At 44.4% G+C, this 62,916-nt stretch overlaps 2 protein-coding genes across 2 annotated transcripts; both read right to left on the reverse strand.

Moving 5' to 3' along the window:
• Positions 1-14,451: 14,451 nt before the first annotated feature.
• On the reverse strand, positions 14,452-22,259 carry LOC124017339 (proline-rich protein 7-like). Its single transcript, XM_046332591.1, has 2 exons — positions 21,639-22,259; positions 14,452-16,734 (listed from the first exon to the last, which is right to left on the reverse strand). Exons 1-2 carry the CDS (start codon positions 21,949-21,951, stop codon positions 16,265-16,267), a joined length of 783 nt encoding a protein of 260 aa, XP_046188547.1. The 5' UTR covers positions 21,952-22,259; the 3' UTR covers positions 14,452-16,264.
• Positions 22,260-60,699: 38,440 nt separating this feature from the next.
• Positions 60,700-61,803, reverse strand: LOC124017337 (G protein-coupled receptor kinase 6-like; the record flags this gene model as incomplete). Its single annotated transcript, XM_046332590.1, is given in 1 exon segment — positions 60,700-61,803. A coding segment is annotated over 1 exon segment (54 nt), but the record flags the coding sequence as incomplete, so codon positions are not given.
• Between the last annotated feature and the right edge of the window lie 1,113 nt (positions 61,804-62,916).

Raw genomic sequence — 62,916 nt, forward strand, 5'->3', positions numbered from 1 at the left:
ATCCGGTGGAGAAACACCAAGGGGTTGCGGTCAGTATATACAATCACTGGTAGGGCACTGGAACCAATATATACCTCAAAGTATTGCAGAGCCAACAAAGCAAGAGCTTCTTGTTCTTTTGTAGCATAGTTTGTTTGACATTTATTAAATTTACGTGAAAAATAACAAACGGGATGATCCACTCCACTCTTGTCCTGCTGCAGTAGAACAGCACCAGAACCTCTGGCACAACCTTTGGTTGTAATCAAAGCTGCTCACAGTGACTAGTACTTTGTGTTGCATCAGCAATAAGTTCAACATTCTTTGATTCTTTCTGGGGCTGTTTGTCAGAGGTGATCAGCTTCTCAGAGGTATCACACAATCCATCCTCTTGATCAACCTCTTTGAACAGAACAGTGTTCGACAAATCTATCTCGTCACCCTCTTGTCGTGCTGAGCACAGTGACAGCACAAGCGGGGAACACATGTGGATAACTCTGTGCCCAGCTCATTCGAGAAGAGTGGTCACTTTTTATCCAATACTTCCAATACGGGTACTACCTTTCCTCCGGCAATATCCTTACCCATTGCCAAGGTCACACCTTTCACCCAGCATAGGGCGTACCCCCACTCTGAATATTCCACTGATTAACTCAAGAGTGTACTTTCACAAAATGCAATGGCACTGGGACCATCCCATTTCAATACCCTGCACTAACACGCTGGAACCACAGTATGTATCGTCAGATAAGCTGCATGGGTTCGTGAGCGGAGGCTGAACTGGCCGTGTTCCCGCCGCTGGCATGCCAGCCCTCCGTGTCGTTATACGGTCTGTTAGGGCATGCTCGGCGGCCAATACGACTCAGACGAGCGTCGACCCTCAAGGCTAGTTCCACTAGTCCATTTAAACTCCTGGGAAGGTCCAGAACATAAATCTCCTTCTGGATCCAGTCCTCCAGCCCATGCAGAAACATGTCCCACTGCGCCTCCTCGTTCCACTGACACTCTGCGGCCAGAGTGCGGAATTGGATGGAGTATTCCGATACGGAACAGTCTCCTTGGCGAAGGTCAGCGAGTAGTCTGGCCGCCTCCCTACCCGCCACGGCCCGATCGAAGACCCTTCTCATCTCCTCGGAGAGTGTCTGGAAAGAGGTGCAGCATGGGTCCTGGTTTGCCCACACCGCCGTTCCGCAAAGAGCCGCTTTGCCTGATAGCAGTGTGAGTACGAATGCTACCTTAGACTGTTCACGGTTGAAGGTCCGTGGCTGCAACGAGAAATGCATGGAACATCTCGTAAGAAAAGCTCTGCAAGTCAGGATCACCTGAATAACCCTCTGGTGTCGGTAGCCGTGGCTCTAGCTGGGAATCCGGCTCTGGCGGGGCGGGTTGAACTGCCGGTGTAGGTGGCGCAGCGGAACCCCTCAGATGTTGTAATTGTTGGGTCAGCTGGGATACCTGCGTCGCAAGGGCTTGTACTGCCCGACCTGTGCTGGAGATGTTCTCCTCTTGTTGATCCATTATCGTGATACTGCGGGAAATGAATTCGGTCAGACTCGTTGAACTCGCTGCATCCATGGTCGGGTCAGATCGTTCTGTGACAATACAGAGGCGGATGCAAGATGCAAGCAACGATGGTTTAATGAATACAGTTTACAGCAGCAACAGGACAGACAGACTGTACTCAGACGGAATCCGACCCAGGGACTAGGGCGCATCTTCCGATGATAGCGTGCTGAGAAATCCAGGGGAGTGTGTCCGGATGGGTAGGAAGGAGCACAGCAGATAATCCACACAAGGGCGGCGAGAGATGAGCAAGGACACACGACACAACCTCAGGGAAGTAACGTCCCAACCTCAGGGAAGTAACAACGATCTGACAACAAGAACCACTGGTTACAGAACATATAAAGGGAAGATAAGTGGTTCCAGCTGGCGCAGACAATCAGGCCGAGATTGGGAACCACGCCCACACAAACACGGGAGAGAGAGAGAGAGAGAGAGAGAAAGAGAAAGAGAGAGGGAGGCAGTGGATTCATGAACCGTGACACACATAGGCTGCATCCCAAAGGCACCCTATATGCCTTCAAAAAGTATTCACACCCCTTGACTTTATCCACATTTTGTTGTGTTACAGCCTGAATTTAAATGGATTCAATTGAGATACTGTCACTGGCCTACACTGTCACAACCTGACCGTAGAGAGCCTTTTAATGTCTCTATTTGGTTTGGTCAGGGTGTGATTTGGGGTGGGCATTCTATGTTTAGTTTTCTATGATTTGGTGTTTCTATGTTTTGGCCGGGTATGGCTACTTAGGTAGCCCTTTCCCTGCTTTGTTTGTGGGAAGTTAACTTTGTTTAGGGCACAATTAATAAAACATTTGTCAATAAATATTCAATTAATTTGCTTAACAAGTCACATAAGTTGCATTGACTCACTCTGTGTGCAATAATAGTGTTTAACATGATGTTTGAATATCTACCTACATCTCTGTACCTCTGTCACGTGTGCTCCCTCTCCAGCCTCTAGGTCACCAGGCTGCTCTTTATGGTGCACACCTGTCATCATCGTTACACACACCTGTGCGTCATCAGACCCACCTGGACTCCATCACTTCCCTGATTACCTTCCCTATATATGTCACTCCCTTTGGTTCCTTCACCAGGCTTTGTTTCTGTTACAGTTTCATGTCTGTGTGCTGTTAGTGTTTCTTGGTTTGTATTATGTTCCATTTATTTGATTAAAACACTCACTCCCTGAACTTGCTTCCCGGCTCTCAGTGCACATCGATACAACCTCATACCTACAATTATCTGTAAGGTCCCTCAGTCGAGCAGTGACTTTCAAACACAGATTCAGCCACAAAGACCAGGGAGGTTTTTCCAATGCCACGCAAAAAAGGGCACCTATTGGTAGATGGATTTAAAAAAGGCAGACATTGAATATCCCTTTGAGCATGGTGAAGTAGTTAATATCCCAGTCACTACAATGATACAGGCATCCTTCCTAACTCAGCTGCCGGGGAGGAAGTAAACCACTCAGGTATTTCACCATGAGGCCAGTGATGTCTTTAAAACAGTTACAGAGTTTCATGGCTGTGATAGAAAACTGAGGATGGATAAACAACATTGTAGTTACTCCACAATACCAACCTAAATGACAGACTGAAAAGAAGGAAGCCTGTACAGAATAAAAATATTACAAAATATGCATCCTGTTTGCAAGGCACTAAAGTAAAACAATAAAAGAAGAAAAAAATAAATTAACTTTATGTCCTGAATACAAAGCATTATGTTTGGAGCAAATCCAACACAACACACCACTGAGTACCAGTCTTCATATTTTCAAGCATGGTGGTTGCATCATGTTATGGGTATGCTTGTCAATGGCAAGGACGAGGGAGTTTTTCAAAAATAAAAATAAACTAAATAGAGCTAAGCAAAATCCTAGAGGAAAACCTTGCTCAGTCTGCTTTCCAACAGACAGTGGGAGATAAATTCACCTTTTAGCGAGACAATAACCTAAAACACAGGGCCAAATATATACCGGAGTTTCTTACCAACACGACATTGAATGTTCCCGAGTGGCTTAGTTACACTTTTGACTTAAATCGTCTTGAAAATCTATGGCAAGACTTGAAAATGGCTGTCTAGCAATGATTGACGTGAATGTTTTAAAGAATATTGTGCAAATATTGTACAATCCAGGTGTGCAAAGCTCTTAGAGACTTACCCAGAAAGACTCACAGCTGCAATCGCTGCCAAATTTGCTTCTACAAAGTTTTGAATACTTATGTAGATTTGATATTTCTGTATCTTATTTTCAATACATTTCGAAAAACATGTTTTCACTTTGTCATTATCATGGGGTATTGTGTGTAGATGGGTGAGATTTGTATTTATTTAATCTGTTTTGAATTCAGGCTGTAACTCAACAAATTGTGGAATAAGTCAAGGGGTATGAATACTTTCGGGAGGCACTGTATTGCCTATATGGGCCCTGATCAAAAGCAGTGCACTATATAGGGAATAGAGTGCAATTATTTACACATCCATACAGTACAGTAGTAGCAGCAGATGTAGGAGTGACTAACAGAGAACAGTTCCTGCAGTCAGACGTATAGAGAATACTTTGCATGCTACATGTTGTATGTACATTCATTCATAGAAAAACAGTTTGTACAGTGCCTTGCGAAAGTATTCGGCCCCCTTGAACTTTGCAACCTTTTGCCACATTTCAGGCTTCAAACATAAAGATATAAAACTGTATTATTTTGTGAAGAATCAACAACAAGTGGGACACAATCATGAAGTGGAACGACATTTATTGGATATTTCAAACTTTCTTAACAAATCAAAAACGGAAAAATTGGGCGTGCAAAATTATTCAGCCTCCTTAAATTAATACTTTGTAGCGCCACCTTTTGCTGCGATTACAGCTGTAAGTCGCTTGGGGTATGTCTCTATCAGTTTTGCACATCGAGAGACTGAATTTTTTTCCCATTCCTCCTTGCAAAACAGCTCGAGCTCAGTGAGGTTGGATGGAGAGCATTTGTGAACAGCAGTTTTCAGTTCTTTCCACAGATTCTGGATTGGATTCAGGTCTGTACTTTGACTTGGCCATTCTAACACCTGGATATGTTTATTTTTGAACCATTCCATTGTAGATTTTGCTTTATGTTTTGGATTATTGTCTTGTTGGAAGACAAATCTCCATCCCAGTCTCAGGTCTTTTGCAGACTCCATCAGGTTTTCTTCCAGAATGGTCCTGTATTTGGCTCCATCCATCTTCCCATCAATTTTAACCATCTTCCCTGTCCCTGCCGAAGAAAAGCAGGCCCAAACCATGATGCTGCCACCACCATGTATGACAGTGGGGATGGTGTGTTCAGGGTGATGAGCTGTGTTGCTTTTACGCCAAACATAACGTTTTGCATTGTTGCCAAAAAGTTCAATTTTGGTTTCATCTGACCAGAGCACCTTCTTCCACATGTTTGGTGTGTCTCCCAGGTGGCTTGTGGCAAACTTTAAACGACACTTTTTATGGATATCTTTAAGAAATGGCTTTCTTCTTGTCACTCTTCCATAAAGCCCAGATTTGTGCAATATACGACTGATTGTTGTCCTATGGACAGAGTGTCCCACCTCAGCTGTAGATCTCTGCAGTTCATCCAGAGTGATCATGGGCCTCTTGGCTGCATCTCAGATCAGTCTTCTCCTTGTATGAGCTGAAAGTTTAGAGGGACGGCCAGGTCTTGGTAGATTTGCAGTGGTCTGATACTCCTTCCATTTCAATATTATCGCTTGCACAGTGCTCCTTGGGATGTTTAAAGCTTGGGAAATCTTTTTGCATCCAAATCCGGCTTTAAAGATCCAAGATGGCGTAGCAGTAAGTCGTCCTGTCGTGTCGTGTCCCCTGTATATATAGTTTCTTTTTCGTTTTTTTAAACATATTTTTCTTCGCATATCTCTTTAAAACTTTTTGCTAAACCTAAGCTTCCAAATACTCTCCTGCAACCCACCTCACCCAATGTAGCTATTTTTCCTAAAGTATTTATATTTACTTCGGAACCGGAACCCCTCAACTGAAGCTCAACTGAAGCTAGCCAGCTAACCACCAGCCATGCTAGCGGTCTTCAGCTAACCGGTCATCAGCCTACCTTCAGCCCGGAAAGCTCTCGCCAGTTCGAACAACGCGACTCTAACCAGAGCATAACGGACCTACTTATTTTTCATCCCCGGATTCTTCCCCGGATTCCCACCGCAAACAGAACATTTTTCAGCTGGATCTTCACAACTAGCTATCTACGAACGGTTAGCTTGCTAGCACAGGCCTGCTAACCGTCTGCATCGCCGCGTCCCAAACACCCATATTTACTTTCTATCTCTTTTTGATTTTTAATTTGTTTATACCTCCCGGAAACCTGCCTCACCCAATGTGATACGGAATCGCTATTATTTTTTATTTTTTAGAACACACTCAAGAACCCCCAGAAGCTAACCAGCTAACTAGCTACAAGCTATTTAGTCATTGTTAGTTTTTTTTAACCTGGATAACACTCGCCAGTCCAGCTTCCCTGCCCCATCCACCGCTGCCGCCTGGACACTGATCTCTTGGCCACATAGCTGATTTACGCTGGACTGTCCATTAATCACGGTACTCCATTCTGCCTGTTTGTTTTATCTGTTGGCCCCGTTGCCTAGTCAACACCATTTACCTGCTGTTGTCGTGCTAGCAGATTAGCTGTTGCTGTCTAACCTACTGTTTTAGCTAGCTCTCCCAATTCAACACCTGTGATTACTGTATGCCTCGCTGTATGTCTCTCTCAAATGTCAATATGCCTTGTATACTGTTGTTCAGGTTAGTTATCATTGTTTTAGTTCACAATGGAGCCCCTAGTTCCACTCTTCATACACCTGATAACTCCTTTGTCCCACCTCCCACACATGCGGTGACCTCGCCCATTACAACCAGCATGTCCAGAGATACAACCTCTCTCATCATCACCCAGTGCCTGGGCTTACCTCCGCTGTACCCGCACCCCACCATACCCCTGTCTGCACATTATGCCCTGAATATATTCTACCATGCCCAGAAACCTGCTCCTCTTATTCTCTGTCCCCAACGCTCTAGGCGACCAGTTTTGATAGCCTTTAGCTGCACCCTCATACTACTCCTCTGTTCCGCGGGTGATGTGGAGGTAAACCCAGGCCCTGCATGTCCCCAGGCACCCTCATTTGTTGACTTCTGTGATCGAAAAAGCCTTGGTTTCATGCATGTCAACATCAGAAGCCTCCTCTCTAAGTTTGTTTTACTCATTGCTTTAGCACACTCTGCTAACCCTGATGTCCTTGCTGTGTCTGAATCCTGGCTCAGGAAGGCCACCAAAAATTCAGAGATTTCCATACCCAACTATAACATCTTCCGTCAAGATAGAACTGCCAATGGGGGAGGAGTTGCAGTCTACTGCAGAGATAGCCTGCAAATTAATGTCATACTTTCCAGGTCCATACCCAAACAGTTCGAACTACTAATTTTGAAAATGACTCTCTCCAGAAATAAGTCTCTCACTGTTGCCGCCTGCTACCGACCCCCGTCAGCTCCCAGCTGTGCCCTGGACACCATTTGTGAATTGATCGCCCCCCATCTAGCTTCAGAGTTTGTTCTGTTAGGTGACCTAAACTGGGATATGCTTAACACCCCGGCAGTCCTACAATCTAAGCTAGATGCCCTCAATCTCACACAAATCATCAAGGAACCCACCAGGTACAACCCTAACTCTGTAAACAAGGGCACCCTCATAGACGTCATCCTGACCAACTGGCCCTCCAAATACACCTCCGCTGTCTTCAACCAGGATCTCAGCGATCACTGCCTCATTGCCTGTATCCGCTACGGAGCCGCAGTCAAACGACCACCCCTCATCACTGTCAAACGCTCCCTAAAACACTTCTGTGAGCAGGCCTTCCTAATCGACCTGGCCCGGGTATCCTGGAAGGACATTGACCTCATCCCGTCAGTTGAGGATGCCTGGTCATTCTTTAAAAGTAACTTCCTCTCCATTTTAGATAAGCATGCTCCGTTCAAAAAATGCAGAACTAAGAACAGATACAGCCCTTGGTTCACTCCAGACCTGACTGCCCTCGACCAGCACAAAAACATCCTGTGGCGGACTGCAATAGCATCAAATAGTCCCCGCGATATGCAACTGTTCAGGGAAGTCAGGAACCAATACACGCAGTCAGTCAGGAAAGCTAAGGTCAGCTTCTTCAGGCAGAAGTTTGCATCCTGTAGCTCCAACTCCAAATAGTTCTGGGACACTGTGAAGTCCATGGAGAACAAGAGCACCTCCTCCCAGCTGCCCACTGCACTGATGCTAGGTAACACGGTCACCACCGATAAATCCATGATTATCGAAAACTTCAATAAGCATTTCTCAACGGCTGGCCATGCCTTCCGCCTGGCTACTCCAACCTCGGCCAACAGCTCCGCCCCCCCCGCAGCTCCTCGCCCAAGCCTCTCCAGGTTCTCCTTTACCCAAATCCAGATAGCAGATGTTCTGAAAGAGCTCCAAAACCTGGACCCGTACAAATCAGCTGGGCTTGACAATCTGGACCCTCTATTTCTGAAACTATCCGCCGCCATTGTCGCAACCCCTATTACCAGCCTGTTCAACCTCTCTTTCATATCGTCCGAGATCCCCAAGGATTGGAAAGCTGCCGCAGTCATCCCCCTCTTCAAAGGGGGAGACACCCTGGACCCAAACTGTTACAGACCTATATCCATCCTGCCCTGCCTATCTAAGGTCTTCGAAAGCCAAGTCAACAAACAGGTCACTGACCATCTCGAATCCCACCGTACCTTCTCCGCTGTGCAATCTGGTTTCCGAGCCGGTCACGGGTGCACCTCAGCCACACTCAAGGTACTAAACAATATCATAACCGCCATCGATAAAAGACAGTACTGTGCAGCCGTCTTCATCGACCTTGCCAAGGCCTTCGACTCTGTCAATCACCATATTCTTATCGGCAGACTCATTAGCCTCGGTTTTTCGGATGACTGCCTTGCCTGGTTCACCAATTACTTTGCAGACAGAGTTCAGTGTGTCAAATCGGAGGGCATGCTGTCCGGTCCTCTGGCAGTCTCTATGGGGGTGCCACAGTGTTCAATTCTCGGGCCGACTCTTTTCTCTGTATATATCAATGATGTTGCTCTTGCTGCGGGCGATTCCCTGATCCACCTCTACGCAGACGACACCATTCTATATACTTTCGGCCCGTCATTGGACACTGTGCTATCTAACCTCCAAACGAGCTTCAATGCCATACAACACTCCTTCCGTGGCCTCCAACTGCTCTTAAACGCTAGTAAAACCAAATGCATGCTTTTCAACCGACTAGCATCACCACCATGGATGGTTCCGACCTTGAATATGTGGACATCTATAAGTACCTAGGTGTCTGGCTAGACTGCAAACTCTCCTTCCAGACTCATATCAAGCATCTCCAATCGAAAATCAAATCAAGAGTCGGCTTTCTATTCCGCAACAAAGCCTCCTTCACTCACGCCGCCAAGCTTACCCTAGTAAAACTGACTATCCTACCGATCCTCGACTTCGGCGATGTCATCTACAAAATGGCTTCCAACACTCTACTCAGCAAACTGGATGCAGTCTATCACAGTGCCATCCGTTTTGTCACTAAAGCACCTTATACCACCCACCACTGCGACTTGTATGCTCTAGTCGGCTGGCCCTCGCTACATATTCGTCGCCAGACCCACTGGCTCCAGGTCATCTACAAGTCCATGCTAGGTAAAGCTCCGCCTTATCTCAGTTCACTGGTCACGATGGCAACACCCATCCGTAGCACGCGCTCCAGCAGGTGTATCTCATTGATCATCCCTAAAGCCAACACCTCATTTGGCCGCCTTTCGTTCCAGTACTCTGCTGCCTGTGACTGGAACGAATTGCAAAAATCGCTGAAGTTGGAGACTTTTATCTCCCTCCCCAACTTCAAACATCAGTTATCTGAGCAGCTAACCGATCGCTGCAGCTGTACAGTCTATTGGTAAATAGCCCACCCATTTTCACCTACCTCATCCCCATACTGTTTTATTTATTTACTTTTCTGCTCTTTTGCACACCAATATCTCTACCTGTATATGACCATCTGATCATTTATCACTCCAGTGTTAATCTGCAAAATTGTAATTATTCGCCTACCTCATGCCTTTTGCACACATTGTATATAGACTCCCCCTTTTTTTCTACTGTGTTATTTACTTGTTAATTGTTTATTCCATGTGTAACTCTGTGTTGTCTGTTCACACTGCTATGCTTTATCTTGGCCAGGTCGCAGTTGCGAATGAGAACTTGTTCTCAACTAGCCTACCTGGTTAAATAAAGGTGAAATAAATAAAATTAAAATAAATAAATAAACTTCTTCACAACAGTATCTTGGACCTGCCTGGTGTGTTCCTTGTTCTTCATGATGCTCTCTGCGCTTTTAACGGACCTCTGAGACTATCACAGTGCAGGTGCATTTATACGGAGACTTGATTACACACAGGTGGATTGTATTTATCATCATTAGTCATTTAGGTCAACATTGGATCATTCAGAGATCCTTACTGAGAGAGTTTGCTGCACTGAAAGTAAAGGGACTGAATAATTTTGCACGCCCAATTTTTCCTTTTTTGATTTGTTAAAAAAGTTTGAAATATCCAATAAATGTTGTTCCACTTCATGATTGTGTCCCACTTGTTGTTGATTCTTCACAAAAAATACAGTTTTATATCTTTATGTTTGAAGCCTGAAATGTGGCAAAAGGTCGCAAAGTTCAAGGGGGCCGAATACTTTCGCAAGGCACTGTATATTCACAGTATGTGTGGGATGTCAGTCACTGAGAGTCCATAGTATAGCAAGGCCATTTCCTGCTTTAGGTCAAATCAATCTGTAGCCTATCTGGACAGATATTCTCCCTTGGATGGCATTTGGATATATCCTCAAATGATGGATCTCCCACAATGATGTCAATCCAATATTGGAGGAACGGTCCACTCCATCAGGGCATTTAATCAATTTCCTCAAAATGGCTGTCACATTGACAGCTAGACAGAAAGTTCCAATTCCAACTGTGTTTAGCGAGCCCTGGGAAGGGAAACCCTGTGGATGTCAGTCGTCAGACACTACTGACAGTCCCAGTCCTACACTAGTAGATAGAAGCCATGTGCCCTGAGCCATGTGCCCTGAGCCACTCTAAACAGACTAGCTAGCTAGAGCTCTGGCCTGGTGGTTACCTAGCAACACGTATGCCATTGGAGGATGGAGGACAGTGGCATACACCTCTGTCTTTTCCTTCTCCTGTTGCGGGGGAGAGGAAAGACAGAACATAAAAACAGCACAAACAAAACAAACATGGTACAATGAAATAAACTGGAATCAATGCATGACAGCTCAGGGAGGCAATTGTCAGTTAATATAGAGTACTGTATGTGACAAGTTGTGTGATTAAACAGACAAAACCTTTGTCAAAATAATATTCAACATTACTTCAAGCATGGATAGAAACACATCAAATTAAATAGTGTTCATTTTCAGTTACACTTAAAGCATGAATTAGTACATTCAGGAGCCATGATAATCAGCTTCACTTGTTTGTTTTGATTGTTCTGAAAAATAAAAGCATGTAAGTTCTTCAAATGATTGTCTCAATGCAATTTTCTATATACTGTAGATCAGTGGTTCCCAAACTTTTTATAGTCCTGTACCCCTTCAAACATTTAACATCCAGCTGCGTACCCCCTCTAGAACCAGGGTCAGCGCACTCTCAAATGTTGTTTTTTGCCATCATTGTAAGCCTGCCACACACACACACTATACGATACATTTATTAAACATAAGAATGAGTGTGAGTTTTTGTCACAACCCAGCTTGTGGGAAGTGACAAAGAGCTCTTATAGGACCAGGGCACAAATAATAATATAATAATAATCAATCATTTTGCTCTTTACTTAGCCATCTTACATATATAACCTTATTTGTTAATTTGTATTGGAAAGCGTCTCAGTCTTTTTCCCACACAGTCTGTGCCTGTATTTAGTTTTCATGCTCATGAGGGCCGAAAATCCACTCTCACATGTACGTGGTTGCAAAGGGCATCTGTGTCTTAACAGTGTGATTTGCCAAGGCAGGATACTCTGAGTGCAGCCCAATCCAGAAATCTGGCAGTGGCTTCTGATTCAATTCCATTTTCACTGAACCGCTTGTTGCATTTTCGATGAGGCTCTCTTGTTCAGATATCTGTAAGTGGACTGGAGGCAGGGCATGAAAGGGATAACGAATCCAGTTGTTTGTGTCATCCATTTCAGGAAAGTACCTCTGTAATTGTGCACCTAACTCACTCAGGTGATTCGCTATATCACATTTGACATTGTCTGTAAGTTTGAGTTAATTTGCACACAAAAAATCATACAATGATGGACCTGTGTGTTGTCCTTGTTAATGCACACATAGAAAAATCATAACGGTGTTTCCCTGCTCCGCATCGCAACCATCTCCTCCTCTGGCTTTGAGACTGAGATGCAGCTGGGAGGGATTCGCATCTCGAATAAGGAGAGGGAACGGAGGATCACCAACCGCCTGTGCCTCTATTGGAGACCGGAGGGCTACTGGTGAGCGCTACTTGTTCGGGTGCTACATGCAGTTTTGTGTCACCGTTTACACCTGTTGTTTTGGGTCATCCCTGGCTTGTATGTCATAATCCTTCTATTAAGGTCCTTGTCATGTGAAGTGTTTAATGTCTGCCATCTCCAGACTTCTCAGGAGGAACCTGATTTATTAGTGCCGGAGGAATATCATGATCTGCGCACGGTCTTCAGTCGGTCGGACCACTCCTCCTCGGGTTATGCGAGGATTATTTGCTTTGATTGTACTCTGCGCCCCTCTGTTATCGGGCTGAGGAATCGTCCTTTCATGAGACTGCTAGAGAAGAGCTCCAACTTCTTAATCATAGCCGCAATTTTGTCCCACACATTGATTATAGTTGCGGAAAGTCCCTGTAATCCTAGATTCAGATCATTCAGGCGACATCACCCAGACAGGCCAGTCCTGTGAGAAACTCGTCATCATGCAAACGGTCAGACAAGTGAAAATTATGGTCAGTAAAGAAAACTTTAAGCTCGACTCTCAATTTTTTTTAAAAGTCAATACTTTGCCCCTTGATAACCAGCGCACTTCTGTATGTTGTAAAAGCGTTATATGGTCGATGACCATACCATTGCATAGTGCAGAAAATACACGAGAGTTCAGGGACCTTGCTTTAACAAAGTTAACCATTTTCACTGTAGTGTCCAAAACGTATTTCAAGCTGTCAGGCATTCCTTTGGCAGCAAGAGCCTCTCAGTGGATGCTGCATTGTACCCGAGTGGCGTCGGGAGCCACTGCTTGCACGCGCATTACCACTCCACTATGTCTCCCTGTCTTAGCTTTTGCGCCATCTTTACAGATACCAACACATCTTGACCACCAAAGTCCATTTGTGTCACAAAGCTGTCCAGTACTTTAAAAATATCCTCTCATGTTGTCCTGATTTCCAGTGGTTTGCAGAAGCGGATGTCTTCCTTTATTGAACCCCCAAACCAGGAGCTGACACATACCAGGAGCTGTGCCAGGCCCGCCACGTCTGTTGACTCATCCAGCTGTAATGCATAGAATTCACTGGCTTGGTTGCAAAGCAGTAATTATTTCAGAACATCTCCTGCCATGTCACTGATGCGTCGTGAAACAGTGTTGTTTGATGAAGACCTTGTCTCTATATGTTTTTGGGCCTTTTCCCCCAGCATTGTCCCAGCCATATCTGGGGCAGCAGGAATGAAGTCCTCCACAATAGTATGGGGCTTGCCTGTCCTAGCCACTCGGTAGCTCACCATTTAAGATGCTTCTAGACCCTTCTTATTAATGGTGTCTGTTGCTTTTATACATGTCTTAATACTTAAAAGTCGTCTTAATTCTCGCTCAAAAAAACTTCTGTGGCTTATTTTTAAAATGGCCATGTTTTGTTTCTCAATGTCTGCGCAAGAGTGAAGGTTTAATCGAGTTGTGAGATAGTACTTTTGCACATATAACACACTGTGGCTACTCCCAATATAAGTGAACCTCAAATCAATGTAGTTCTCATCTTATTTGTGCCTCTTTGATGGTCCAACGTCCCTGTCTGTTGTCCGGTGCTTTCCTAGGTAAGGGGGCAGTAGCTCTTCGGCTGCATCAGATTCACAACTGTCAGTGTCCATGCTAGTTGGGCTAACAACAAATGTAGAATTACTGACGCTAGCATTGGATGTGCTCGTGGAAGCAGAACAACTTGTCGTCGACAGGTGCAGGTGTAGTACTGCTGGTAGTAGCAGTACTACCAGTAGAGCTGGCACGTGTCTCTATGGACGAGGGCCTTACTTTTTTTAACCATTTATCAATTTTCGAGCAAACGGAATAAGCAGCAGCTACGTTTGGCTACATACCGTTGGTGGAATTCCCGCGAGAGAGTAATGGTTAATGTGATTGGATGTTAATTATTTGACTGGGCTACTTGTATTTGACATTGTGTTGTTATTTCGCTTAACACTATATGGTTAAATTAGATTTTTGACAGTGTAACGAGGCTACTCAGGCGATAAAAAAACCTCACCCAAATATATAGCCAAGTTGGAAAATATAAATGGACTGTTTGAAAATGTGAAGAAAATTATATGTTTTAAATGTATTTAAATAATATAATAAAATAATATTATTTTCTATGTTTGGTTAGGTCAGGGTGTGACTCGGGTGAGACTCGGGTGAGAAAGTCTATGTTTTATATTTCTTTGTTTTTGGCCGTGTGTGTGTGTGTGTGTGTGTGTGTGTGTGTGTGTGTGTGTGTGTGTGTTTCCCAATCAGAGGCAGCTGTCTATCGTTGTCTCTGATTGGGGATCACATATAAGTTGTCATTTTCCTTTTGGGTTTTGTGGGATCTTGTTTTCTGTTTAGTGTTTCTGCCTGACAGAACTGTGCGCTTTCGTTTTCACGTTTGTTATTTTGTTTGTGTGTTTTTTGAAATAAACTAATCCTGAAACACTAAACACTTTGCACGCTGTGCTTTGGTCCACTCCTTTCGACGAGAGCCGTTACAGCATCCAAAATAAACTTAATGGACGTCTCAATGCTATGTAACACAGAACAACATACTACCGTAATATATCAATAGAACCCAGGACAAACTGAGACATTGTCTGTATAGATTCAAACTGAAATACTTTTTACCTCTCAATAATAACATTATCTCATGGCCTCAAGTAGTTCTCTCATTCTCTCCCTCTCATCTCTCTCTCTCCTGGCGTTGGGTACTGTATGTTCCCTATCTCTACATTTATATAAGCTCCTTGAGGACAGCACTTCAGCTTTGCACTGACAAGCTTCCTAATTTGTCCGAGCATCTCAAGGGTACTGCCAAGTAAGGCCAGGCCATCAAATACTCCATTAATTTCAGTGGATTATGTAATGTGATTGAATTGGGTTACATAACAGCTAATAACAAAGCGGTGGACCTTGGTGGTAACACTGTTCCTAACAGGCTTAACAGCGTAGTAAGGGAGGTCAGGATTGATAGATTCCATTCCCCCTGCAAAAGCATTCCATAGCTGAATAAACTTTTTAAATCAGGAAAAGGAACAGAAATCCCATCTCTGCAATTGCTTGGTGCATGGTGATAGCTTTGTTTTTCTACCATGACAGATGACATTTTCTGTGATGGTGTCTGCTATATGTACTGTAGCACCCCCATGGCAATGCGAAGGAGAGCGTCTCCCAGCGACATCTAGCCTGATGAGTGGCTTGAGAGTAAGACAGAGGGATAATGACGGAGGGAGAGAAAGAAAGAAATGGATTCACAATCACAATCTTGATAAAACACTTCCCTCGTGGACAGATAGCAACCACATACACACACACACAGACAGACACACGCAGGCACACACATACGCACACACTCAGTTGGTGTACACTGAGGAGCAACAATCCCCAGCTGGGGATTATCAAATTGATATTCATAGTCCACTTCAGAACATCTTGAAGATATGACAGTAATGCTGAAGAAGAGCTTTTTCAATACAAAACAGAGTTTCCATTGCACATTGCAATGCTCCGAGCAGGGTGATAGTTACTTGGGCTGAATGCCCCAACATGTCTTTCTTGGTCCTTCACTGTACATACTATACATCAAGAGAAACAGCAACACAGAGCTACTGCAGGTCATTAAAGAGTTCCCCCTCTTTCAACCTGCAGTCATACAAAGAAAGGCTATGAAAATGTCTTTAGAAATTTGGCGAGGAGGAGAGGTCGCTAGGGGCCCAAGGTGTCATGGGCAACAGACAGTTCCAGGGAGCTATGGCAACAGCAGACTCATATAATAGCTGCTCTGCATCAGGCTGCGACGCTGCAGAGAATAGAGAGATCAACACAACTACAGAGATATAGAGAATAGAAAGAAATGGAGGGAGAGAGAGAGACAGATAATGGAGGGAGGATGAGAGGAAGGCTGGGAAGAGAGACCATCTTTAGAAAGGGTGTCCCATCTCACTCTGTCAACACCTCTGGCTGCTGGGAGTCTGAAGGACATTTCTCCTCCTCTATCCCCTTCATCATTAGTCCAACTCTACAACCCAGATGCAACTCCTCAGACCCAACCCAACGCCTCTCCTTAGCTCCAGTGTCCTTAGCTCCAGTCTGACCCCCACCTCCAGGAGGGTTAGTCAGGCCTACACGGCTGTGCTGCGACCCAGCAGAGGGAAGGCTGTGGGCAAGCCACAACTCTGCTCTAGCCCCCTGAGCCCCTGGAGCCCATGGATACTTCTCAGCCCTAGCTCTGGGTGTGTGTGAGTCCGGCCCTCGCGGGGCATGGTGACGGTGGCCTGGGCCTGCAGAGAGAGGGGCTCCGTGGGGAGGGTGTTGTGGTTGAGGTCCATTGTGGAGAGCAGGTGACCCAGGGAGTCCCAGCGTCGGGCGGTGGGCAGGCGGATCAAGGAGGAGTAGCCCCGCTCAGAGAACACTGTGACAGGGGGAGTCTTGGAGGTCTCAGGCTCCTGCTGCTGCAGCCTGGAGGCCTGGGGGGTGAGCTTGGTGTAGGTGCCCCCCCGGCTGTCAGCCAGCACTTCACAGTAGGGGGGAAGGGGGTCCTCCATCAGAACAGCCTCCTCGTAGCAGGGGGGCTTCCCAAACACGTCCGTCTCTGGGGAGAAACAGACACTTGTATATTAGTTCTCCCTTTCCCATCGACACAGTAAGGGTTCCTGTGGACAGGGTTGTGTGGGAGATCATCATTGGTAAAAACTGACCGGCTATTACATAATGTTAATGTAACTCTTTCGACGCCTCAGTCAGCTCAAATGACTGACTTTACATCTGGAGTTACTGATACCACTGCCAAGTCCTACACTTACAGCTTTGCCTTTAAACTGTGAATCAACATAGGTTGAGCGGTGAGCATTCCATTGATTACTACAGTGGCCTACAGTAAAGGCTTCTTTGATGACTCAATTCTGACAGTTTTTTTATAGTGCTAAATGGCATGCGCACACACACACACACACACACACACACACACACACACACACACACACACACACACACACACACACACACACACACACACACACACACACACACACACACACACACACACACACACACACACACACACACACACACAGTGTGAAGAGAGATTAATGGGATATTTGTCTGACAGGAACACTCAAGCCACAAGTGGGAGGCTAATTTACTGATGTATTAAAGCACAATCATCTGTCTTCAATCCCTTTACAGCTCGCAGAGAGAAAACCCAGAGGAACAGAATAGGTGGGAGTAGAGGAGACAAACATTTTGTTATGTTACGGCCTTATTCTAAAATTGATTAAATAAAACATGTTCCTCATCAATCTACACACAACACCGCATAATGACAAAGTGAAAACAGGTTTTTAGAAATGTTGGCAAATGTATAACAAATAAAAAACAGAAATACTGTCACGCCTTGGTCATTGTATTTTGTGTTTTTGTTATATGTTTGGGTAGGCCAGGGTGTGACATGGGTTTATATGTTGTGTTTCGCATTGGGTTTGTAATATTTGGGATCGCGGCTGATTAGGGGTGTGTCTAGTTAGGCTTGGCTGCCTGAGGCGATTCTCAATCAGAGTCAGATGCTTGTCGTTGTCTCTGATTGGGAACCGTATTTAGGTAGCCTGAGTTCACGTTGTATTTTGTGGGTGTTTGTTCCTGTCTCTGTGTAGTAGTCACCAGATAGGCTGTAATTAGTTTCACGTTTCGTTTGTTGTTTTCGTATTTCAGTTATTTCATGTACCGTTTTCATTCATTAAAGTCATGAGTAACCTACACGCTGCATTTCGGTCTGACTCTCTTCTTACAACAGACGAACGTCGTTACAAATACCTTATTTACATAAGTATTCAGACCCTTTGCTTTCAGACTCTAAATTTTGCTCAGGTAGATCCTGTTTCCATTAATCATCCTTGAGATCTCTCTACAACTTAATTGGAGTCCACCTGTGGTAAATTCAATTGATTGGACATGATATGGAAAGGCACACATCTGTCTATATAAGCTCCCACAATTGACAGTGCATGTTAGAGCAAAAACCAAGCCGTGAGGTTGAAGAAATTGTCCGTAGACAAGTATTTCGCTACACCCGCAATACCATCTGCTAAACATGTGTATGAGACAAATAAAATGTGTTTTGATTTGATTTAGAGCTCTGAGACATGATTGTCTCAGAGCCTCTGACCACACCTGGCACTTCCTCTAGTGTTATCATTTCTCTAGTGATGTGTGGAAACCCAGCCTGGTAAAGGGAGAGGTACTTGTGTGCGCTTAGACACGGTCATAACATGGATAACATGGTTAATCATAAACTCCATTTCCCAGCCTCCATTTCTTTCAAAGCACACCCACAGTCTGTCTATACTACTATTTATTCCAGGCAGTGAGCGATACCACTTTGCACTTCAGAGTGTTTTTCCACTGGAAGAAATGTTGCTGCTCACTAAAAACACAACAACCAATTGATGTTGAGGATATAGAACATCTGATATGGAAATCCTCCACAGCATGTGTTGGAAGTGTCATCATGGTGGCAGTAATGTTTAGATCTGCTGTCTGCGTATCACTACATCTCCACAACCAATTACACCAATGTTCATAACGCCCTGCTCTGGCCTCCTTTGTAATATTAGCCCCAGCCTCTATATGTATAAATTAACACTAAGCAAGCTTCGATACAGTAACAACAGAGGCCCAGAGCACTGGAGCTATTTCCTCTGGGAGATGAGAGGAATGTTTCATGAACCAGGTGGTCGTGTTTGTTTCCCGTGTCAGCAATGCCTCTGGACAAAGAGAGGGCCAACAAGAGCAGAGGGGTGGTAGGGCTGTGGAGGGTGGTGAAAGGAACAGCCCAGAGCGGAGCCACCTCCCCTAGGGATATGATTGCTAATCTCAGCCTCAGTGGCCCTGGGGCCCCGGGGCCCACCACTGTCGCCAAGGACATGACGTAAGCACAGCAGCAGCTGCAGGGTGCAGGGTGGGAGGTATTATTGGAACATGCCCTCTCCAATGCTGCAGGCCGATGGATCTCAGCATGAGAAAATTGCAATTAAAAATGTAAATGAAGCTTGTTCAATTACATTTCTGAACACAAGCTGTGCCTTGAATATCAATCATTTTGTGGCCATTTTATTTCTTGGCGCTATGTCATTTGGGGGAGGGGATCCCGAGTGGCGGAGTGTTCTAAGGCACTGCATCTCAGTGCTAGAGGCATCAATAGAAACATCACTAGAGACCCTGGTTTGATTCCAGGCTGTATCACAACCAGCTGTGATTGGGAGTCCCATAGGGCGGCACACAATTGGCCCAGCATCGTCTGAGTTTGACCGGGGTAGGCCGTCATTGTAAATAACAATTTGTTCCTAACTTATTTGCCTTTATAAATCAAAATCAAAATTTCCTTTCCCTTTATAAGCGGCTGTCTTCCCAATGAGCAGATTCCTCCCGCTTTAAGGTGTTCGCCTTAACCACCCTGTCCTGCTGCCATGGTACTGAGTTCCTCTATCTGGCTTTTGTGCTTGCTCGCTCTCTGTCTATTTCAATGGCTAGGTTACCTTTCACTCCACTGACTGACTGCTATGCTGTTGGCGCCTACTAAATGTCGAGCTGCTAGCAGTCTGTCATTGCGCTGGCTGCTGTGCTGCTAACTCTGTCACCGCTCTGCCCACGCACTGCCTACTCTACTGCGCTAACTGTCACCATGTCACCCACAAAGGAACGCAGAAAGCTATGATGAAAGCCTACAGCAAAATGCCTTTAGAATCCCTGCTGTCACTGCTGTAGCTTGTAATGTACATAAAACTGCAGGTGTCTTCTGGGTTATGCTCTTTGTATATTTATGTTGCATTCATATTGAACTGGAAAGGGACAATATGTGAAAGCTGTCAAGAGTTGCATACACTCTTAGAGAAAAAGGTTCCTTATAGAACCAAAAAGGCTTCTATTGCTTGCTTCATATATGGAACCCCTAAAAGTTCTATATTGAATCCTTTTATCTTTGATCAGAACCCTCAAGGTTCTTCTTGACTGAACTAAAATGGTTCCATATTGAACCCTGCATGGTGCCCTTTATGAATGACTACTACTATTGAATAGTAATATTTTGAGCTAAGAATATAATTATATTAACTATGAAATAATGGACAAAAAAGTACCAACATAGTTTTTGGAATTTATTGTCATTATACGCTATCATAGTTTGGATATGCACTGGTGGCCAGGGAGGTATCTCTTTGTTTGAATGATGGCCCACATCAACTCTGGCTGACTTCTCTACAATACAATGCAATACAATATACTTTGTCCATTAGTTACAGTGAACAACAAAAACGTGTCTTCTGCTCCCATCTCAACTAGAGGTCGACCGAATATGATTTTTCAATGACGATACTGATACCGATTTTGTATATATTGGAGGACCAAAAAAGCTGATACCGATTAATTAGCCAATTTTTTTATTTATTTATTTATAATAATGACAATTACAACAATACTGAATGAACACTTATTTTAACTTAATATAATACATCAATAAAATCAATTTAGCCTCAAATAAATAATGAAACATGTTCAATTTGGTTTAAATAATGCAAAAACAAAGTGTTGGAGAAGAAAGTAAAAGTGCAATATGTGCCATGTAAGAAAGCCAACGTTTCAGTTCCTTGCTCAGAACATATGAAAGCTGGTGGTTACTTTTAACATGGTAAGATGTTTTAGGTTGTAGTTATTATATGAATTATAGGACTATTTCCCTCTATACCATTTGTATTTCATTAACCTTTGACTATTGGATGTTCTTATAGGCACTTTAGTATTGCCAGTGTAACAGTATAGCTATCGTCCCTCTCTGGGCTCGAACCAGCAATACAACGACAACAGCCACCATCGAAGCAGCATTACCCATGCAGAGCAAGGGAAACAACCACTTCAAGGCTCAGAGCGAGTGACGTTTGAAACGCTATTAGCGTGCGCTAACTAGCTAGCCATTTCACTTCGGTTACACCAGCCTCATCTCGGGAGTTGATAGGCTTGAAGTCATAAACAGCGCAATGCTTGACGCACAAGGAAGAGTTGCTGGCAAAACGCACGAAAGTGCTGTTTGAATTCATGTTTACACGCCTGCTTCTGCCTACCCCCGCTCAGTCAGATACTTAGATACTTAATCGGCCATTCCGATTAACCGGTCGACCTCTAATCTCAACCCCCCCCCCTAATTGAGCTTCAGTCAATCCTACCCTCCACACCTGTTCCTGTGCAGCGGGCCAGTGTGTGTGTGTGTGTGTGTGTGTGTGTGTGTGTGTGTGTGTGTGTGTGTGTGTGTGTGTGTGTGTGTGTGTGTGTGTGTGTGTGTGTGTGTGTGTGTGTGTGTGTGTGTGTGTGTGTGTGTGTGTGTGTGTGTGTGTGTGTGTGTGTGTGTGTGTGTGTGTGTGTGTGTGTGTGTATGTGTGTGTGCGTGTTTGCGTGCGTGCGTGTGATAGAACATTCTAGTAAAAAAGTAGTGTTACAGAATGAGTACCTTACCTTGTGGGGAGGCCCAGCTGCCCTGGGGGAGGGATCGGGGAATGTGCAGCGGTGGGGAGAGGGTCAGCGGGGGGCAGAACTGGAGGGGCTCTCTGGATGGAGGGTACCCAGCCAACCCCGGAGTGCCCAGGCACTCCAGTGACTCCATCTCCAGGGCCCTTAGACACTGCTCCCTCAGCCTCTCCTCCCTCCTCCTCTTCAGACGACGCTGGACAAAGCTACAGAAGCAGCACAGCATGACGATGAGAGCCCACACCAACCAGAACCCAGCGAAACAGGCCAGGAAGGTGTACGTGCCCTGGGACATCACCATGGTGATGAGGAACTAGTTGACTTGGAACTACCGAGGTGCGTGAAATGAGGAGCCAACTAGACTTGGGAAGATACGTTAAATCAAATAGCACTGGCTGCCACTGAGGAGACAAGGGAAAACATTCAAGAGAAAGATAGGGCTCCAGTCTCCAGAGGAGTTTGGATGAATGTATAGTCTTCTGTTGAGTTGTAATCCTCTTATATCAGTGCGACAGAACAGCCCTGATTCTGTTAAGAGGACTGGGTGTCGAGTGTGCTTACACACACACACACACACACACACACACACACACACACACACACACACACACACACACACACACACACACACACACACACACACACACACACACACACACACACACACACACACACACACACACACACACACACACACACACACACACACACACACACACACACACACACACAACAACAGCACTGTCTCAGAGGCTCTTCTCTAGTCCAAAGGCCAGGTATCATCAGTTGTTTTCCAGCCTGCAGGTCACTTCAAATCAGATATCCTGTTGTTCTTCAGAGGTAAAATAAGGAGATCTTCTACATTCTCACTCCAGTCTCACTGCAAAACTCATAGTCTAAATCACATACACCGTCAAGGTATCCTGAAAAATCACCGCTTAGGAAACTCTGATCACAAAAAAACACAGAGCACTACTCCTCCTTCCCACTGAGGTTGAGGGCCTGCTCCTCTCCACACCAGGCAGACTGAGTGGGCCCTCTGAGGGGTGAGGCCTGGATAGGGGGTCAGGCAGAGCAGCGCCACGTGACGTGTCAGTCTGTCCCACAGCTGCCTCCTCCAGGACACAGGGCCAGACCCAGGGGTTCCACACACTCACGCTGGGTTCCGTGAGGTTCCGAGGCGTTCCGAGTCCCCCCTCTGGTGCGCTGAACCCCAGACGATGGATTTTAGCACCTTTCTGGAGTACTACTGACGTTACGCTGCTCAACAAACAGGGAGAGGAGAGAGGGTGGAGGGGACCGTCATTAGCAATTATGAAATAGGCAATATTTTCAAAACACGACGCTGCAATATCAGAAACATGGACACGGGCCTGTCTAGTAAATTATCTCAGCTGTTCAAACATCATTATGATGGTGACCTCAAAGGGTGAGTATCAGTTTCACACATTAGAGAGGATGGATCAGAACAGTACATAGATCTCTTTGGGAAAACAGGGCCCTTTATATGGGTGCTAAATGGGACACAATCCTGCTAATCCTTCCCAGATAGCTAGTGCGGAGCAATTAACCAAAATGTTGGTTATTTTTGTTTTTTTAAACAACTAATTAACCAATGTCGGTTCAATTATTTGAATTCCATTTAGTTTTGTTTTTTTCTGTGAGCTCGATGCGCACATCGCACAGTTTTTCTAGAGATAAAGCAGATCCAGCCTGAAATGTGCGATGTAGTAGAGGGTGTTTTAGTTTCCAACAGGCCAATATTCTAGATAGTTTAGTGCATAAAACGTGGTAATTAACTACAATGACCATAATCCATTGCGCATGTACTTGTCCGGTCTGTGTTTCTTTTATGCCTTCTACTGAATAGAGAAGAATGCATGATCATGAGGTGATATAGAAAGGAGCTGTTGCTTCGCGAGATGCCTCACATGGAATTACATGATCTAAGTGATTGATAGTTGGTATTCAGCAGTCATAAAAGTATACCTTATTTACTTTAAAGAACTATTAAAATAGTGATTTTGTCAGACAGCAATGGCAGCAGCCCTATAGAGATGAGATGATGACTTGGAATGAAATTATAAAGTCATCAAATAAAACAAATGTAATATACACAACAACTTAAATATTTTATAAAAGCAAAATAATGTGAATAAATGATGGTGAAGTGATAAGCAGTAATGGGCAGTCACTACCATCACGGGAGTTTTGTTTTATTCTGTGTTTTTACAGCATTCAAACAACATAATGCATAGTGCACTTCATTTATTTTTTAATCAACGGAATCCGTGATATAAAAAAAGATATATATTGAACAGAAACTGACCTCAAAAATCATGAATTGCTAAGCACTTCAGCTAGCACATAACATTCTGAGAACCATATGGGGTTGTCCTATGCTTATTTAGCATACAACCTTCCCAAACCTGTTAGCAACGGGTGTGACTGAAATAGCCAAATCCACTCATTTGAAGGGTTGTATATATAGTGTAGGTTCCCAATCTCCCAACCCCATAATTGTTATTGTTATCAATCAAGATAGAGTAGCTTGTCCTACCATCTTAGCTAACCTGATGAAAAAGAGACATAGTTTTTACATAGAATGATTGTGGCTCTAGATGGGAGAAAAAATGTGTTTGAAAAATGCAAAATTCTTCTACTTATGTGCCCCCCACACACACCATCTTCATGTAGCGTACTTCAAGCCCACCTCAAAAATAATGGGTGCATGACGCCCCTGAAACTATACTTATTTCGCATGCGCACCTGATGAATGTCAGGTTGTGAGATACAGCTTCCATTTCCATAACATCTGATCATGAAAATGTGAATGCAACTCGTTGTTTACCTTTGTTGCCAGTGCGTCTCCTTGCGTCCTGATAGGTTATCCTGATGAACTGAACTCAGAGACAGTACTCGCTCCGTTCCATTGAAATGGCGTGAAATGGAGCTCGCAGTTTATGACAGCAAGAGAAACAGGTGAACCAAGGTGTTTCGGATGTATTTATCAATACAGTAAATACAGATATCATAAAGTTTTCGATCTGTTGCCTTGAGCGCAAATGACTTCCTCTCCATCCCCACAGCATGCAGCCATTCAGTGAATGATGCTACGCCTCCGTTTCACGCGAACATCCTCTGGTTCCTTGGTATCGCCTTTCATGAACGACGAGCGGCAATTACGAGCTCTATTTGGTAATGAGGGCTAGAATAACGTAGCCTACATTCACCTTGGCAACCTGTCTCATCCCTTTCTAGCTATCATATATTCAATCAATATCCTCATTTCGCTCCATCGTAATCATCGTGACATTCAAGCGGTGTAGTTTATACCGCCACACAATCAATACAGATAGGCTTTTTCCAAGGACGATAACTGAGAGGAGCGCAAATACTGTATCCTGCTCTTGAAAAGGATAGCAGGGCATGACTATCTCTCTTTTTTGCTTTCTCACATTTTCTTGCTGTGTCATTATCCAGACTTGCAAATGGTACACATGATATGATATATATTCGAATATCATGCATCATAATACTTCAAAATATATCAAATGTAATCGATTTACATCCAGGTTCAACTGATCCTGTAACAGGCTGACTACACCGCCAGCTTTACAAAATACATTTTGAAATCAATATTATTGAATTAATTGCACCCACACTGCTCGCGGCGCCAACTAGCGTCTGCGTTGCCAAGGGCTAACGCGGATCCCAAACCGGCTGCGCGCGTGCGCATCGTGCGCCATCGTGCATAAATTGATTTTGTCCCCCCACACCAAACACAGTCACCACAGCCAGGTTAAAATATCAAAACAAACTCTGAACAAATTTTATTAATTTGGGGACAGGTCGAAAAGCATTAAACATTTATGGCAATTTAGCTAGTTAGATTGCACTTGCTAGCTAATTTGTCCTGGGATATAAACATTGAGTTGTTATTTTACCTGAAATGCACAAGGTCCTCTACTCCGCCAATTAATCCACACATAAAACGGTCAACCAAATTGTTTCTGGTTATCTCTCTTCCTTCCAGGCTTTTTCTTCTCTTGACTTTATATTGCAATTGGCAACTTTTATAAATTAGATGCATTACCGCCACTGTCTTTCAGTCACCCACGTGAGTATAACCAATGAGGAGATGGCACGTGGGTACTTGCTTCTATAAACCAAAGAGGAGATGGGAGAGGCAGGACTTGCAACGCGATCTGCGTCAGAAATAGAACTGATTTCTATTTTAGCCCTTGGCAAAGCACATGCTCGTTGGAGCGCACGAGCAGTGTGGGTGCAATAATTGAATAACATAGATTTCTTCATTTATTTTGCAACGTGAGCGGTGTGGTCAGCCTGTAAAATAGAAGTCATGCAGATTGTGCTGCAAGTCCTGCATGAAAGATTAATTGGCGGAGTAGAGGACCTTGTGCATTTCAGGTAAAATAACTAGCTTTTCGACCTGTCCCCAAATTAATATAATTGGTTCAGAGTTTGTTTTGATATTTTAACCTGTGTGTCGTGATTGCGTTTGGTGTAGGGGGACAAAACACATTTATGCACGTGAGCTGCCGGTTTAGGTTCCATGTAAGACAGCTCAAGGCTGATTGTGTATCTGCTCCAACAAATTAAATATTCAAGGTCCGCTTGTTGAGAAGAGAGCAGGAAACGCTTGACAACCAATTAGACATCATTTTTACACACTTTTCACCTCATTAACACCTGGTTTATTTGACAAAAGACATCTCGATGGGGGGTCCAGGTTAGTCATATAGTACAAGTATGTGGAGGGGGCTTGCCTCTTTTGTTCTCTATTGTTCATTAAGCAAGGAGGGAGGCGGATGACATCACAGATTCCCGTCAGAATAACTCCTTTTTTATTTAACTTGGCAAGTCAATTAAAAACAAATTGTTATTTACAATGACGGCCTACCCCGTCCAAACCCAGACGACACTGGGCCAATTGTGCGTCACCCTATGGGACTCCCAATCACAGCCGGATGTGATTCAGCCTAGATTCAAACCAGGGACTGTAGTGACACCTCTTGCACTGAGATGCAGTGCCTTAGACCGCTGCACCATTCAGGAGCCCATTCTTGAATGTCCTACTCCTTGAAGATTGCAAATGTGTCTAAAAAAACACTATTTTGCTGAAAGTGTGTGTGTAGGTTACTTTACAGTATTTATACAATAAAAGTACAAATTAATCGCTGGAGGACATTTCCCTATTAGGAAAGAGAACATGCTCTGTCCAATGACTGTATGGCTTTGTTTTAGGATTGTGTACTTTAGGGAGTTTAAAGACAAAGTTGTGAGCCCAATAAAAAAAACTTGATATTGCCCATCTGCAATAATGGCACTCCTAACCTGTGTAACTAGCCATTGGAGATTTCCACTTTTGCTCACTGACAGCTCACTGACAGAGAGCCAGCCTGTCACATTGCTCACCATATCCACTCTCTCACAGTACAGCTATTGTGTGTTTATTGATCATTGTTTGACAATAGAGGGTTAGATTGAGAGGTAGACCACACAATACAGCCCCAATAGCCTCAGAACAATACAAAGAATCATCATTCAATTGTTATTCTTTGTCAATACAAGGGGAATCGTTTTGCCGTAAACTTCAGGCAAAGGGCGGAGGGGAGAGGAGGGTTTGACACGTTGTTGATGGCTCTCTTTCAGAGAGCTGTCTTTTCCTGTGGTCCTGTCAGAAACCAACCTCTGTGGCCTCTTTTCCTTCTCCCCCCCTCCACTCTTGGCAATCCAACATTTGATCTCCTAATAGTCTCCAGCTGTTCTGCAGTCCAAAGAGATACTATACACTAGAACTCTTGGCTTCTCCATCATACGATGCATTTGTTTCCCAAGAAGTGGACTCTTTTTCTTGCCCCTGGCTACGTTCATTTGAGAAATGCTTACGCATATTTCAATGGGTCGTGTAGAGCTGGCTCTGAAACCTACATGTCAGAAAAGTCTCCAAGACTGTGTTACTGGGTAGTTCATTATTAAGGTCATGAGAGAGAGATCATTCTACACAGCCTGCTAAACATTTGAGGTTGACTATGATTGAACATTGAATGTCAAATGTTGAATCTTCAAAACGGTGAACATCTTGACTGAAAACAGCATTTTGTCAGATGGTCGGTCTGCTGTGCAAACTAAACTTTAAAAGCCTCTACACTCTTAGAAGAAAAGGCTCCAAAAGGGATCTTCGGGTCTCCAATGGAATTGACAACTTTTATTAATTTAGCAAATACAGTGTCCATATAAGGATACCCAGATTATATTTCATGTAAAGGATTTAAAGGATGTAAAGGATTCATGTAAAGCATGTAAAGGATTTATGCATTTCTTACAGGTACAGCTTTATGCATTTCTTACAGGGACAGCTAGGATCTCTCCCCTGTTTAGTGTTCAGTGACTTATGTGTCAGACGCGATCTGTCTGTCACCAAGGCTGCCAAAGCACTGGACGACATATAATGAATATTAATTTATTTAGTGTCCTCTACCACATGTACTGTTGAATGGAATGACTAAGGCCAGAATTCAATCCAGTCATGCTTTGTGGGCAATTCATCTTTTAAAGGCAATGTCCCCACGTTCACAGAGACTGTATTCACAGTAAACGCTGCGTATGGCATGTCCCCGCGTTCACAGAGACTGTATTCACAGTAAACGCTGCGTATGGCACGTCCCCGCGTTCACAGAGACTGTATTCACAGTAAACGCTGCGTATGGCACGTCCCCGCGTTCACAGAGACTGTATTCACAGTAAACGCTGCGTATGGCATGTCCCCGCGTTCACAGAGACTGTATTCACAGTAAATGCTGCGTATGGCATGTCCCCGCCTTCACAGAGACTGTATTCACAGTAAACGCTGCGTATGGCATGTCCCCGCGTTCACAGAGACTGTATTCACAGTAAACGCTGCGTATGGCATGTCCTCGCGTTCACAGAGACTGTATTCACAGTAAACACTGCGTATGGCATGTCCCCGCGTTCACAGAGACTGTATTCACAGTAAACGCTGCGTATGGCAAGTCCCCGCGTTCACAGAGACTTTATTCACAGTAAAGTATGGCGACTCATTTGGAAAATACCTTTATATGGTGTATTGTCATCAAAGCATGATCCTATTGAATCCCTAAATCATTTTGGTCAGAAAGAGACATGTGTTGTTGTTGTTTGAAATGTACCTGGAGTAGACCGCTAGATTCCATTCCAGAACGTTTTATTCCAAAGTTGGGGAAACTGGCTACTACAGCAGTTTTAAACATGGTCAAACAGTTGTCTAACTCTAGACTAGCTTTCTGTGATTGGGTGACCTATCACTCTATATTTGGAATCTGTACAACATTATCACCATGAAACAATACAGACATTGCTATGACAACACTCACAGCGAAGGGATATTGTAAAAATGTAAAATGTATGCAAATGCACTGAATGTAAAATGTATGCACGCATGACTAAGTCACTTTGGACAAAAGCGTTTGCTAAATGGCGTATAGTATTATATATATTATATATTCCAGTACAAAAGGCTGTGAATGATCTCTATCACTTTGCCTTTGTTTTTGTGCAATAAGAGATAACAAACACATCAGAGAGCATGCAGAGCCAAGAGTAAAGATCACTGGAGCCGCGGGATCATGAATACGCTGTACGTTGCCTCATGGTGCTTTAGTAATAGAAACGATATACAACAGTACTGTCGTTCTCTGTTATGGACTGCATTTGCATTGATTCCTCTCATCACTACAGGGGTAGCTAAATATAAACCCTGGCACACTAACATACTATTGTTCTGTGTTACAGTGTTCATCTGAGAAGAAAGCACTGTCTCTTTTCCAAGTTGTGAAGTAAGCCAAGAGACATCTTGTTTCTAACAGTTTCTTCAGACAATTTGTTCCACATTCGAGCTGACTTTGTGATTATAGGTCCCATGCCTAATTTGAACACACACACACAGGTGTGTGAACACACATACACACAGGAACATGCACACACACACATGCTCTTACTTAGCTCCTCTGTTGTTCACTTGTGAGGTGCACTGTGCTTGGCGTACATCAATGCCTCTCTTGTTTTTTAGGACCCTGGGCTCCTTGAAATTGTATTTTTGATCTGAGCCGAAAACATGTATTCTTCTTGTCGGCTCTGAGCTTCGCATTGCTGAGGGAAACCAAAGTTCACAGGAGAGACTTGACATTTTCTTATTAGAGGCCTCATTATAGGAGGATACTAAAACAATATAAGCAGTTCATAGATACTTTTGACAAGGCTTATAATGCATTAGGAACACATCATAATGCTTTTTACTGTAACAGTATGCCTTAAGTCAAGTGTTATCCAGTATTTTGTTAACACGAACATCTAAATCAGTACAGCACGTTCACAAGGAATCACGACCATCAGCTGCTGAGAGCTATAATTGGTTGCTTCATTCCCATGGGTTTGATAATGGTGGGTAGTAAGCACGAATCATGGTATAGTGCAACCAAGAGAATTCAAAAACACATTTAATCAAAAATAATGATAGTGTCCCATCTCATGTAGAATTACTAGAACGAATCATTAGAAGCTATCATTTGTCCCCTCATCATTCCCTGTGGTGTACTCAATACCACGAACAAGATGTCACCAAAATACATGGTTGCCTTGTTTCTAGCACCTAGCCAACTTAGGTAGAATGGCACACCCCTTTTTCAAAAATGGCCTTTTTCCCTTTTTCCAGATTACAACCTCTCAATTTCAGTTTATTGAAATGGTATATTTTTAAAATATCACCCTTTCTAAAACAAGCCTTACAAAAGCTGCTTGCAATTCCAGTTTGATCCTCCAGAAAAGACAGAACAAATATTACAACAAATAATGTTTACATTCAAATATACTAATTGATTAAAAAAATAATAACAAAAAATCTTTGTTAATGAAATTATGAATATGAAAGGTGGAGTTATGCAGTGGTGGAAAAAGTACCCAATTGTCATACTTGAGTAAAAGTAAAGAGACCTTAACAGAAAATGACTAAAGTAAAAGTAGAGAGACCTCAACAGAAAATGACTAAAGTAAAAGTAAAGAGACCTCAACAGAAAATGACTAAAGTAAAAGTAGAGACCTCAACAGAAAATGACTAAAGTAAAAGTAAAGAGACCTCAACAGAAAATGACTAAAGTAAAAGTAGAGAGACCTCAACAGAAAATGACTAAAGTAAAAGTAAAGAGACCTCAACAGAAAATGACTAAAGTAAAAGTAAAGAGACCTCAACAGAAAATGACTAAAGTAAAAGTAAAGAGACCTCAACAGAAAATGACTAAAGTAAAAGTGAAAGTCAACCAATAAAATCCTACTTGAGTAAAAGTCTAAAAGTATTTGGTTTTAAATATACTTAAGTACCAAAAGTAAATGTAATTGCAAAAATATACTTATGTATCAAAAGTAAAAGTAAATGTATAAATCATTTCAAATTCCTTATATTAAGCAAACCAGACAGCACAATTTTCTTGTTTTTTAAATGTACGGATAGCCAAGGGCACACTCCAACTGTAGGTGGGATGGACTGAGAGTAGCTGAGGGGTGGGTTTAAAAGCGCATGTTCTGTAATAGTTATGACTGAAAACACGATGTACAATGTATAAGTTCTATCTATCTAGATTTAAAGTATAGTGCATTCGGAAAGTATTCAGACCCCTTGACTTTTTCCACATTTTGTAAGTTAAAGCCTTATTCTAAAATTAATTAAATAGTTTTCTTACCTCAATCTTTTTTTTTCACCTTTATTTAACCAGGTAAGCTTGTTGAGAACAAGTTCTCATTTACAACTGCGACCTGGCCAAGATAAAGCAAAGCAGTGCGACAGAAACAACAACACAAAGTTACAGTTGGAATAAACAACTGTACAGTCAATAACACAATAGAAAGAAAAAGAAAGTCTAAATACAGTCTGTGCAAATGGAGGCAAGGCAATAAATAGGCCAATAGTAGCAAAGTGATTACAATGACAAATTAACACTGGAGTGATAGATGCGCAGATTATGGTGTATAAGTAGTGATACTGGTGTGCAAAAGAGTAGCAAAGTAAATAAAAACAATATGGGGATGAGGTAGGTAAATTGAGTGGGCTATTTACAGATCGACTATACAGCTGCAGCAATCGGTTAGCTGCTCAGATAGCTGATGTTTAAAGTTAGTGAGGGAAATGTAAGTCTCCAGCTTCAGCCATTTTTACAATTCGTTCCAGTCACTGGCAGCAGAGAACTGGAAGGAAAGGCGGTGTTGGCTTTGGGGATGACCAGTGAGATATACATACCATACCCCATAATAATAATGCAAAAACATGTTTTTGGACATTTTTGCTAATTTAAATAAAATAAAAAATTAAAATGTCAGATTTACATAAGTATTCAGACCCTTTACTCAGTACTTTATTGATGCACCTTTGACTCCGATTACAGCCACGAGTCTTCTTCAGTATGATGCTACAAGCTTGGCACACCTGTTTTTGGGGAGTTTCTCCAATTCTTCTCTGCAGATCTTATCAAGAGCTCATCCCTCAAGGACACTCAGAGTCCCGAAGCCACTCCTGCGTTGTCTTGGCTGTGTGCTTAAGGTCATTAACCTGTTGGAAGGTAAACCTTCGCCCCAGTCTGAGATTCTGAGCGCTCTGGAGCAGGTTTTCATCAAGGATCTCTCTGTACTTTGCTCCATTCATCTTTCCCTCGATCCTGGCTAGTCTGACAGTCCCTGCCATTGAAAAACATCCCCGGAGCATGATGCTGCCACCACCTTGCTTCACTGTAGGGATGGTGCCAGGTTTCCTCCAGATATGACGCTTGGGATTCAGGACAAATAGTTCAATCTTGGTTTCATCAGACCAGAGAATCTTGATTCTCGTGGTCTACGAGTAATTTAGGTGCTTTTTGGCAAATTCCAAACAAATTGTCATGTGCCTTTTACTGAGGAGTGGCTTCCGTCTGGCCACTCTTCCATAAAGGCCTGATTGGTGGTGTTGCAGAGATGGTTGTCCTTCTGGAAGGTTCTCCCATCTCCACAGAGGAACTCTGGAGCTCTCTGAGTGACCATCGGGTTCTTGGTCACCTCACTGACCAAGGCCCTTCTCCCCTGATTGCACAGTTTGGCTGGTGGCCAGCTCTAGGAAGAGTCTTGGTGGTTCCAAACTTCTTCCATTTAAGAATACTGGAGGCCACTGTGTTCTTGGGGACCTTCAATGCTGCAGAAATGTTTTGGTACCCTTCCCCAGTTCTGTGCCTCGACACAATTACGTCTCGGAGCTCTACACGAAACTGTCTCAGAGCTCTATGGACAATTCCTTTGACCTCATGGTTTGGTTTTTGTTCTGACATGCACTGTCAACTGTGGGACCTTATATAGACAGGTGTGTGCCTTTCCAAATCATGTCCAATCAATTGAATTTACCACAGGTGGACATGTTGTAGAAACATCTCAAGGATGATCAATGGGTGCAACTGAGCTCAATTTCGAGTCTCATAGCAAAGGATTTGAATACTAATGTAAATAAGGTATTTCTGTCTTTAATTTTTAACACATTTGCAAACAAAATGTAAAAAACTGTTAGTAGATCGATGAGGAAATGATTTAAATTATTATTATTTAAATTATTTAATACAGTGGAAAAAGTCAAAGGGTCTGAATACTTTCCATTTTAGTTTTTCTTAGAATAAAAACCTTACAGTGTTACAACAGTTTTAGTAAGTAACTAGCTACGGTCCAGTTACAGCTTCTTCTGAAACAAAAAAAAGTGTACTTTCTTGAGAGTGCGCACAGAACAGAGGAAGAGCAATTCTTTGTCACGTTGTTCATAATAATGATGGTTGGACTAAGGCACAGCGTATGTAGAGTTCCACATACTTTTAATGAATAAAGTGAAACTTAAGCAAAATACAAATGCGACAAATGCTGTGCTAACAGGCAACTAAACATAAACAATATCCCATCACCCACAGGTGGAAAAAATTATACTTAAGTATGATCCCCAATTAGAGACAACGATAACCAGCTGCCTCTAATTGGGAATCATACAAATCATCAACATAGAAAATCAAACCTAGAACCCCACATAGAAAATATAAACTAGAACAAAAACCCCTAATCACGCCCTGACCTACTCTACCATATAAAATACAGGTTTTCTATGGTCAGGATGTGATATTCTTACATTATTGTTCTAAATTAAATCACTCTCTTTTTCTTCATCCTCATCATTCAGTTCATTCATATTCAATGGTAATATATTTTGTCACTCCCGTTCAACAACTCCAAATCTCTTTTGCATGTGCTGCAAATGGATCACTTGAAATAACATGATAAAGGTTCATTTAATAATCGAAAGGGAAAATGTGATTATTTATTATTATATAAGTATTTTAGGCATATCATGTGAATTAGGCCTCATGTGAAATCATTGTCAAAAGCGCAAGAGGTACTGTTGCATGACAAACAGGTGCAATAATAATTTTCTGCCCGTTTGGAAGTGTGAACAACACTAAATACATTTTAGGTAATGCCAGAGAGTCTGTTCTAATGGATTTTTTTGAAAGCCTTTCATGCAGCATACCAAAGTTTAAAAATAGCCCGATTTGTGAAATGTATTTATCCGACATTTTGCAGTTGCATGAGGCTTGTTGATGACAGAATCTGTAGGATATTAAACATACACTCAAGTAAAATAAAATAAAATAAAATTATATTTGTCACATGTGCCGAATACAACAGGAACTTTAAAGTGAAATGTTTACTGACAAGCCCTTACCCAACAATGCAATTCAAGAAATCAAGTTATTTATATTTAGTAAATAAACTAAAGTTTAAAAAAAAGAATTCAATCAAAAAGTAACACAATAAATGTACATAACATTAACGATAATAAATAGCAAGTAGCATCAGTGTAAAAACAAAAGAGTGGCCATTTGATTAGTTGTTCAGCAGTCTTGGGGGTAAAAGCTGTTAAGGAGCCTTTTGGTCGTAGACTTGGCGCTCTGGTACCGCTTGCTGTACAGTAGCAGAGAAAACAGTCTATGACTTGGGTGAAAATTTGACAATTTTTGGGGTCTTCCTCTGAAAACGTCTAGTATATACGTGTAGGTACTGGATGTCAGGAAGCTTTGCCCCAGCCTTATGGTCAAATGCCGAGCAGTTGCCATACCAGGCAGTGATGCAACCGGTCAGGATGCTCTCGATGGTGCAGAAGTAGAACTTTTTGAGAATCTGGGGACCCATGTCAAATCTTTTCCGTCTCCTGAGGGGGAAAGTGTTGTCATGCCCTCTTCACAACTGTCTTGGTGTGTTTGGATCATGATAGTTTGTTGGTGGACACCAAGGAACTTGAAACTCTCGACCCGCTCCACTTCAGTCCCATCGATGTTAATGGGGGCCTGTTCGGCCCTCCTTTTCCTATAGTCCATGATCAGTTCCTTTGTCTTGCTAACATTGAGGGAGAGGTTGTTGCCCTGGCACTACACTGCCAGGTCTCTGACCTCCTCCTTATAGACTGTCTCATCATTGTTGGGGATCTGACCTACCACTGTTGTGTCATCAGTGGTGTTGGAGTCATTCTTGGACACACAGTCATGGGTGAACAGGGAGTACAGGAGGGGACTAAGCACGCACCCCCGAGGGACCCCAGTCTTGAGGATCAGCGTGGCAGATGTGTTGTTGCCTACCCTTACCATCCGGGAGCGGCCCGTAAGGAAGTCCAGAATGCAGTTTAAGAGGGAGGTGTTCAGTCCCGGGGTCCTTAGTTTAGTGATGAGCTTTGCGGGCCCTATGGTGTTGACCGCTGAGCTGTAGTCAATGAAAGCATACTCACGTAGGTGTTCCTTTTGTCCAGGTGGGAAAGGGCAGTGTGCGATTGAGAGTGGGTTTAGGGTTTCTGGCATGATGGCGTTGAAGTGAGCCATGGCCAGCCTCTCAAAGCACTTCATGGCTACCGATGTGAGTGCAACAGGGCTGAAATCATTTAGGTAATAATCTAGGCAAGTTACCTTCACACAGGGACTATGGTGGTCTCTGTGAAACATGTAGGCATTACAGTGTCGGCCAGGGAGATGTAGAAAATGTCCGTGAAGACACTTGCCAGTTGATCCGCGCATGCTTTGAGTACACGTCCTGGTAATCCGTCTGGCTCCGCGGCTTTGTGAATGTTGACCTGTTTAAAGGTCTTGATCACATCGACTACGCAGAGTGTGATCATACAGTCGTCCGGAACAGCTGGTGCTCTCATGAATTCATCAGTGTTGCTTGCCTCAAAGCAAGCATAAAATACATTTTGCTCGTTTGGTAGGCTTGCGTCACTGAGCAGCTCACTGCTGGGTTTCCCTTTGTAGTCTGTAATAGTTTTCAAGCCCTGCCACATCCGAAGAGCGTCAGAGCCGGTGTAGTAGGATTCAATCTTAGTCTTCTTTTGACGCTTTGCCTGTTTAATAGTTCGTCTGAGGGCATAGCAGGATTTCATATAAGAGTCCGGATTAGTGTCCTGCTCCTTGAAAGCGGCAGCTCTAGCCTTTAGCTCAGTGCAGATGTTGCCATGGCTTTTGATTGGGAGATGTACTTACAGTCACTGTGGGGATGAACTCGTCGATGCACTTATTGATGAAGCCAGTGACTGAGGTAGTATACTCCTCAATGCCATTTGATGAATCCCGGAACATATTCCAGTCTGTGCTAGCAAAACAGTCCCGTAGCATAGAATCTGTGTCATATGATCACTTCCGTGTTGAGCGAGTCACTTGTACTTCCTGCTTTAGTTTTTGCTTGTCAGGAGGATAGAATTATGGTCAGATTTGCCAAATGGAGGGCGAGGTAGAGCTTTGTATGCGTCTCTGTGTGTGGAGTAAAGGTGGTCTAGAGTTTTTTTTCTGGTTGCATGTGACATTCTGGCAAAAATGAGGTAAAACGGATTCAAGTTTTCCTGCATTAAAGTACCCAGCCACTTGGAATGCCGCTTCTGGATGAGCATTTTCTTGTTTGCTTATGGAATTATACAGCTCGTTGAGTGCAGTCTTAGTGCCAGCATCGGTTTGTGGTGGTAAATAGACTGCTACGAATAATATAGATGATAACTTTCTTGGTAGATAGTGTGGTCTGCAGCTTATCATGAGGAATTCTACCTCAGTCGAGCAATACCTTGAGACTTCTTTTATATTAGTCATCCCGCACCAGCAGTTGTACAAATGGACACACAACCCTGCTCCTCTTACCAGACGTAGCTGCTCTGTCCTGCTGAAACATGGAGAAGCCAGCCAGCTCTATATTATCCATGTCGTCGTTCAGCCAAGTCTTGGTGAAACATATATTACAGTTTTTAATATCCCGTTGGTAGGATAGTCTTTATCACAGATTATCCCGTTTGTTTTCCAATAATACCAAGTGTAGTGGTGGTTTACCATCTCGTCTGCAAATTCTTATAACGCACTACGCCCTCCACCCCCTTTTTCTCCGTATTTTCTTTACGTTGATGATGGGTAGTTGGGCCTTGTCTCGACAAAGCAGTATACCCTTTGCGTCGGACTCATTAAAGAAAAAATCTTCATCCAGTTCTATTTTTGTCATGTTTTGTCTTAGATTGTCTTGTCATTTTGCTTTTCCCTCTGTTCATTTTCCCCCTGCTGGTCTTTTTAGGTTTGTTCCCCTTTTTCTCTCTCCCTTCCTCTCTCTCTTCTCTCTATCGTTCCGTTCCTGCTCCCAGCTGTTCCTATTCCCCTAATCAATCATTTAGTCTTCCCACACCTGTTCCCGATCCTTTTCCCTGATTAGAGTCCCTATTTCTCTCCTTGTTTTCCGTTCCTGCCCTGTCGGATCCTTGTCTATTGTTCACCGTGCTGTGTCTATGTATCGCCCTGTCGTGTCGTGTTTCCCTCAGATGCTGCGTGGTGAGCAGGTGTCTGAGTCTGCTACGTTCAAGTGCCTTCCCGAGGCAACCTGCAGTTCTTGATCAAGTCTCCAGTCTGTTCTCGTCACTACGAGTAGAATTATGCCTTTTGATTGTAAAGTTACTTTACTGGATTAAAGACTCTGTTTTCGCCAAGTCGCTTTTGGGTCCTCATTCACCTGCATAACAGAAGGATCCGACCAAAGAATGGACCCAGCGACTACAGATGCTCGTAACACTGCCGTCGAGATCCAAGGAGCCATGCTCGGCAGACACGAGCAGGAATTGTCTGCTGCTCGCCATGCCGTGGAGAACCTGGCCGCTCAGGTTTCCGACCTCTCTGGACAGTTTCAGAGTCTTCGTCTCGTGCCACCTGTTACTTCCTGGCCTGCCGAGCCTCCGGAACCTAGGGTTAATAACCCACCTTGCTACTCCGGGCAGCCCACGGAGTGCCGCTCCTTTCTCACCCAGTGTGATATTGTGTTCTCTCTCCAACCCAACACATACTCTAGCGAAAGAGCTCGGGTTGCTTACGTCATTTCACTCCTTACTGGCCGGGCTCGAGAGTGGGGCACAGCTATCTGGGAGGCAAGGGCTGATTGTTCAAACAATTACCAGAACTTTAAAGAGGAGATGATTCGGGTTTTTGACCGTTCAGTTTTTGGTAAGGAGGCTTCTAGGGCCCTGGCTTCCCTATGCCAAGGTGATCGATCCATAACGGATTACTCTATAGAGTTTCGCACTCTTGCTGCCTCTAGTGACTGGAACGAGCCGGCGCTGCTCGCTCGTTTTCTGGAGGGACTCCACGCAGTGGTCAAAGATGAGATTCTCTCTCGGGAGGTTCCTTCCAGTGTGGACTCTTTGATTGCTCTCGCCATCCGCATAGAACGACGGGTAGATCTTCGTCACCAAGCTCGTGGAAGAGAGCTCGCGTCAACGGTGTTTCCCTGTTCCGCATCGCAACCATCTCCCTCCTCTGGCTCAGAGACTGAGCCCATGCAGCTGGGAGGTATTCGCATCTCGACCAAGGAGAGGGAACGGAGGATCACCAACCGCCTGTGCCTCTATTGCGGATTTGATGGACATTTTGTCAATTCATGTCCAGTAAAAGGCCAGAGCTCATCAGTAAGCGGAGGGCTACTGGTGAGCGCTACTACTCAGGTCTCTTCATCTAGATCCTGTACTACTATGTCGGTCCATCTACGCTGGACCGGTTCGGGTGCTACATGCAGTGCCTTGATTGACTCTGGGGCTGAGGGTTGTTTCATGGACGAAGCATGGGCTCGGAAACATGACATTCCTTTCAGACAGTTAGACAAGCCTACGCCCATGTTTGCCTTAGATGGTAGTCATCTTCCCAGTATCAGATTTGAGACACTACCTTTAACTCTCACAGTATCTGGTAACCACAGTGAGACTATTTCTTTTTTGATTTTTCGTTCACCTTTTACACCTGTTGTTTTGGGTCATCCCTGGCTAGTATGTCATAATCCTTCTATTAATTGGTCTAGTAATTCTATCCTATCCTGGAACGTTTCTTGTCATGTGAAGTGTTTAATGTCTGCCATCCCTCCCATTTCTTCTGTCCCCACTTCTCAGGAGGAACCTGGCGATTTGACAGGAGTGCCGGAGGAATATCATGATCTGCGCACGGTCTTCAGTCGGTCCCGAGCCAACTCCCTTCCTCCTCACCGGTCGTATGATTGTAGTATTGATCTCCTTCCGGGGACCACTCCTCCTCGGGGTAGACTATACTCTCTGTCGGCTCCCGAACGTAAGGCTCTCGAGGATTATTTATCTGTGTCTCTTGACGCCGGTACCATAGTGCCTTCTTCCTCTCCGGCCGGGGCGGGGTTCTTTTTGTTAAGAAGAAGGACGGTACTCTGCGCCCCTGCGTGGATTATCGAGGGCTGGATGACATAACGGTTAAGAATCGTTATCCGCTTCCCCTTATGTCATCAGCCTTCGAGATTCTGCAGGGAGCCAGGTGCTTTACTAAGTTGGACCTTCGTAACGCTTACCATCTCGTGCGCATCAGAGAGGGGGACGAGTGGAAAACGGCGTTTAACACTCCGTTAGGGCATTTTGAGTACCGGGTTCTGCCGTTTGGTCTCGCCAATGCGCCAGCTGTTTTTCAGGCATTAGTTAATGATGTTCTGAGAGACATGCTGAACATCTTTGTTTTTGTCTATCTTGACGATATCCTGATTTTTTCACCGTCACTCGAGATTCATGTTCAGCACGTTCGACGTGTTCTACAGCGCCTTTTAGAGAATTGTCTCTACGTGAAGGCTGAGAAGTGCTCTTTTCATGTCTCCTCCGTTACTTTTCTCGGTTCCGTTATTTCCGCTGAAGGCATTCAGATGGATTCCGCTAAGGTCCAAGCTGTCAGTGATTGGCCCGTTCCAAGGTCACGTGTCGAGTTGCAGCGCTTTTTAGGTTTCGCTAATTTCTATCGGCGTTTCATTCGTAATTTCGGTCAAGTTGCTGCCCCTCTCACAGCTCTTACTTCTGTCAAGACGTGTTTTAAGTGGTCCGGTTCCGCCCAGGGAGCTTTTGATCTTCTTAAAGAACGTTTTACGTCCGCTCCTATCCTCGTTACTCCTGACGTCACTAGACAATTCATTGTCGAGGTTGACGCTTCAGAGGTAGGCGTGGGAGCCATTCTATCCCAGCGCTTCCAGTCTGACGATAAGGTTCATCCTTGCGCTTATTTTTCTCATCGCCTGTCGCCATCTGAGCGCAACTATGATGTGGGTAACCGCGAACTGCTCGCCATCCGCTTAGCCCTAGGCGAATGGCGACAGTGGTTGGAGGGGGACCGTTCCTTTTGTGTTTGGACAGACCATAAGAACCTTGAGTACATCCGTTCTGCCAAACGACTTAATGCCCGTCAAGCTCGTTGGGCGTTGTTTTTCGCTCGTTTCGAGTTTGTGATTTCTTACCGTCCGGGACAAAAACACCAAGCCTGATGCCTTATCCCGTCTGTTTAGTTCTTCTGTGGCTTCTACTGATCCCGAGGGGATTCTTCCTTATGGGCGTGTTGTCGGGTTGACAGTCTGGGGAATTGAAAGACAGGTTAAGCAAGCACTCATGCACACTGCCGCTTGTCCTAGTAACCTCCTTTTCGTTCCTGTTTTGCCTGGCTGTTCTTCAGTGGGCTCACTCTGCCAAGTTAGCTGGTCATCCCGGTGTTCGAGGTTTGTGATTTCTTTTTACAGGAGCGTGACCGGTTTCGTGGCTGCTTGTCGGAGCAAAAACACCAAGCCTGATGACCTTATCCCTTTGTCTCTGTTTAGTTCTTCTGTGGCTTCTACATCCCAGGAGACGGCACTTGTTCGGAAATGGTTCTTCCTTATGCGGGGAAGACTGTGCGTGTTGTCTAAGGGGCACATTTCATTTGCTAAACTTCCTTCCGCTAAGGAGACGGTCGAGAATGTGTTCAGAATTCATGGCCTCCCGTTAGACGCCGTTTCAGACAGAGATTCACGTCACAGTTTTGGAGGGAGTTCTGTCGTTTGATTGGTGCGTCCGTCAGTCTCTCTTCCGGGTTTCATCCCCAGTCTAACGGTCAAGCAGAGAGGGCCAATCAGACGATTGGTCGCATACTACGCAGCCTTTCTTTCAGAAACCCTGCGTCTTGGGCAGAACAGCTCCCCTGGGCAGAATACGCTCACAACTCGCTTCCTTCGTCTGCTACCGGGTTATCTCCGTTTCAGAGTAGTCTGGGTTACCAGCCTCCTCTGTTCTCATCCCAGCTTGCCGAGTCCAGCGTTCCCTCCGCTCAAGCGTTTGTCCAACGTTGTGAGCGCACCTGGAGGAGGGTGAGGTCTGCACTTTGCCGTTACAGGGCACAGACTGTGAGAGCCGCCAATAAACGCAGGATTAAGAGTCCAAGGTATTGTTGCGGCCAGAGAGTGTGGCTTTCCACTCGCAACCTTCCTCTTACGACAGCTTCTCGTAAGTTGACTCCGGTTCATTGGTCCGTTCCGTGTCTCCCAGGTCGTCAATCCTCGCTGTGCGACTGCTTCTTCCGCGACATCTTCGTCGCGTCCATCCTGTCTTCCATGTCTCCTGTGTCAAGCCCTTTCTTCGCACCCCCGTTCGTCTTCCCTCCCCCTCCCGTCCTTGTCGAGAGCGCACCTATTTACAAGGTACGTAGGATCATGGACATGCGTTCTCGGGACGGGGTCACCAATACTTAGTGGATTGGGAGGGTTACGGTCCTGAGGAGAGGAGTTGGGTTCCGTCTCGGGACGTGCTGGACCGTTCACTTATTGATGATTTCCTCCGTTGCCGCCAGGATTCCTCTCGAGTGCGCCAGGAGGCATTCGGTGAGTGGGGGGTACTGTCATGTTTTGTCTTAGATTGTCTTGTCATTTTGCTTTTCCCTCTGTTCATTTTCCCCCTGCTGGATTTTTAGGTTGTCCCCTTTTCTCTCTCCATTTCCTTCTCTTCTCTCTATCGTTCCTTCCTGCTCCCAGCTGTTCCTATTCCCCTAATCAATCATTTAGTCTTCCCACACCTGTTCCCGATCCTTTTCCCTGATTAGAGTCCCTATTTCTCTCCTTGTTTTCCGTTCCTGCCCTGTCGGATCCTTGTCTATTGTTCACCGTGCTGTGTCTATGTATCGCCCTGTCGTGTCGTGTTTCCCTCAGATGCTGCGTGGTGAGCAGGTGTCTGAGTCTGCTACGTTCAAGTGCCTTCCCGAGGCAACCTGCAGTTCTTATCAAGTCTCCAGTCTGTTCTCGTCATTACGAGTAGAATTATGCCTTTTGATTGTAAAGTTACTTTACTGGATTAAAGACTGTTTTCGCCAAGTCGCTTTTGGGTCCTCATTCACCTGCATAACAATTTTTGGTCAAAAGAGATGGTAGCAGCAACATTATGTACAAAATGAGTTACAAACAATGCAAAATAACTAGCAAAATAGCACAGTTGGTTAGGAGCCAGTAAAACGGCAGCCTCCTCATTACATCTGCATTAAAGGAGCGCCGCTTCTGGATGAGAATTTTGTTCGCCTGTGGCCAAATACAGCTCACTTATGGCCTTATTCAGCTTTTTTGCTTATGGCCTCAGTGAGTTGTCAAGGCCTTAAACAAACAAGAAAATGCTCATCCGGAAGCGGCGCTCCTAGTGGCCGGGGTCTTTAATCCGGGCGCTTATAAGAATATAGGCAACAGAAGCAAGAACAGAAGTATAAGGCTGAGTGACTCACTCATTCCTGGCTTTCATTCAAAATAAGTTATATTATAATGCAGGGTTAAAGACACATTCTTTCTGAATGTCTTTAGCATGCAGTCTCTCCTCTCGCTACAGCTAATGTAATTTGAATAATTATGTAGATTAATATATTTGTAAGGGTTGATGCATTTTTTGTTAGGGCAAAACTGGTCTGTGATATTGAGTTAGAAATGTAAAACTTTAGAGTACTTAAGCCTTGAATACATTACAAGTTTGCTCTTTTTTGACCATTAGGCTACAATAGGACTCAACTCTGACTGACCGCAGCATCTATCAGTAGTCTAAACTATGGCACAAATTGTGGGATTTTAGGATCCTAGGAAAAATAGGATACTTGTGCCTTACAGTCAATTACATAAACGAAGAGTGGATGTTATCCATCACACGGTGGGACAGTGCAGCTAAAAACTACAGATAACAGACAACAGCTGTTGTGAAACAATACTTGTGGTTCTTCCTCTATCGCTTCAAGAGGCCTACTGTTCAAATCAAATCAAATCAAATCGAATCAAATTTATGTATATAGCCCTGCGTACATCAGCTGATATCTCAAAGTGCTGTACAGAAACCCTAAACCCTAAACCCTAACCCTAAACCCTAAAACCCCAAACAGCAAGCAATGCAGGTGTAGAAGCACGGTGGCTAGGAAAAACTCCATAGAAAGGCCAAAACCTAGGAAGAAACCTAGAGAGGAACCAGGCTATGTGGGGTGGCCAGTCCTCTTCTGGCTGTGCCGGGTGGAGATTATAACAGAACATGGCCAAGATGTTAAAATGTTCATAAATGACCAGCATGGGCGAATAATAATAAGGCAGAACAGTTGAAACTGGAGCAGCAACACGGCCAGGTGGACTGGGGACAGCAAGGAGTCATCATGTCAGGTAGTCCTGGGGCATGGTCCTAGGGCTCAGGTCCTCCGAGAGAGAGAAAGAAAGAATTAGAATTAGAGAACGCACACTTAGATTCACACAGGACACCGAATAGGACAGGAGAAGTACTCCAGATATAACAAACTGACCCTAGCCCCCCAACACATAAACTACTGCAGCATAAATACTGGAGGCTGAGACAGGAGGGGTCAGGAGACACTGTGGCCCCATCCGAGGACACCCCCGGACAGGGCCAAACAGGAAGGATATAACCCCACCCACTTTGCCAAAGCTCAGCCCCCACACCACTAGAGGGATATCTTCAACCACCAACTTACCATCCTGAGAAAAGGCTGAGTATAGCCCACAAAGATCTCCGCCATGGCACAACCCAAGGTGGGGCGCCAACCCAGACAGGATGACCACATCAGTGAATCAACCCACTCAGGTGACGCACCCCTTCCAGGGACGGCATGAGAGAGCCCCAGTAAGCCAGTGACTCAGCCCCTGTAATAGGGTTAGAGGCAGAGAATCCCAGTGGAAAGAGGGGAACTGGCCAGGCAGAGACAGCAAGGGCGGTTCGTTGCTCCAGAGCCTTTCCGTTCACCTTCCCATTTCCTGGGCCAGACTACACTCAATCATATGACCCACTGAAGAGATGAGTCTTCAGTAAAGACTTAAAGGTTGAGACCGAGTTTGCGTCTCTGACATGAGTAGGCAGACCGTTACATAAAAATGGAGCTCTATAGGAGAAAGCCCTGCCTCCAGCTGTTTGCTTAGAAATTCGAGGGACAATTAGAAGGCCTGCGTCTTGTGACCGTAGCGTACGTGTAGGTATGTACGGCAGGACCAAATCAGAGAGGTAGGTAGGAGCAAGCCCATGTAATGCTTTGTAGGTTAGCAGTAAAACCTTGAAATCAGCCCTCGCTTTGACAGGAAGCCAGTGTAGAGAGGCTAGCACTGGAGTAATATGATCAAATTTTTGGTTCTAGTCAGGATTCTAGCAGCCGTATTTAGCACCAACTGAAGTTTATTTAGTGCTTTATCCGGGTAGCCGGAAAGTAGAGCATTGCAGTAGTCTAACCTAGAAGTGACAAAAGCATGGATACATTTTTCTGCATTATTTTTGGACAGAAAGTTTCTGATTTTTGCAATGTTACGTAGATGGAAAAAAGCTGTCCTTGAAATGGTCTTGATATGTTCTTCAAAAGAGAGATCAGGGTCCAGAGTAATGCCGAGGTCCTTCACAGTTTTATTTGAGACGACTGTACAACCATTAAGATTAATTGTCAGATTCAACAGAAGATCTCTTTGTTTCTTGGGACCTAGAACAAGCATCTCTGTTTTGTCCGAGTTTAAAGGTAGAAAGTTTGCAGCCATCCTTATGTCTGAAACACATGCTTCTAGCATGTGGGGCTTCACCATGTTTCATTGAAATGTACAGCTGTGTGTCATCCGCATAGCAGTGAAAGTTAACATTATATGTTTTCGAATAACATCCCCAAGAGGTAAAATATATAGTGAAAACAATAGTGGTCCTAAAACGGAACCTTGAGGAACACCGATTTACATTTACATTTAAGTCATTTAGCAGACGCTCTTATCCAGAGCGACTTACAAACTGGTGCAACTATGTTTGGTTGCACCAGCATATCGTTTTTTGACTCTGCACTTGGTTTATTTCTTCGTTGATTTGTCAGAGGACAAACCATTCACAGAGACAAACTGATATCTTTCCGACAGATAAGATCTAAACCAGGCCAGAACTTGTCCGTGTAGACCAATTTGGGTTTCCAATCTCTCCAAAAGAATGTGGTGATCGATGGTATCAAAAGCAGCACTAAGGTCTAGGAGCACGATACAGAGCCTCGGTCCGATGCCATTAAAATGTAATTTACCACCTTCACAAGTGCCGTCTCAGTGCTATGATGGGGTCAAAAACCAGACTGAAGCATTTCATATACATTGTTTGTCGTCAGGAAGGCAGTAAGTTGCTGCGCAACAGCCTTTTCTAAAATGTTTGAGAGGAATGGAAGATTCGATATAGGCCGATAGTTTTTTATATTTTCTGGGTCAAGGTTTGGCTTTTTCAAGAGAGGCTTTATTACTGCCACTTTTAGTGAGTTTGGTACACATCCGGTGGATGGAGAGCCGTTTATTATGTTCAACATAGGAGGGCCAAGCACAGGAAGCAGCTCTTTCAGTAGTTTAGTTGGAATAGGGTCCAGTATGCAGCTTGAAGGTTTAGAGGCCATGATTATTTTCCTCATTGTGTCAAGAGATATAGTACTAAAACACTTGAGCGTCTCTCTTGATCCTAGGTCCTGGGAGAGTTGTGCAGACTCAGGACAGCTGAGCTTTGAAGGAATACGCAGATTTAAAGAGGAGTCCGTAATTTGCTTTCTAATAATCATAATCTTTTCCTCAAAGAAGTTCATGAATTTATCACTGCTAAAGTCATCCTCTCTTGGGGAATGCTGCTTTTTAGTTAGCCTTGCGACAGTATCAAAAAGGAATTTCGGATTGTTCTTATTTTCCTCAATTAAGTTAGAAAAATAGGATGATCGAGCAGCAGTAAGGGCTCTTCGGTACTGCACGGTCTTTCCAAGACTTCCAGTTTGGTGTGGCGCCATTTCCGTTCCAATTTTCTGGAAGCTTGCTTCAGAGCTCGGGTATTTTCTGTGTACCAGGGAGCTAGTTTCTTATGAAAAATGTTTTTAGTTTTTAGGGGTGCAACTGCATCTAGGGTATTGCGCAAGGTTAAATTGAGTTCCTCAGTTAGGTGGTTTACTGATTTTTGTCCTCTGGCGTCCTTGGGTAGACAGCGGGAATCTGGAAGGACATCAAAGAATCTTTGTGTTGAATTTATAGCACGACTTTTGATGTTCCTTGGTTGAGGTCTGAGCAGATTATTTGTTGCAATTGCAAACATAATAAAATAGTGGTCCGATAGTCCAGGATTATGAGGAAAAACATTAAGATCCACAACATTTATTCCATGGGACAAAACTAGGTCCAGCGTATGACTGTGACAGTAAGTGTGTCCAGAGACATGTTGGACAAAACAAACTGAGTCGATGATGGCTCCGAAAGCCTTTTGGAGTGGGTCTGTGGACTTTTCCATGTGAATATTAAAGTCACCAAAGATTAGAATATTATCTGCTATGACTACAAGGTCCGATAGGAATTCAGGGAACTCAGTGAGGAACGCTGTATATGGCCCAGGAGGCCTGTAAACAGTAGCTATAAAAAGTGATTGAGTAGGCTGCATAGATTTCATGACTAGAAGCTCAAAAAACGAAAACGTCATTTTTTTTTGTAAATTGACATTTGCTATCGTAAATGTTAGCAACACCTCCGCCTTTGCGGGATGCACGGGGTATATGGTCATTAGTGTAGCCAGGAGGTGAGGCCTCATTTAACACAGTAAATTCATCAGGCTTAAGCCATGTTTCAGTCAGGCCAATCACATCAAGATTATGATCAGTGATTAGTTCATTGACTATAATTTCTTTTGAAGTAAGGGATCTAACATTAAGTCGCCCTATTTTGAGATGTGAGGTATCATGATCTCTTTCAATAATGACAGGAATGGAGGTGGTCTTTATCCTAGTGAGATTGCTAAGGCGAACACCGCCATGTTTAGTTTTGCCCAACCTAAGTCGAGGCACAGACACGGTCTCAATGGTGATAGCTGAGCTGACTACACTGACTGTGCTAGTGGCAGACTCCACTAAGCTGGCTAACAGCCTGCTGCCTGGCCTGCACCCTATTTCATTGTGGAGCTAGAGGAGTTAGAGCCCTGTCTATGTTGGTAGATAAGATGAGAGCACCCCTCCAGCTAGGATGGAGTCCGTCACTCCTCAGCAGGTCAGGCTTGGTCCTGTTTGTGGGTGAGTCCCAGAAAGAGGGCCAATTATCTACAAATTCTATCTTTTGGGAGGGGCAGAAAACAGTTTTCAACCAGCGATTGAGTTGTGAGACTCTGCTGTAGAGTTCATCACTCCCCCTAACTGGGAGGAGGCCAGAGACAATTACTCGATGGCGACACATCTTTCTAGCTGATTTACACGCAGAAGCTATGTTGCACTTGGTGTTCTCTGACTGTTTCATCCTAACATCGTTGGTGCCGACGTGGACAACAATATCTCTATACTCTCTACACTCGCCAGTTTTAGCTTTAGCCAGCACCATCTTCAGATTAGCCTTAATGTCAGTAGCCCTGCCCCCTGGTAAACAGTGTATGATCGCTGGATGATTCGTTTTAAGTCTAATACTGCGGGTAATGGAGTCGCCAATGACTAGAGTTTTCAATTTGTCAGAGCTAATGGTGGGAAGCTTCGGGGTCTCAGACCCCGTAACGAGAGGAGTAGAGACCAGAGAAGACTCGGCCTCTGACTCCGACTCGCTGCTTAATGGGGAAAACCGGTTCACCTGGTAATTGTGTGGTTTCAAAGGATAAAGCATCACCTACAGATGGATGTGTGGTTTCAGAGAGAAGCCAGCTGCGAGCCTACAAAAAAAAAAAAAACCTGTTTTTGCTTTGTCATTATGGGGTATTGTGTGTAGATTGATGAGGGAATCAAATTAAAAATTAAAAAATCTGAATAAGGATGTAACGTAACAAAATGTCGAAAAAGTAAAGCGGTCTGAATACTTTCCGAATGCACTGTAAATGAATATCACCCTGTGGCCAGTAACAGATGTGTAAGTCGCTCTGAATAAGAGCGTCTGCTAAATGACTTAAATGTAAATGTAAATGTAGCACTCACTCCTGAGCAAGGCAGTTAACCCACTGTTCCCCGGGCGCCAAAGACATGGATGTCGATTAAGGCAGCCTCCTGCACCTCTATGATTCAGAGGAGTTGGGTTAAATATGGAAGACGCATTTCAGTTCAAGGCATTCAGTTGTACAACTAACTATCTCTTACATCTTACCCGATAACTTAGACCCACTACAATTTGCATACCACATCCGCTACAAGACCATGGTGCTTGCCTACGGAGCTGTGAGGGGAACGGCACCTCAGTACCTCCAGGCTCTGATCAGGCCCTACACCCAAACAAGGGCACTGCGTTCATCCACCTCTGGCCTGCTCGCCTCCCTACCACTGAGGAAGTACAGTTCCCGCTCAGCCCAGTCAAAACTGTTCGCTGCTCTGGCCCCCCAATGGTGGAACAAACTCCCTCACGACGCCAGGACAGCGGAGTCAATCACCACCTTCCGGAGACACCTGAAACCCCACCTCTTTAAGGAATACCTAGGATAGGATAAGTAATCCTTCTCACCCCCCCCCTTTAAGATTTAGATGCACTATTGTAAAGTGACTGTTCCACTGGATGTCACAAGGTGAATGCACCAATTTGTAAGTCGCTCTGGATAAGAGCGTCTGCTAAATGACTTAAATGTAAATGTAAATGATACCGCCCCAACAGATCAACGGATGAAGCAGACGTAATCGCCATACCCCTGTGCACTGCCCTATCCCATCTGGAGAAGAGGAATACCTATCATAGTGCCCTCCAAGCTCATCGCTTAGCTTGGAGCCCTGGTTCTGAACCCCGCCCTGTGAAACTGGGTCCTGGACTTCCTGACGGGCCGACCCCAAGTGGTGAAGGTAGGCAACAACACCACCGCCACACTGAACCTCAACACAGGAGCCCCACAAGGGTGCGTGTACAGCCCCCTCCTGTACTCCCTGTCCAACCATTACTGTGTGGCCACGCACGTCTCCAACTCAATCATCAAGTTTGCAGAAGACACAACAGTGGTAGGTCTGGTTACCTGCAATGACGAGACAGCCTATAGGGAGGAGGTGAGCCCTGATGGAGTGGTGCCAGGAAAATTTTTATTTCTTTTTTTATTTCACCTTTATTTAACCAGGTAGGCTAGTTGAGAACAGGTTCTCATTTGCAACTGCGACCTGGCCAAGATAAAGCATAGCGGTGTGAACAGACAACACAGAGTTACACATGGAGTAAACAATTAACAAGTCAATAACACAGAGAAAAAAAGGGGAGTCTATATACAATGTGTGCAAAAGGCATGAGGAGGTAGGCGAATAATTACAATATTGCAGATTAACACTGGAGTGATAAATGATCAGATGATCATGTACAGGTAGAGATATTGGTGTGCAAAAGAGCAGAAAAGTAAATACATAAAAACTGTGGGAATGAGGTAGGTGAAAATGGGTGTGCTATTTACCAATAGAATATGTACAGCTGCAGCGATCGGTTAGCTGCTCAGCTAGCTGATGTTTGAAGTTGGTGAGGGAGATAAAAGTCTCCAGCTTCAGCGATTTTTGAAATTCGTTCCAGTCACAGGCAGCAGAGTACTGGAACGAAAGGCGGCCGAATGAGGTGTTGGCTTTAGGGATGATCAATGAGATACACCTGCTGGAGCGCGTGCTACGGATGGGTGTTGCCATCGTGACCAGTGAGCTGAGATAAGGCGGAGCTTTGCCTAGCATGGCCTTGTAGATGACCTGAAGCCAGTGGGTCTGGCGACGAATATGTAGCGAGGGCCAGCCGACTAGAGCATACAGGTCGCAGTGGTGGGTAGTATAAGGTGCTTTAGTGACAAAACGGATGGCACTGTGATAAATTGCATCCCGTTTGCTGAGTAGAGTGTTGGAAGCAATTTTGTAGATGACGTCGCCGAAGTCGAGGATCGGTAGGATAGTCAGTTTTACTAGGGTAAGCTTGGCAGCGTGAGTGAAGGAGGCATTGTTGCGGAATAGAAAGCCGATTCTTGATTTGATTTTTGATTGGAGATGTTTGATATGGGTCTGGAAGGAGAGTTTGCAGTCTAGCCAGACACCTAGGTACTTATAGGTGTCCACATATTCAAGGTCGGAGCCATCCAGTGTGGTGATGCTAGTCGGGCATGCGGGTGCAGGCAGCGATCGGTTGAAAAGCATGCATTTGGTTTTACTAGCGTTTAAGAGCAGTTGGAGGCCACGGAAGGAGTGTTGTATGGCATTGAAGCTCGATTGGAGGTTAGATAGCACAGTTTCCAATGACGGGCCGAAAGTGTATACAATGGTGTCGTCTGCGTAGAGGTGGATCAGGGAATCGCCCGCAGCAAGAGCAACATCATTGATATATACAGAGAAAAGAGTCGGCCCGAGAATTGAACCCTGTGGCACCCCCATAGAGACTGCCAGAGGACCGGACAACATGCCCTCCGATTTGACACACTGAACTCTGTCTGCAAAGTAATTGGTGAACCAGGCAAGGCAGTCATCCGAAAAACCGAGGCTACTGAGTCTGCCGATAAGAATATGGTGATTGACAGAGTCGAAAGCCTTGGCAAGGTCGATGAAGACGGCTGCACAGTACTGTCTTTTATCGATGGCGGTTATGATGTCGTTTAGTACCTTGAGTGTGGCTGAGGTGCACCCGTGACCGGCTCTGTTTCTAAAATAACCAGTCACTCAATGTAAACAAAATTAAGGAGCTCTTCGTGGACTTCAGTAGACAGCAGCGAGAGCATGCCCCCATCCACATCGATGGGGCCGCAGTGGATAGGGTGAAAAGCTTCGAGTTCCTCGGTGTGCACATCACTGACAACCTGAAATGGTCCATTCACACAGACAGTGTGGTAAAGAAAGGGAAAGGGGGATACCTAGTCAGTTGTACAACTGAATGCCTTCAACTGAAATGTGTCTTCGGCATTTAACCCAACCCCTCTGAATCAAAAAAGCACAATAGCGCCACTTCAACCACTGGAGGCTGAATGTTTTGGGGCTTAGCCCCTAAGACCCTCATAAAATTCTACAGATGCTCAACTGTATCACTGCCTGGTACGGCAATTGCACTGTCCTCAACCGCAGAGCTCTCCAGAGGGTGGTGCGGTCAGCCCAACGCATCACTGGGGGCACACTGCCTGCCTTCCAGGACATCTACAGCACCCGGTGTCACAGAAAGGCAAGAAGATCAGCAAGGACCTCAGCCACCCGAGCCACAGCCTGTTCACCCTGCTACCATCTAGAAGATCATCAAGGACCTCAGCCACCCGAGCCACAGCCTGTTCACCCTGCTACCATCTAGAAGGAGGAGACAGTACTGGTGCATCAAAGTTGGGACAGAGAGACTGTAAAATAGCTTCCATCTCCAGGCCATCAGACTATTAAATAGTCACCACTAGCCTGCCTCTGACCAGTACCCTGCCCTGAACCTTAGTCACTGTTTCTAGCCGGCTACCATCCAGTACTCTACCCTGCACTTTATAGACTTTAGTAATGTTTGCATACTGTTTAACCCACTTCATATGTATATGCTGTATACCTCTAGTCAAGGCTGATCCTATATAATTACTGCTGTACACACCTTTTCTATTCATATACTGTCCATACTGTCTATTTCACAACATTATACACATATGCTGCATATTTATATTCCAGACTCTGACATAGCTCATTCTGATATTTCTGATATTTGTGTGTAACGTTTTGTATTGTTAGGTTTTACTGCACTGTTTGAGCTAGAAACATAAGCATTTCGCTGCACCTGCGATAACATCTACAAGATATGTGTACATGACCAATACAATTTGATTTCGGTCTATTATTGAGGGGACTGTACAAATCATCAAGGACCCCCCCCCCCCACATGGATTGTGTTTTGCTAGGCTGACTCACACTGTGGCCTTAGTGGTCGGATGCAGGGTCAGGCTGAGATGAAGGAAACCCATTTCCCACATATTGAGGAGGAGTGATATTTTCATTTCACAGCAGGGGTTAACCATTATGCGTGTGGGAAATCACAGTGCTATGTGACCTTCGCCTGACTAAACATCCATAAAGTGTCCACGCAGCAAACTAACGACACAGGATATTTCCAGTATCGTCCTATGAGGAATAGGAGAATGTGGCTTGTATGTGTGTGTCTGTGTGTGTGAGTGTGTGACTAACGTGACCTAGTGAGTGAGAGCAATAAAAATGTTAACTTCCCAGTCAGAGACGCTGATCATGTGCTCACTGGTGTGACATCAAAGTCATTATAACTGTCCATTGTGATTGGTTGTTGTGACTGAGTGTGACTGTGACACGTGGCATATGGAGGTGTAATTCAGATAGATACTATCAGTGACACAGCAGCATCAGGGAGGCCAGGCCGGGGCACAATGGAAAGCATTGTGTCGTGACGTTGGGTCCTGCTCACTCTCTCTCATCCTGAACTTTATTCATGGGTATTTCCCTGGAAGTTGACTCAGGTGAGGTTCTAATTTCCCAGTAAATGGAGAATACCTCAGGGCACAACATGCGGTCTTCCCGAATGGCACCCTATTATCTATTTAGTGCATTACTTTTGACCAGGGCCCACAGGGTAGGGGCCACTTGGGACGCAGTCATAGAGAGTGACTCAGAAGGCTAATGAAATGTAGTGTCTCTTCCATAGAAATGAAACGCTCAGTGGTTTTAGTTTCTTATTATTTATTGGTTGCAAAGAGACTTGATGCACACTAAGTGAATGACACTAAGTGATATAGTCTGAAGAAGAGTCGCCACCTAGATACATAGGTCTCTAAGACAATCCCTAGCCTTGCCCCATCCACATGATGGTACACTGTTGGTTTCGGCAGCCCTCCATGGCCATGGTTAACGCACAGACACCAAATATCAGTGTGAGCCATAACCAGCTCTCTTATCACCCTGATAGGAGGGTGATAAGGGAATGTGTTTCTCATGTGTTGTTGTACCTACAATAACAATATGGACATATCCCAATCAAAAACCCTGGATGAACGGAGATATCCGTACAACGCTGCGAGCCCATACCGCAGCGGTCAATGTCAGCAGAACAAACTCTGATGACTCGGTGTAATACTATCGCTGCACCATCAAGAGTGCAACTGGTTGCATCACAGACTGGTACAGGAATTGTTCCATCCACAACCACAAGGTCCTCCAGAGGGTGGTGAAGTACATCACTGGGACCGTGCTACCACCCATCCAGGAAGGCACGCAGCATCTTCAAGGACCCCACACACCTGAGCCATGAGCTGTTTTCTCCCTTATTGTCGGGCAGACGGTATTGGAGAAGTCTGCTACCAACAGGCTCAGAGACCATTTCTATCTACAAGCCATCAGACTGCTGAAAACTTGAACTGGACTGACCACCTGCTTGGATTCTGTGCACCTTAGCACACATGCACTCACACAAGCACTCACCCACACAGACATAGATATATACAATACATGATCAAAGGTATGTGGACACCTGCTCGTCGAACATCTCATTCCAGTTGCAGATAGCACAATGCAGATTAATGAAACATTTAAGTGTGACAAATGTGCAAAAAATTGAGAAATCAGGAAGGGGGCAAATACTTTTTCACAGCACTGTAGGTGATACAGATGAATGTGATTGAATGGAGACAAACATTTGAATTAAAAGGGTTTGTTCAAAAACGTTGTTCAAATGCTGTAAAAATCTTTAAGGTCTCTATACCTGAAGGGACCGCAGCTGTGCCTAAATATGGGTTTTGCTGTGCTCTACATCACCATAGTCATCTGCTCTAATCACTAACTGACTGACTTCACATATAAACCTCCAACCATTGAGAGGGGAGGAGAGTTGGGAGACGGGATAGATAGGGTGGTTCTGGTGTTATACTGTATGCTTCAGGGTTGTTGTGGAGAGAGAAATAGAGAGACTAAGAGAGAGAGAGTGATTAAGTGGATCGAGGGGCGCCAATCACACACTCCCAATCAGCCAATGTCTAAGTAAAAACAATACATTCAACGTCCTTGATGATCCACAACTGGGAGAGAAAAAGACAAAAACATTGTATTGCATAGGCTCTCTCTCTCTCTCTCTCTCTCTCTCTCTCTCTCTCTCTCTCTCTCTCTCTCTTTCTTTCTTTCTTTCTCTCCTGATGTGTACAACACGAGCAACACCCCAGCCCACCCTGATGATACATTCATGCCATAAAGACAGTCTGCACCAGGCCTCCTTTCAATATTAAAAAACAGAAGTCTATTTCAAGCACTTATTTATTTTAGATCCCTCTTACAGAGGGTTGCCTGGCAACAGTGGGGAGGCTGGTGAGGAGTGAGAGAGAGGAGAAAGAGAAAGGTGTGAGGGAGGGGCACAGATGATGGTTTGGAGAAGAGGAGAGCCAGACAGATGAAGGCTTTATCAGTACTGTTTTGGTGAAAATAAGTGCTGGGACAGAGAGGCTCTCTGGTGGAATAGCATGCAGTGATGTGGGAGCTACACAATACACATCATGATCCTACGGGGAGAAATGGTTCAAAGGGACGGTGGGTACCAACACCTGAGCAGCCTGACGCTTATAATGTCAGGTGATGCACCTGCGGCACCGATGAAGTGCAGCTTTACTCCAAATGGATTATCCCTCCAACTTTTCTCGAAAATCTGATGCCCAAATAAATGGAGGTGCAGCGGAGGTCACTTGCAATCATGTTCTCGTGATTGGTAGCCCTACCTGAGATTCATAAGCCCAATAGCTGCCCTCAGATCAGAGGGATTTTCCTTTGGTCTAATGGTTAAAACTTAATTTTGGTTCTCGAGCGAGAGCTACCGGTTACAAATCCCACCTGTTACACAGGCAACTGTCATCTACACTGAACAAAAATATAAACGAGACATGTAAAGTGTTGGTCCCATGTTTCATGTGTTGAAATAAAAGATCCCAGAAATTGTCCGTATGCAGAAATGTGTTTACATCACTGTCAGTGAGCATTTCTCCTTTGCCAAGATAATCCATCCACCTGACAGGTGTGGTATATTAAGAAGCTGATTAAACAGCATGATCATTACACAGGTGGACCTTGTACTGGGGACAATAAAAGGCCACTCTACAATGTGCTGTTTTGTCATACAACAGTGCCTCAGATGTCTGAAGTTTTGAGGAAGCATGCAATTGGCATGCTGACTGCAGGAACTTCTGTCTGTAATAAAGCACTTATGTAGGGAAAAATGTATTCTGAATGGCTGGACCTGGTTCACCAGTGTGTGGGCCTATGCACTCCCACTGGGGAGCCAGGTCCAGCCATGATTGCACCCCTGCCCAGTAATGTCAAATCCATAGATTAGGGCCTAATGAATGTATTTGTATTGACTGATTTCCTTTTATGAACTGTAACTGAGTAAAATCGTTGAAATTGTTGCATGTTGGATTAATATTTGTGTTGGTTTGAAAGATTGAATTACACAAGACACGCCAAAGCTAAACAAAAAAACGTTTTATTGAAGTAAAATACTTTGTTACATGGAGGTCCAGTTTGACTGGCCATGACTAATGTACATTTTCACAGGCACCTACGGAGACAGGTTAGAGGCAGACAGTACAAGTTGATAGAATGGAAAGAGAGAGGGAGAACAAAAGAGCTCAAACAAACATCACATCAGAGTGATACATAGCATGTACATGGCACATGTTCACATCTTCCTCATTATTATCGTCAACGAGTCCACTTTCATCATTATCAACATATGATCTTGATCATCATCATTATCCTCTCGGTTGCTTCCATTTGGCATGTAAACACAGTAGGACAACAGAGACCTACGTACTGGTCTCTAGTGACACACAGTACGACATTTGGTCTTGCAGAAGACAGTGTGGGAAGGCAATGGAGTCAGAGGAAGTTAACACAAATAAGTCTCCAACCTTCCTGAGCTCAGGGAGGTATCACACATGCAACGCAACAAAAGCGGGGAAGTGGACTAAGATACAATAGATCAGACAAAGAATACTAAGTGCTTGATTTAATATGGTATTCAAAGGATACACAGTGGGGCAAAAAAAGTATTTAGTCAGCCACCAATTGTGCAAGTTCTCCCACTTAAAAAGATGAGAGAGGCCTGTCATCATAGGTACACTTCTAGTATGACAGACAAAATGAGAAAAGTATATCCAGAGAATCACATTATAGGATTTTGAATTAATTTATTTACAAATTATGGTGGAAGATAAGTATGTCTGTCATAGTTGAAGTGTACCTATGATGAAAATTACAGGCCTCTCATCTTTTTAAGTGGGAGAACTTGCACAATTGGTGGCTGACTAAATACTTTTTTGCCCCACTGTATGGACTTTCAGATACTTTTTTCCCCCTCCACCTCATACTCAAACATGTTCTCCAAGTGAAGTGTAACACAAAGTGTGCCTCCAAGGTGTGAGGGCTTAGTGCAGTTTGAACATAGTTGGCAAAATGTAAAGCGTATGACAACACACCAAAAACATTTACAGAACACAGAACACTGAAAGCAGTTTGGAAGCGAACACATAGGTAAAAACATTGAGCACATGATGAAAAAAAAAATAACTGAAATAAAATGTAGAAGTATTGTACAGGTAGATAAAGATGGCATGATAATGTTAGGAAGGAAGCACCTTACTAAAGACACAACCAGTTTTACTGCCTAGCATTAGCATAGCCTAGCATTTCAGTTCAGCACATGGTGCACCAAATAGCTTTTTACAGCTGCTGTAGCTCACCAGAAAGGCTTGTAGAATCACAGAAGGTGTGTAACACAATATAACAAACACACAGATAAATATTAAAAGCGTAAGTAAATGTCCCTGAACCCTTTGAAGTCAAAGTAAGGTATGTGACACACGAACTGGACAAGGTCATGACTTGACTGTCTGGCACTAACAGACGTTAACTGCCATTTTCACTTCACAGATAGTCTTTTCACATGGGGAACAGCGCTATAGTATTTAACTGACATTCCAAACCCTGTCCCGTTTGAGCTTGAATTGTTGTTCCTAATTGGCCCAAGGGGGTGCAGCATCATTAGTAAACAACATGTTTACTGTTGCCTTGTTTTGATTTACATTTGATTGAGTTGTCAAATAACATGAATTCAATGAGAAATCAACAAAAAATGTCACCATGTCATTGGATTTAGATTAAAAGTTGGGTGAAAAAAATACAGAATTCCCTGACGTTGCTGACTTCTTGCAAATCCAATCAGTTTCCACGGTGATTCAACGTCATCACATAGATTTCTTTGTTGTTGTTGAATTCCGTTATTGCCCAGTGGATCTATTCCATTCTTTACAGAGTTAAAAATCAAGTATATGTTTGGTAAATTGAACTGTTCTCATACCCACTGTCAAAACCTGTTGCTTTGTCCTGTTGGGCTTGGAATACTAACAGAGATTTAGACATCCTCCTGATGTTCCGAGAACGTTCCAAGAACTCCCTTGTACAGTAGCACGTTCACTCATCATGACCAGGACAGAGCCTAGTACAGGGTTTCTCAAACTAGGTCCTGGGGATCCCAAGGCATTCTCGTATGGGTTTTTGCCCTTACACGACACAGCTGATTCAAATAATCAACGAATCATCAAGCTTTGATTATTTGAATCAGCTGTGTAATGCTAGTGCAAAAACCAAAACATGTAACCCCGCTGGTCCCCATGACAGAGTTTATGAAACACTGGTCTAGTGGTTATGGTAAAATATGGACACACACAAAACATCAGTGCATTGCAAGAAGAAAGTGTCAGAGGTGTGACATGGATGCAGACAGACAGAGAGGTCCTCCCTCCTCTCTCAATGTGTAAGCCTGACTCAGGAGCACATTGTAAAGAAAAGTCATAATAATCTGACTAGAAGTCCTGCCCTAGTATCACGGTGGAGCTGTTGTTGTTGTGGTTTTAACTTTACACCGGTTAAAAAAGTCATATTGCTAAATAAACAAAAGTAGCATAACTTTACACAGTACAGTACGGTATTGACTGGAATGTAGGCAAGTTCATCTGAGAATCACACACAATAAAACAACATTTCAATGAGAGATGGGGATGGTAAGAGGAGTTTTGGAAGTCTCTTTCACTTTCGTTGGGAGTGCCGAGGTTTCCATGGAGATGGCTTAACCTCTCCGTAACCTCTCCCTTCCCCTTTAACCCCTCTTCCTCAGTCTGATAGAGTCTCTGGTCAGGAGGGTTCAGCGGGGGATACCATAGTCTGTCAGGGAGCTCAGTCCTATTATAGTCCCACATCCACAAGGAGAATCCCACTGAGTGACATAATGCACAGACACACATCAGCATGGCAAAGGAACACATGAGGTCCAACAGCGGCAGAGGAGACAGGAGAGAGAGAGAGAGAGAGAGAGAGAGAGAGAGAGAGAGAGAGAGAGAGAGAGAGAGATAAACATACAGAGAGAGAGAGAGAGAGGCAGAGAGACAGAGAGAGAGAGAGAGAGAGAGAGAGAGAGAGAGAGAGAGAGAGAGAGAGAGAGAGAGAGGCAGAGAGACAGGAGAGAGAGAGAGAGGCAGAGAGATAGGAGAGAGAGAGAGAGAGAGAGAGAGAGAGAGGAGAGAGAGAGAGAGAGAGAGAGAGAGAGAGGCAGAGAGACAGGAGAGAGAGAGGGAGAGAGAGAGAGAGAGAGAGAGAGAGAGGCAGAGAGACAGGAGAGAGAGAGAGAGGCAGAGAGGCAGAGAGAGAGAGAGAGAGAGAGAGAGAGAGAGAGAGAGAGAGAGAGAGAGAGAGAGAGAGAGAGAGAGAGAGAGAGAGAGATAAACATACAGAGAGAGAGAGAGAGAGAGAGAGAGGCAGAGAGACAGAGAGAGAGAGAGAGAGAGAGAGAGAGAGAGAGAGAGAGAGAGAGAGAGGCAGAGAGACAGGAGAGAGAGAGAGAGGCAGAGAGACAGGGAGAGAGAGAGAGAGAGAGAGAGAGAGAGAGAGAGAGAGAGAGAGAGAGAGAGAGAGAGGCAGAGAGACAGGAGAGAGAGAGGGAGAGAGAGAGAGAGAGAGAGAGAGAGAGAGAGAGAGAGGCAGAGAGACAGGAGAGAGAGAGAGAGGCAGAGAGACAGGAGAGAGAGAGAGAGAGAGGAGAGAGAGAGAGAGAGAGAGAGAGAGAGAGAGAGAGAGAGAGAGAGAGGCAGAGAGACAGAGAGAGAGAGAGAGGAGAGAGAGAGAGAGAGAGAGACAGAGAGAGAGAGAGAGAGAGAGAGAGAGAGAGAGAGAGAGAGAGAGAGAGAGAGAGAGAGAGAGAGAGAGAGAGAGGCAGAGAGAGAGAGAGAGAGAGAGAGAGAGAGAGAGAGAGAGAGAGAGAGAGAGAGAGAGAGAGAGAGAGAGAGAGAGAGAGAGAGAGAGAGAGAGAGAGAGAGAGAGAGAGAGAGAGAGGCAGAGAGACAGAGAGAGAGAGAGAGAGAGAGAGAGAGAGAGGAGAGAGAGAGAGAGAGAGAGAGAGAGAGAGAGAGAGAGAGAGAGAGAGAGAGAGAGAGAGAGAGAGAGAGAGAGAGAGAGAGAGAGAGAGAGAGAGATAAACATACAGAGAGAGAGAGAGAGAGGCAGAGAGAGAGAGAGAGAGAGAGAGAGAGAGAGAGACAGAGAGAGAGAGAGAGAGAGAGAGAGAGAGAGAGAGAGAGAGAGAGACAGAGAGAGAGAGAGAGAGAGAGAGAGAGAGAGAGAGAGAGAGAGAGAGAGAGAGAGAGAGAGAGAGAGAGAGAGAGAGAGAGAGAGAGAGAGAGAGAGAGAGAGACAGAGAGAGAGAGAGAGAGACAGAGAGAGAGAGAGAGAGAGAGAGAGAGAGAGAGAGAGAGAGAGAGAGAGAGAGAGAGAGAGAGAGAGAGAGAGAGAGAGAGAGAGAGAGAGAGAGAGAGAGAGAGAGAGAGAGAGAGAGAGAGAGAGAGAGAGAGAGAGAGAGAGAGACAGAGAGAGAGAGAGAGAGAGAGAGAGAGACAGAGAGAGAGAGAGAGAGAGAGAGAGAGAGAGAGAGAGAGAGAGAGAGAGAGAGAGAGAGAGAGAGAGAGAGAGAGAGAGAGAGAGAGAGAGAGAGAGAGAGAGAGAGAGAGAGAGAGAGAGAGAGAGAGAGAGAGAGAGAGAGAGAGAGAGAGAGAGAGAGAGAGACAGAGAGAGAGAGAGGAGAGAGAGAGAGAGAGAGAGAGAGAGAGAGAGAGAGAGAGAGAGAGAGAGAGAGAGAGAGAGAGAGAGAGAGAGAGAGAGAGAGAGAGAGAGAGAGAGAGAGAGAGAGAGAGAGAGAGAGAGAGAGAGAGAGAGAGAGAGAGAGAGAGAGAGAGAGAGAGAGAGAGAGAGAGAGAGAGAGAGAGAGAGAGAGAGAGAGAGAGAGAGAGAGAGAGAGAGAGAGAGAGAGAGAGAGAGAGAGAGAGAGAGGGAGATAAACATACAGAGAGAGAGAGAGAGAGGCAGCATGGTCTGAAGCACCTTGAATGGGAAGGACTTAATTATTCAAATATTTTGAGGATTAAAACAAACCAGTTTGGTCATAAGTGCACAGCTAAATTTAACTCAGGAGCTCTGTGACAAAAGTGTAGCAATCTAGAGGATGCCATGGTAGAGGAAACTTCAAGGCCATTCTCGGCTATCCACGTGTAACGAAAAGGTCCCTTTTGGCAATTGAATTACTGTACTATAACGCAGGGTGTTTTTAGAAAAGTCCCTTCTCTACATTTACATTACATTTAAGTCATTTAGCAGATAATGTGGTTGGGAACTAACATGATTTTTCCCTAAACCCAGATTCTTAGGAAGACACATTTAGGACTTTAGAGGTCACATATATGGTACACTTCTTTGCACTTGTGCACTTACATATGCATCGTTCAGTCATATCTATTTGGCTTACATCAAATGTCTCTAGATAGAACCCTAAAATGTACATATCACCTCATACTAAGAGTTCACCGCAGTCTTCAATTTCCTTTTAAGCCTACGCTTCACACAAATATCCGAATTTGATTGTCTAGAATTGCACAAAGTAAATATTAATAATATATATTTTGAATATACATTTCAAATCAAATAAAAATGGTTCGCAATCTGAGCCCACTTTTTATAAGACAAAGAAAAGGAGAAAGAAAAAGAAAAGAGGCTTGCGATATCGGCTGAGAACAACATCAACACATGAGATGTGGGGGTGACAGTATGGTCACAGCTGTTGTTGCCATGCATGAAAATGTGGACGGATTCTGCATCATGATTACTTTTAAATAACATGGACTTTATGGCTATATATTGAAAATATACATGCCAATATTTATATAGAACTATCTTAAAAATACAAATGTGCAAAATTTGTAAACAAATGAGATCCTCGGTGAGGCTGGGATAAGGGTGCTCAGTCACAGCCTGGTGGGCTCATCATCACTGTCGCTGCAGTTTCCACAGCAGTCCTGACAGAGGGCAACAGAGAGCAGGCAATTATCAGGAGGCCCAAAGATAAGTTTATGAGGAGACATACCATAATGTAAGCTTCAGGAACATGATCTGACAATTCATCTCGATGGTTGTACAGTCGTCTCAAATAAAACTGTTACTATGGACCCTGATCACTCTTGACGAACATATCAAGAATATTTCCATATTCCTAACATTGCAAAAATCTGAAACTTTTTGTCCAAAAATAATGCAGATAAGCTAAGCAATGCTTCTGTCACTTATAGGTTAGACTATTGCAATGCTCTACTCTCCGGGCTACCCGGATAAAGCACTAAATAAACTTCGTGCAAAACACAGATACTAGAATCTTAACTAGAACCAAACATTAGCTCATAATATTCCAGTGCTAGCTTCTCTACACTGGCTTCCTGTTAAGGCAAGGGCTGATTTCAAGGATTTACTGCTAACCTACAAAGCTTTACATGGACTGGCTCCTACCCATCTCTCCAATTTGGTCCTGCCGTACATACCTACACGTACGATACGGTCACAAGACGCAGGCCTCATTGTCCCTAGGATTTCTAAGCAAACAGCTGAAGGCAGGGTTTTCTCCTATAGAGCTCAATTGTTATGGAATGATCTGCCTATCCATGTGAGACCGAGACTCGTTCTCGACCTTTCAGTCTTTACTGAATACTCATCTCTTCAGTGGGTCATATGATTGAGTGTAATCTGTCCCAGGTGTGCAAAGGTGAACGGCAAGGCTCTGGAGTGACGAACCGCCCTGCTGTCTCTGCCTTGCCAGCTCCCCTCTCTCCACTGCGATTCTCTGCCTCTGACCTATTTCGGGGGCTGCGTCACTGGTTTACAAGTGCTCTTCCACGCCGTCCCTAGGAGGGGTGCATCACGTCGTGCCAGGCCTTTTCCGCTATACTCGACTTGAGTGGTTGAGTCACTGACGTGATCTTCCCGTCGGGTTTTGCGCCCCCTCGGGCTCGTGCGGTTGTGGAGATCTTTATGGGCTATTCTCAGCCTTGTCTCAGGGTAATAAGTTGGTGATCTGTTGATATCCCTCTATTGGTGTGGGGGCTGTGCTTTGGCAAAGTTGGTGGAGTTATATCCTGCCTGGT

Source organism: Oncorhynchus gorbuscha, unplaced genomic scaffold (genome assembly GCF_021184085.1).
Source record: "Oncorhynchus gorbuscha isolate QuinsamMale2020 ecotype Even-year unplaced genomic scaffold, OgorEven_v1.0 Un_scaffold_19:::fragment_4:::debris, whole genome shotgun sequence".
Classification (NCBI taxonomy): Eukaryota; Metazoa; Chordata; class Actinopteri; order Salmoniformes; family Salmonidae; genus Oncorhynchus; species Oncorhynchus gorbuscha.

What these genes read in the sequence shown, in the direction of transcription:
- LOC124017339 (XM_046332591.1), bottom strand. Translation starts at nt 21,951, where the DNA reads ATGGTGATGTCCCAGGGCACGTACACCTTCCTGGCCTGTTTCGCTGGG. An exon ending in CAGCTGGGCCTCCCCACAAG is followed by an intron (nt 16,735 to 21,638) that starts GTAAGGTACTCA and finishes GTTTCTCCCCAG; the next exon opens with AGACGGACGTGTTTGGGAAG.